The 72089-nt window shown below is 34.8% G+C and overlaps 1 pseudogene; it reads left to right on the top strand.

The window, feature by feature from the left end:
- Window positions 1–47621: 47621 nt before the first annotated feature.
- Window positions 47622–48636, top strand: LOC131423055 (putative elongation factor 1-alpha-like 3; annotated as a pseudogene).
- Window positions 48637–72089: the final 23453 nt, after the last annotated feature.

The raw sequence follows: 72089 nt of genomic DNA, 5'->3' as shown, positions 1-72089 counted from the left end.
ATCTTAATGGAGAATAGAATTTGAGATCAGGAGTAGATTGAGATTATGAAGATTAGTTGGATCCAAGTTTAAAGATTTATGTGTATCATGTTGTGGAATATGGAATTAAGCCCATAGGTCATATTTTGCTTAGTGATTTAAGGGAGTGAAATGGACAAGGTGAACAAAGAAAGAAGTTTCCTTGCCATGGAGATGAATTTATTCCAAATTAATTCACTACTGGCAATAGCATTAATGTATTTGGTTTGCTATTAAGTATATCTCCAGGGTAAACACTGTGGAAAAAGTGAACGTGACCATTGTTTTTCCCATAGAATGAAGGCTTGATATAGATATGGACATTGCTCTAGCGGAGCGACAATGTGAAAACACATAAAGGCTAAGAATACAGGAGATTGGGTGTTGTCAGTGACATAATCTACCGTTACGTTCACGTTGAAGTTGTATACCCAGAGCCAGAAAACAGCTGAATAATGGTTTTTAAAATATATGTAGTATATTCTGGAAAAATTTAAACAGTAGGATTTTGGTTTATTTTTGCACTTAGAGAAAAATGATTCAAAGTTTATTGCAAAGATATATTATTTCCGTCCCTTACCATCCTTAGGCTATATCATTTGTTTAGAGTATAATTTTATATACTGAAAATTTAATGACCTTAGTGATCAGATTTTTGATCAATAAAGTTTACTAGAGCATAGGTCACTCAGAGCTTCCATCATTAACAGAAGATTAACAATCCTGATGGATCTTACCATTGTCATTTTCTTGACTTTCGTTTCACAGGTGGCCTGATTTCCTTCTGGCCCTATTATTGCAAAATGCTGATTATTTCAAGAGTCCGTCCAAGGACACCATTTTTATAAGCAAAATGCTGATAGGAATTTTATTTAGAGAGGCTTTGCCAAAATTACTATCCCTACAAAGGTACTTATGTGTTGAATTTGACTCAATTCATTCTAACTTTAATCCACAAGGAAAGATTTTGGGAAAGGCAGTAAAGTTAAATAAACACACAGAAAAAATTCATTTGCCTTTCAGAAGGATTTTTTGACACTTGTACCCAAGGAGTTTTAAATAAAACAACCACTTAACCATGTGTTTCAATGGTTTCAATGGCCTAGCTCACTCAGAGCACACAGTCAAAAATGGGAAAATTTAAAATTTAGCTAAATTGCTAAATCAATAAACGTCTACAATGATGGTAAAATACATTAAACAGCCCCTTATCTTACATGATTAAAATAAACAATTAGTTATTAATCAGTAAAATTCATTAAATCTAGTCATACAAGTGATAAATTCTTTTAATAAATACCTTTTTAAAAAAATTTACAGCAAATCAAATTACATTTTTTTTTGCCAATTTCTTGATGCAGGACCAAGTGATTTTCACTGTGTAAAGTTCTATACAATCTTTCTTCAAAAGACATCCTTTATACAATTAAAAATTTTGTTTTGCTTTTTTTTACCTAGAGTGAGAGCTTCAAGATAATTAGAAAGTAGTCTAAGTGAATTTTCTTTTTGATTTTGACAATTCACTCTTAGTCTCTAGCCCTTACTTGTTCTTCGGAACGGTTTTTAGAAACTTACCTTTACCAAATCTTTTTAAGGCTGTCTACTTGGTTTTCTTAGGGGGAAAAAAATAACAACAACAACTCTTTTTTCCATTTGCACTCATATTTCGTCAGTTGAGGTAATGATTGTTTAACCAGAGTATGTGTATTTTGGAATCTTGACAATGGTCTCTTAATAAGCACGCAACTCAGCAGTTGAGATCAGCAGTGCATGGATGTGTTACGTGGTGGCCAAATGACCACTGGCCACAAACTGTGGGCAACAATGTGTGTCATAGAGAGGATAAAAAAATGTTGGTTAATTCAGACCCTCTGCTAGGGCCCCACTTACATTATTTTCTACAGTATCAAATCTCTATGTTACAGCTGCATGTAAAAATTGTAGAAATCCGGAGGCTAGCCTAAGTGTCTATCCTTACCAAAGATATCTTGCTTATACATCTGAGTGCAGCATATTTAGAAGCTAGCCTTACTGAATTTGGAATCAGACAGACCTAAATTTCAGCATCAACTCTATCTTTTCTATTCGAGGCAACTTTGAATTTTACTTAACCTTATTTGTAAAATAAAGACAATAAACTCACAATAAAATAAATAGAGACTTAAACATTAGAAACCCAACCCATCAGTCCAAACAAAATAAATGCAGTAGTATGAATACGTTTTAAGATGATCTTTAAGAGTTCAGATGTATTTATGTATTTCTGAAAGTAGAAAGACCTTACCATGACTATGGCTCGTTTCCATGACCATGGCTTCTTGGAGTGATAGAACCATTTCGGATTAAACTGTGTCTCTAAGCTTTGTCTGTGATACTTGGGAGAGAGTTACATCTCCTAAAAAACACAGCCTACTAGAAAAACTCTGAGATGTGAAGTCTGGCTGGACAAGACTTTGTTCTGGCTTTGTTATTTACTGCTTTGCATGATTTTGGTTAGATTGCATAAGATGATGAGGAGTCTCAATTTCCAACTCAATGCAATAAAATAGTCTACCCTTCATGGGTTGGTTGAAGAGAGTAAAAAGATAATGTGTGTGTGGGGGGGCCGGCCCAGTGGCGCAACAGTTAAGTGCGTGCGCTCCACTTCTGCAGCCTGGGGTTTGCAGGTTCGCATCCCGGGCGCACACCGACGCACTGCCTGTCAGGCCATGCTGTGGCGGCCTCCCGTATAAAGTGGAGGAAGATGGGCATCGGATGCTAGCTCAGGGCTGATCTTCTTCATTAAAAAAAAAAAAAAAAGATAATGTGTGCAAAACACCTAGCACAGAGCATCGCAATTAATAAGAGTTCTATAGATATAACTTCTTTCTCCCCTGAATCCCTTATAAAGTAAAAGTAATGAAATAAGTTCTATTGCATTCATATGCTTTATAAAGCAATTGTAATTGAAATCAAGGCTCTCAGATGCCTCTTGTCAAACAGCACTTTGTTAAATAAAAGTGGTAGACTAAGCTAAATGACAACAGTGATCATACTAAAAATTTATGTGATTATTAGTTCCACTTTTATGTGTTTTCACCCTATTGTCTTTTTAGAACCTATTTTTCTTTTTTCTTTTTAAAGAGTCTTTTATTTATTTATTTATTTATTTATTTATTTATTTATTTGTGAGGAAGATCAGCCCTGAGCTAACATCCGTGCTAATCCTCCTCTTTTTGCTGAGGAAGACCGGCTCTGAGCTAACATCTATTGCCAATCCTCCTCCTTTTTGTTTTTCCCCCAAAGCCCCAGTAGATAGTTGTATGTCATAGCTGCACATCCTTCTAGTTGCTGTATGTGGGACGCGGCCTCAGCATGGCCGGAGAAGCGGTGTGTTGGTGCGCGCCTGGGATCCGAACCCAGGCCGCCAGCAGCGGAGCGCGCGCACTTAAACGCTAAGCCACAGGGCCGGCCCTAGAACCTATTTTTCTAACTTAGTACATAATTATGTTTTACAATTAGGTACTTATACCAACACATGCTATTTAAAATCACCCTGGCTGACATTGAGGTCTCTCCCTCAACAGTGGTAGACTGCTAATTCAAGGTTCTTTTTCTGTAGACTCTCAGACAACATTATGAAGAATTACCCTTCGAAAAGTGTGTCTTGGTGACAATGATGGTGTACAATAAACTCCCATTTACTTGGGTTTTAAACAACCATAAAACTTAAATGGCCAGAATTTATTTCTACTCTTTATCAATGGCAACTAGGTCATATCATAGTTCCAATCAAACAGGGAACACCCTCACATGAGCTCTTCCTGCTGTTCAAGGATCCAGCTGTCACCACTTGCTGTTGTTCCGTACTCTGGAATTTATGCCCACAGGTCACTCTCTGCCACCTTTATGCCAAGTGTTCACCCTGTTCAGTCCAAAGGCCATTTTCTCCAGTATAGGAAGAGTGGCCCTTGAATGTTTTAGTTGATGACAACATATTTTAAATCTTGTTCTCATTTTTTCCATTTTCTCCTCTTTTTGAAAATCCTCATCATATTGTTGAAAATTGATATTTTAGTGTGGTTCCTTTTTCATTGTGTCCTGTGTATACCAGGATCTTCTGCCTATCAGTATACATGAATACCATGAAAAGTCTCAAGAATCCTGATCGATATAAACCTAATGCTGTAGGCCAGACTAGTTTATGGATCCTAAATAAGGTCACTTTCTTATTATGGGTTGCAGGAGGATCAATTAATTATTATCAGACCCAATTTATGTGTGTAATATTTTATGTATATTCTTAATGATTGTCATTTTCACTCTTGATCTTGCTTTGTGTTTACACATAGACACATACACATACAGACAGACAAACAGACATAAGCAATGTGTTTTGTATAATTCTGTGGTGTTAAATATATGTATGTATATCATGTGATCAGCTGGATCTTCTTTGAGGCTAGGTAGCTATGTGTTCTCCAATTTCCATTTTAAAGTTTTAATATGGAATAACTTCAAAATTTTAATATAAGGGCATAGATTTAACACCTGCAATGTTTGTTTTCAGTGGAGGTATGTATTATTGTATATAAACAATATCATTTGGACTGTAGAAGAAAACCAAACAAGTGACTGTTAGGAACAGGGAGGTATTTTACTCGAGAGTATTTAATATAATAAAACTATTCATGTTGTGTAATGCTTTTTGAAATTCCACACAGTCTCTAACCATAAATATCCATAATTTACAAAGTTTAGGATATTTTTATAATCTGAGTAGTTAGAAAAACTGGATAATTTGAAGTTTGAATAAGTGTAATTTGTTCCCAAGATCCATGAGTTACTACACATCTGTTCATTTCAATCAGTGATCTGTGAAAAATCTTAACTTGTAGAAGAAAGATGGATAGAAATGATAAACTAAGTACCCAGTTTTTTCCTTGCCTCAATTCCCTATTCTCTATTTTTAAAAATCTTTATTTCAAATAATACATTCTTTGGCTGAATAATTAAGCTTTAAATATATCCTATTCTTTCTAATTAAGCAAGGTTTTTGGTTATTGACCTTCACTTCATTTGAAATTATTTTTGTTTCTCTGAATTTTAGATATCAATGTTTTAATATATGTTATGTAAGCTTATAAAATTATAGACATGTTATTTCTTAACTTAAAGTATAATTCTCTAAATATGTATCATTTATAAATCATGTTGCAGATTCAAATTATGTTGCTTCACTGTTGAAATTCAGACATATACATTGGAAATATAACTACAGAAGATGTTGAATATTAAAAATATTGCATGTTGGGATTGATTTTAAATACATATACCAGCTTCAAAATCTAGAAGATCTCACTAAAAACATATACATACAAACTCTACACAATTATACAAACTATATATACATGCACGTGCCTCTGTGTGTGTGTGTGTGTGTGTGTGTGTGCATTTTCCCATGATATTTGGTGGTTGATTAGAAAATATTTGACTAAGTGGCAGGAGGTCCAAATTTAAATCCTCTTTACTTCACTTTCTAAATCCAGATGAATCACTTTATCCTTCTGCTGCCAGAATTTTAGTTATAAAATGAGAGGATTCCAAAAAATAATTTCTAATATCCTTTCTAGCTCTGTCATATTTCTGATTCTATTCTGTAATTTCTTAGGCTAGAGACTCAAATAATTATCTAAGGAAATTTTAAATAAGTTGAACTGTTATAGTTCTCAGGTTGGATGTAAAATTCAAATGAAACGGAAAGTCCTCCTTTCACTTATTTTTAAGAACCCAAATTTGTCTTATTAATAAAGATGACATGACAATGAAGTATGAGCCACTAAATTTATTCATATCATACATTTAAAGGCAAAGAGGTGGCCTTTGTCTAAAATGATCTACTATTAAAAATAGGGCTAAAATATGGCAGGTAATGAGTCCCATTTATTGGTATCTGTGATGTGCTAGATACTGCAAGGCCCACCTTATAAATATCTCAATTAATCATCCAATTGGCTTTAAGAGATAGGTGTTATTTTTCCCATCATCAAAATTATTTTATACAAGAGAAACTTAGATTCAAATTTTATATAACTCAAATTCGTAAAGCTAGTAGTAAGTCATGGAATTAGGAGCCTAGCTCTTTCTAACTCCAATTTCCAAATTTTTATCCATTTTATAAAATTGATTTCAACGATACCAATTCTGTCCCAGTGTCACTTTGTTGGAAGTTCTTCTCTCATGTCCAAGACCTCATCCTCATGGATAGATCTTGAATTTGTGCCCCTACTCTCCATGTGTACCAACCGGGGCCCTGCCTTATGAATGAGAGGGCTGCTAGCTTATTTTCAGCTAGCACCTTTGAGAGCAAAGCAAACTGGAACTTCTCTCCAAACTCCACCATTCATAAACTGACTCTTCCAGGAGAAGATGCTACTTTTTGGATCTCTAGCTTTGTCTGTTATCATGATGTTTTCGACAGACTCTGGTAACTTTTATTCTTCTATTCATCTCGTCCTTCCCAGGTCAATTCCAGATAATATTCAGAACTATGCTGAAAGTGAAAGAAATCAATGAGTGGAGAATGGTGAATTTGTGTGTAGAGAGTAAGATAATGATTTAGTTTAAAATATCCAAGTTATTTTTCTTTACCTTGCTTAGGAAAATTCCCAATATTAGAAACATCTGCTTCTGCTACTTACAGTATCAATAAAAAAGGAGAACATTTTCAAATTTAATTGCATCTCACATGATATTAATATATTTATATATGTTCTACTTTGATTTATTTTGTTCCAGAAATTCTGTCTCTGTGTGAAAATTTAAATTAACCAGGGGATTTAACATACATAGGTGTGGGTATCTGAATATCTTTCCCTTTGTTCTCATTTCTTAGATGGTTGTTTCCAATTGTAATGTACAAATCTTTAAGGACCTTTTTCCCTTAATAATAAGTCATAATTCTGTCAAATCTAACTAGTGATAACAAGCTTTTGCTATGTCTATATTTTACCATTAATTTAAGTTGCATAAGTCACTTGGTGGAAGATAATTAAATCACACAGTACGACTGCTCCTTTCTACTCCAAAAATAAAATTATATCTGTAATTTTAAATCCCTTTAATGATTGTGAACTCGCAGTTTTATTGAGAGAATATTACCCTGCCTGTACTTCAGAAATGTATTTGCGGCTTTCTTTTGCACTTTGAAATGTTAAGTGTAAGTCGTTGAACTCTGGAGGTTCTAACATGACCATATATGAAAATTAGACATTCCAAAAGAAAGATAGTAAGTTTCATCGCTGGAAGTCAAGGTGATGGGGATGTATCTACCAAGGTAGGCTTTTCCATGCCTGTTATAGATAGAGTAACATTATACAGTGCTTCATTTTCTCCATCTCAAGTTCAAGACATTTAACAACTTGAGATTAAAAATCAATGAGTAAATGGCGACATAAAAATGTAGAGAAAATCAGAACTTACATAAGCTATTAGTATAATGCTCAATGCACTTTTTGTTCAAAGAAACGGCTTGAGTTTTTAACCTGTAAATGTTTGGACATGATCCTTGGGTGGCTCACTTTTGAAAAAGTAATATTTCACTATTTATGCACATGTACAAGTTTTTAAAATTATTATTTTCTATTCTTTTAGTATACTGTTTTCTTTCACATGATTTGAGAATTAAATTGATTAATAATTCATCTCATTTTTTTCAAGTACAGCTATACCAACCAGCTATATCCAAGTAAATTTTATTAGTTTCTAAACACAAATATAGAAAACCCTATTGGTTATTTAACACATGAGAGATTGTTATTCAGTGATTCATGCAACTGGTTTATTGGAAATGGAGGAAACAGCATCTCTTATGAATCTGACTACATTCAATAAATAATTGCAACCTTAAAGTAATCTGTTAAATTGAATCGTCTAAAAATACCTTAAAATGTTTATTACATTTTGAATCTGCACAGTAGTGCTTTGCATTCACCTAAGTAATTCATCACATCAAACTCTGGAAAGTAGTGAGAAGGGGGATATTTCTATAAAAGTTATTTTGTTTAGGTTCTGAAATAGTCTTTGATTTAGGCTGAAAAATCTGGAGATTTAGGGATTTTATGCAGTAGAATGTCACTTGTTGAAGAATTAATGCTATTTATTTTCACACAAAGTAAAAGCGAAAAGTCTTTGGGCTGAGGATTAATTGTTCTGTTAGAAGTAGATACAATCAATAGTTCTTTCTACCAATATCCTTGATTTGAATCAATTGGAAACATCCATTCTATGAACCCAGGCACATGTTTATCAACTTCGCAGGTTTCATTGATTACTATAATTTTGTAGAAACTATGAAAGGTAAAATAATGAAGTCGAAAATGAACCTCCATGCATAGGAACGCAAGACTTAATTGGGGACCTCAATTACATTTCTTGTCAGTGAAGACAAAGGTACAATGTGAACAATCCTGTAAGATATGATACACAGAAAGATATATGATGGAAAGATAGGCAGGTGACGTTTTTTGGGGGGTCTTATTACTTTGACTTTGAGAACATGAATAGATATTCTGTATCATTTTCTTCAAAAACAAGTGAAAGCCATAGACAGTATAAGATTGTATTCTATACTTCTACAAAACTTCTTTATTAAAAAAAAAGTCTTGGGCATATTTCAGAATTTATATTTGTATCCCACACAGTTGCATTTGCATTAAAATTTATTATTGCCTTCCTGATTCAATATTTATTTTGGTAAGTTAACTGGATTTTTAGAGTGCCAATTTCATTAGACTCAAGATTAGTTTTAAAAATTCAATTCTTACATATATCTGCCTGTGACATTTTCAAATAAGGTTAGATATGTATGTATATAAACAGATTTTCTCTGACATTGATCAACAGTTATGTGATAGATTTCAACAGAATACGGGAATTAGACATTCACTTTCATCATATGTTGAAAAGGAACTCACAGACTTACAAAATAAGGCGGATTGTTATCTTGGTAATATATAGCCAAGTAAATATATATTTGTTTTAAGAAAAGATACATTACCAAGGCTGTTGATGACATACAGGATAATATTGTTTGAAGGTATATGTCCTTGACAAGTCTGAGAAGAAAATTAACGGTTCTATAATTAATTTTTGATGACTCAGATGTTGATAAAGTACTTCTAATTATTTTTATCTCAGTTTGCCTTTGCCTACCTGTTTTTCCCACTTTTTTGATCAATAATATCTTCAAAGTCACATGAGGAAAAGCTAGAACATTATATGTAGTGAAGATTTAACATATTAAAAAAAACAATTGCGCAAAAGCTTTTGTGAAAGTTTGTTGAGAAGAAAACAAGATAAAGTAACTTGTGAAGAAAAACTAGACATTATATAGATATAATTATTTATAGATTTAAATTCCAAATTCTATGTTTTTATGACTAAAATAAAAATTTAAAAATGCATTTAAGCCAACATTAATTATATAATTTACCCTGCACTAATTTGCCTTAAACTACTTATAATCTAACATCATGAAAGCAAAACTTGTTATGAGTTATTAGGTCTTTTAACCACACATTATAGCATTGCATGCCAAATCCTATTTGATTATTTTATACAGTAATGTTTTGGTCTAGATCATTAAGTTACTATCCATATAAAAATTTACTTTTTTGATTAATCTCCCAAATAAACACTGATTCCCTAATCAGTTAATTAAGGGATTAATTATGTTATGAATTATTAATCAGCTATGTATTAATTAGGTAAGGTTATTATTAATAATTGTGTAAAGTTAGATAATTTTCTTATTTCTCCACCTCATTTTTCTCATCTCTAAAATGAGAAACATGATTGGACCTACTTCTGTCAGCTTTTGTAAGAGTTTAATATATTAATCCAGTTAGCATGTGTGTTGTAGGTTCTGATCCACAGTAACCATCTCATTTTTTTCCTGCAGGGATAAAGGTATATAAACACACATACTTTTCTTTAGATATAAAATACACAGTATTTTTTCCTGAAGCTCAGCTTTGTATTAATTTATATTGAGCTATAATTTTGCAACAATACTTTGACTATAATTAATAATGACTTACATGGTTTTGGTAGCCATTGAGGACTTATTCTTTAAAATAAGTTTGTAGAACATATTATACCCTCACTTTGCATAGATGGTAACCCAAACATGAAATTTCTCTCAGCTAATAATTTAGAACAAACAGGGAAAAGCAAATAGATATCGTAATGTTAATATTATAATATTCTCTGTCCCTATTCAATTATTTTCCTGTGACAGAAACCTTTTCTAAGTACATAGACAGAACTTTAACCAAGTTCTAAATTCCTTTAATTCAACCAAAATGGGAGTTAGTAACACCTCTTCAGAAGGTGATCTTTAAAGAAATAAATTATAAAATACACATGTCATTCATCTTGATTTTTGAATTTATAAATAGATACTTACGTTAAACTCGTATGTTGATATAGAGCTATTTAGCGTGTCATGAGGTTTAGTGGAAAATGCCCGGCAAAATCGAAGAGAGTTGAAGCCAGAAAGATGATGATTTGTCCAAGATGTTAAATAAGTAGTTGAATTAGCAAATAAAACCTGGGGAGCTGTTTTCAGTCAACAGTCAGCTGCCCCAAACGTCAATTAATTTTTGCCCTAAGAAACCACTTTCCTTTTATTCATCTGTCATTCGTTTATTCACTCATTTATCAAACATTTACAGGAAACACAATGGTGAACAAAACATTTGCAACATCTTCCTCTGGAGTTTAAATAGTAGCAGAGAACAAAGAAAATGAACAAGGATGAAGGTCCTATGAGAACCAGACGATGACATGGGGACACATAACAGGGAGACCTGATAGAATCTGTGGGGCCAGGAAAAAGGCCCCCACTTTTTCTGAACCTCAGTTTGCTAATCTGAATCTGAGACAGGTGATTCTTTGAGATAATTATTTATAAAATCATTAGTAACCTTGATAACTATTAAAATATGAAAAAAATCATGAAATATTTTAGTTCTGAGATTTAGAAACATGTAGGATTTTGGATGTTCCTAATATGGTTTCAGATTCTAATCTCTTTTTTCCATTATCATAATTTATTCAAAAGATTCTTATTCCATGTCAGGGTTTGTTGAATTAAAGTGTATTAGAGTTTATTTATTAAAGTTTAGATAGTGGACTCACCTCTACCTCAGCACTCCTGGCGTTTCTCTTCAATACATTTTTTTTTTAGAAAAGTGTTTCTCAACTAGGGTGATTTTGCCCCCGACCCAGGGGATATTGCAGTGCCTGGAGATATTTTTGATTGTCACAACTTGGAGAGGGATGCTATTAGCATCTAGAGGGTACAGGGCAGTGATGCTGTTAGACATCCTATAATGCAAAGTATAAGATCCCAAAGCAAAAAAATTATCTGCCCCCAAATGTCAAAAGTGCTGAGGTTGAGAAAACTTGCTTCGGAAAAAATAATAATCTTTTCCCCCTTACTTCACTTCCTACATTTTCACACTCTTGAATGAAATACATAATGTACAGATTTATTTTTAATGTATTAATTATTGAATTTATTAATCTATTTCCCTACACAGATTACACAATTGTGTAACATGGACGAATTTATTTGTTTATCTATACATTTATTTATAAATTCAACAAACATTCATCGAAGGTTTACTATATGTTAGGCGTTCTGCTCTTAATACAAGGATGAAAGAAATCTCAGCCTTCCGTTATAATAGAGAAAATTTATTTAAATGCTTAGCAATAGGTTATATTTAAACTGTTTCTGAATTGAATATTTCAAAGCCTAGAGTGATGGCACTGAGTGAATTTTAGTATATATATACGTCAACATAAGTAACTAGGAAATAAGTTATCTCAATTTTACACCTAATTTTATTTATTATCTTAAAAACTTATTTTAAATTCCTTTTCCATTTTTTATTATCATTGTATATTATGCAATCTACCATACTACAAGTAACTTAAAAGGGTCAATTAAGCTTTAGAAACTATGCCGGAAGCACAATTGCTAATCCCTGGGGAACTTTCCTCCTAATTGATTTTAAACTACCAATTTTCTTTAGTTCTTCTTAGCCCAGAAAACTTACTTAATGTGCCAAGACTAATATAATACCATAGCTATCATCAAATTAAATAGAATTTAATTTCTATTAAAATATAGCAAAGGAACTATGTCCAAAATTATTCATTAAAATATATGTAGCTATATTGATAGTACAAGTACAAAGCAGATGTGGAACAATCTGCTTTTAAAATAATTTCATGCATTTTTACATATGCATGTGACATTATTATACTCATTTTGATTCTCCTATTCTCCAGGTACATGATTAATTTCATTGATTTTTGTTAGCTCAATTTCCATGAAAGCTCTACAGAGACCTGAAATTTACTATCTCATAGCTATTGTTTTCTGAATGCGTGGATGAATGGAGTCATGTGCCAAGTCTAGAGAAGAGTGGATAAAATATACTTCCAGGTCTATCATCTACGGAATAATCTTTTTTCTCTTAAAATATGGCCATTTCCTGGCTAATTCACAATGATATCCAGGTCCAAATTATTACTGTCATCTCTACCAGGAATCACTGCCAGTGTGGGTAATATATTATCCTAATTTTGTATTCCTGATATATGTTACATATAGTCCTACTATAGCAGGAATGCATGTACACAGGGAAAGATGAAGAATGGAATTAAAAAACTGCAACAAAGTAAAAACTATAAAAGCTTTTATTATTTTTTGCTTTCCCCTAAATTTTTTATCCAAATGTGTAAATTGTGTAAACTCATTCAGCACAGAGCATGAAAATATGAAATGATACGGGATCATATACCAGATAACAAATGGACAAGAACATTTTTTGAAATTGTTTTTAAAACATCAAGTTTAAACATTAAGACAAACGCTACCATAAATATTTTCTAGCAAATCCTGTTGAAATGGAAATTATAAAGACATAATCCCTTCAGAAAAAAATGCAAAGAGAAATATTTTACCCTTTGTTGGAATACCATGTGACCTCATTAATATAACTTATTATTGGACCCTGGACATCTCCAACTGGACCTGCTGAGAAAAGACTGGAAAACAAAGTTAGTGGAGTAGGTTGTCAGAGGCAAGAAAGTGATGCAGACACTTATGTGCCAAGTCGTCGGCATTCTGGAAAATTTTCTTCAGGTGAAAAGAGAAAATGGGGAGCCCACAGAGAAGAAAATTTAAGGAGTAAGTAGAATTCTGGTGAACGTTTTAGTGATTTGAGGCAGAGAGCAGAACATCAGATATCATGGAAAAGAAAGAGAGCAGACATGACTGTATTTGTTTGAAAGCACAGGAGCTAGGTAGTTGAGTTAAGATGAGAGTTGAGAGATAGATCTGAAGTTCAGAGATTCTTATTCAGTCACTGACACAGGAAAACAGTGTTTAGACTGAAGTTATGCTTTCTGAGACCCATGAAGATGTGAGCAAGTGTCTCTTATTTTGTTGTGGTTAGTAGCAAGCAATTCTCCAATGGCTAGCAGTATTTTCTTTCTTTGGGTATCCTTCAAATCCAGAGTAGTCGGGTAATTTTATACACATGCTACACTTGCTTCTAATGGCTAAAATTGCCCATCTAGAATTTATCATCTTTTTGCAGATGCACAATGCCCTGGTAAAATGCTAGTAGCCTAGAGAGAGGTAACATATTGACCCATTTTCAGAAAATAATATCTACTATGAACTAATAAAAAAAATAATTTCAAATGTGACATTCTTGAGAGAAAATTTCCTAGAAACTGTTGGTGGAGTGTGAAGATGGGAGGAGAGAAGGGAGGATGGGTGAAAAGGTGAGAAAAGAAATAGAGGGAATTTGGAAAGAACTAAGTCTTTGTATTACGATATTGGGTAAATAACAGGCTATTGGGTAAGTAACAGGTAATATTAAGGCACTTCTGATGATTTGTTGTGGAGAGAAAAGAAAAACAGCAATAGAAAGAAAGATAGAAGTTCATTTAAGATAATCATGGTCTAGGTCAAAATTTTAATTAAGGTTCAGCTTATGTTCAAATTATTCAATATCTGTTATGTACTAAGGTAAAATTTAGTGACCAACTTTATATGAACTTACTAGATTTATCATGATAATTACCTCTATTCTGTACTTCATTATTATATTTCCTTTCTAAATGCAGATAGTAAATATCCTAGACAATTTTATGAAAAGAAATTTCAATAACCACTTTGTGCATGTGAAAAAACGTTATTTTATGATCAGTTCTAAAATGAGATGTCCTTTTAGCTAGATGCAGTCACAGAATTGACCAATGTTGTCAGTCCCATTATATAAAATTAAGTGGTTATTAATGTGGAATATTTGAAAATGTATGAAGGCATTTTTGTGGTCACAGTGTCAGAAAGGCTCTACCAGAATAGAATGGGTGGGAAGCAATGGATGGGAAGTTTTGTATAACCAAGGTTTTCCTATTTGGGGAAATTTTTCTCCTATTGAGTTATGCTTGGTTTGTGACAGATAACCTTTAAGGTGATATAAATAATTAGAAAGTGGCAGACATCATTAACTCACTGATCTAATCTTTTCCCACAACTTCCTTTTCCCTAAGCACATTCCATGTAGGGCAGGAATGTGTGACATAGCTCCTACTAAGGAAACGAGATTGGAAATCTGTTGTGTGAGGCTTCCGGAAGTGTTTCAATTTCTTTATAAAAACGAGACACATAGGTAAGGCATAGGTTGTTGACTCTTATCCTTCCACCATCTTCACGTCTTGAATGTGGATGCGTGGCATTCATCTTAGAAAAATTAAATCATGAACATAAGGAAAAAAACATGCTATGAATGGCAGAAGACGAAGATAGAACAAGATGAGATGCCTAACAGCATCGCGAAACTCCTTCCTGGCCCTGGACCTCTCAATTCCAAACTTCTATTTCAAGAAGAGTAAAAGAAATATCTATATATTTAAACCACTATCTCCATGCTTTCTATACTTCAGTAGTCTCTCCATGTGTGTGCGTATGCAGTTTAGATTAATTTGTGGTTATAATTTGTTAAAAATTACCGACAATTTTCTGATAGTACTAAGATATTTTTCGTAAACAATCTTATACTGTTACCCTTTGAGAAAGATTCATATGAATTATTATATGAGCAGTCATATTCCTGTTAGTTACTGAAATCCACTTATAGAATATTGAAACTGGAAACACAACTGCAAAAAAGGTACAAAATTCCTAAAATATATGAATTGTCTTAATAAAACTCACTGCTAATTTTACTGACAAATAAAGAAAAGACACGATAGCAAATATAAAGTCAATGTTTTACCAGTAATTTAAATCAACAATTATTGTTGACTTGAATACAGCATTTATGTTACTTCAGTTTACCATGCCAACTCTTTAGAAAGCCCACCTGAAGAAATATCTTTCTGGTACAGGTAAAGGTTTTGTAGGAAAAATTTCAAAATAATCTAAGAATTAGTTGTCACATTCTTGTGTGCATTATATTCCTGCATTAAAATTTTAGGGGTTTCCTGAAAACTCTTACCACCTAGCTATTTTATACATTAATCATTCTGTATGCAAAATACTTGAAGGGCCTCTTCTCATGGACCCATTTCCTTGTGTTTGGCAACTCAAAATTCTAAACACAGTTTAGGCCTCTGTCCCTTATAGAGATTCTGTCTTTTCTATAGAAATTTCAGATGCGCTTTCGGAATGTCCAGGAAACTTGGCTTGAGAAACATGAAAGTATCAGATTCACTGAAAAATTATGGAGTCTTTCAGAGGTGTCTTAGGGTCTCTAATGGACATATCCAGCTACTCATCGTTGTCTACATGAAACCTGGGAGAACGATGAGTTTTCTAGGGGATAGTAATCAAAAGGATGAGCTGAAGACTAAATAAAATTATAGAAATCAAATATTCAAAATCATTTTTCCTACCTCTTAAAAGTTGGATATTTGAATTTGGAAGCCTTAAAATAGAAGTTTAGAAAATTGTGGAAGATAATTCTACATGTCAGTCATTTGTAATTATTTAAAAATCCTTCTGCTTAAAAAGTTACCTTGAATAGAATTTTTATAAATCAATCAACATAAATATAAAACTGATTCTGTTATAGGAATGTTTATGAAATAAATATTACAGGGGCTGACCCCGTGGCATAGTGGTGAAGTGCACGCTCTCCGCTGCTGGCGGCCCAGGTTCAGATCCCGGGCGCGCACTGCCGCACTGCTTGTCAGGCCATGCTGTGGTGGCGTCCCACGTAAAGTGGAGGAAGATGGGCACAGATGTTAGCCCAGGGCCAGTCTTCCTCAGCAACAAGAGGAGGATTGGTGTGGATGTTAGCTCAGGGCTGACGTTCCTCACAAGAAAAAAAAAAAAAAGAAATATTACATAACTTCTGTTTAAAGCATGTTTCATTTTTAATAGATTTTACAGTAAACAATATGCCGTGGCACTTTGATAGCTCAAAGAAAAGTGGAAAATTCTGTTAAACCACTTCTACATAACTCTGCAATATGTTGGCTTCCTTCAACCCTCACCAAACCAAAAGGCCCTCATGCCTTTCTCTGGCTTTTCAAAGTTGCTCTCTAACTATCTGTAAAGCCCATTGCTGTGGCAGCTTTTTCTAGCCAGTACTTTTTCTAGTCAGTAGCTTAAACTCCAAGAATACTATTCTTTCTTCCTCAATTCCAGCCAAGATTCTTGCCTTCTCAATGTAACTGTTCTCTCTTTAATGTTAAGGGTAAAGCCATGTGCTTAGCTTATTCAAGTCATTCATTCTGAGGTATGATTTACTAATAATCCTAGCTGAATAACGGCAATTTGCGCATACTACTGTATCTAATGTGTTGTTAAGTTGTATTGCAATTTATTTTCTTGTTTATTATCTGTCTTCCCCACTGGAATAGAAACTCCACGGGAACAGGTATCTCTGTTATCATGATTCCTCTGTAGTGTCTAGTTCAGACTCAGCTGTATTCATTCATGTTTCTTAAAGAGTAGTAAACTTTGAAAGTTCAAAAGGGAGGCAGAACACTGTGGGTGATTGTGGTAGGGATGGAATGAAGGCAGGGTCCATTAGGCTGGATTTTGAAGGGTGGATAGGATTTGGATGAGTCAAGTTCTCACCTTGGAGTTAAACAGTCCCTAGTTCCTAGACATTGCTGCCTCACTGTCTGTATACAGAGATCCTACACACACAGTTAGATGTCTGACGTCGGAGCAGTGCACAAGATTCTATGAGTGCTTATTTCACCTGGGGGCTAAGGCAGGAAATGGGAAATGGGGTAGAGCTTGGGAACGTGGACTGAATTTGGAACAGGCAGGTCACTGTGAGGGTAGTACAGTGATGTCCTGGCTGAGAGCAGGTGAAGATGGGGAGTTTATGCTGGGAAGCCCAAAGAAATCAGTTGGATAAATCCTTCTTCCCCACATGTGGTCAATGTCAGTGTCAAATTTACTAATATACAACAGGAATGGATATTAATAGCTTATATAATAACAATTATACACCTACACTTATTAAATCTTTTTTTGTTTGTTTTTCATAACATAGTCTATTAAAGGAAATGTTACCTCCTTTGAAGTGTATTTCAACATTCTCAAGGAAGCTCAGTTTGCTGGACAATATTTCAAAGGAGGGATGTTACAAGTTTAGGGTTACAATAGTTATTATTCTTCTGTAGTCACTATTTTAATAGATTAATTTATTGGTCCCATTTTATCATACTTAGTGGCTATCTAATTTATTAGATAAAAGCAATAGTCATGCCACATTAAAGTAATAGAATACTGGGCATGTTGCATAGACAATTTTCCATTATCACACAGAATGAAATCTCAACACTACAATCCAATTAATCAGAATATGCGTGAGTAGGACACCATGTTTATTGAACCAATTTCTTGAGAGAAATTTTCTCTAAGTATTTCAATGCACTTTTTTTCCTTAATCCAGAGTAAAATTATTTCTTATACCCTGAGATGTCAGTCATCCAAAACCACTTGAAGATAGATAAAAGTCACTTATCAAAAGCCTTGAATATCCACTTATATTTTAAAATTCTTTTTTAAAACATTGCCAGAGAACAGAAAGTATAAAACACGAAATTTTAAAACAAATCTTGCATTAGCACAACATGACATGATGATTTACAGAATGGTTACATTTGGAAGATTTTATTTTACTCTATTCTTTGTCCTTTTCCATTTATATCTGCAACCCTAATTTCTTGGTTTGAATTGGGTTCCAGGTTGCTCAAAACAAACATTTGCTAAAATATACATAAGATATATAACTTAAACTCAAAGAATTTTTGTTAAGAAAAGCAATATCAAACCAGGGTAATTCTGAACAAATAGTTTCACCATAAAAATTTTCAGAAAATGCCTTGTAAAAGAAGACAGTGAACAGATTCTTCTCACAATATCCATAACCACAAAGCAGAAAGTAAAATACTTTCTTTCATCTTTATGCTTCCAAGAAATGAGGCATGAGAATAAAACACCTTTCCTTATTTACTCTCTGTTTACTCTAACTGGATTTTCCCTTTAGAATTTAATGGAGACGTGACCTTGACTACAGTACACTGGCCTCTAATTAGATGTATGTCAGACACATCAAAGAAGTGATGGACCTGCACCCAAACTAGGTTATTTACATGATAATCCCAAATTAAATAAAATTATTTTTAATATTACATACAGGTTAACTGACTTGGATTTAGCATGAACTAAGCATGATTTGTCAAAAGAAAAGATATAGTTAAGGGAAGTACAGGGAATTGAAGGTCAATAAAAAAATCTTCACAGCAATCATGTCAATCCCCTGAAATATTTTAGGGCTGTGCACTACGAAAGAAGTATAATGTGAGACTTAAATGTGGGTCACATATGTCATTTAAAATTTTCTAATAAAAATTAAAGATAAAATTAATTTTAATGTTAAATATATCCAAAATATAATTTCCATAAGTAATCAATATAAAAATATTAATGAGATACCTTGTAGTCTTTTTTTTTTTAAATTTTTTGTTTATTGCAGTAACATTGGTTTACAACATTGTAAAAATTTAAGGTGTACATCACTACACCTCCACTTCTGCACAGATTACATCATGTTCACCACCAAAACACCAACTACAACCCATCACCACACACATGTACCGAACCATCCCCTTCACCCCCTCCCTCCCCCCCCCCCCCCATCTATGGACAGCTAATCTTTGACAAAGGAGCCAAGAACATACAATGGGGAAAAGGAAGTCTCTTCAACAAATGGTGTTGGGAAAACTGGATAGCCACATGTAAAAAAATGAAAGTAGACCCTTACCTTATACCATACACAAAAATTAACTCCAAATGGATTAAAGACTTGAATGTAAGACCTGAAACTGTGAAACTTCTAGAAGAAAACATAGGCAGTACGCTCTTCGACATCAGTCTTAGCAACATCTTTTCAAACACCATGTCTGACCGGGCAAGACAAACAATAGAAAAAATAAACAAATGGGACTACATCAAACTAAAAAGCTTCTGCACAGCAAAGGAAACCATCAACAAAATGAAAAGACAACCTAACAATTGGGAGAAGATATTTGTAGTCTTTTTTTGATGCTAAGTCTTTGAAATCTGGGGTGTATTTTGCACTTACTGCACCTCTTAATTTGGACTAACTACATTTCAAATGCTTGTTAGCCACATGTGGCTAATGGAGACCATTTTGGACAGTGGAGTCCTAGTGTATTTCAATATACCAATCCAGCTTTCAAAATTTTTCATCTTCAAAAATTACTCTTACAACCATCTCGAATCTGCTATTTCCTATGTCCTTTCTACTTTGTCTAAGCAAAACAATATGAAACTTTTATAGTGGTAATGCCCCTGGTCTTTGTTGAACCAGCTATAGGAAACAATTTGGTTTTCATTAAACAATCAATTTCTAAAAATCAATTCATATTAGACTATTAGAAGTAGAAGCTAATCAGCCTATATATATGTATATATAATATATTATGTATTATATATATATATATTTATAAATATTTTATAAACTGTGGTCCTGTAAATATGATTTAGGCTGGTCTGTAATTTGAATTATATATTAAATGTATAATATTATAATTATAACATATTATATTATTATGTTATATATATTATATATAATCATATTACAGACCAAGTTTAATCATATGTACGTGGCGAAAGTTTGCATGAGCAACTAATAAGAGTGTAATATATTCAATATATTCAACATCCTAAAATAATTCTTTTATTCTAAAAAATACATAAATAATTCTAAAGAAATTCTAAAATAATCTATTTCTGATAACAAAGTATTTTACAAAATAGATTCATGGGGTACAATATTCCATTCTACACTATATAGGTTTGTTTAATGAATTCATTTTTATTTTTTCCTTTGTTGTATTTGTTTTCCAGTATTCACATTTGTGACATTTACCTAGCTTGTATTGTTACAATTATTTCATTTCCACAAAATAAAAATCTGCTGAATAAACTTTAAAGTTGTTTTCTTTAGGGTGCAGAATACAAAAGAGCTAAAATATTCAACATTATGCACACGTTAATGACAAAGACATGAAATCTAAAATCCAGATGCCATGCTGATAACATCCAGACCTCACTTAATTCAGTACAGATGCTTAAAATCAGCAGAAAGGGTAAGTTTCCAGTTGGCAAAATTCCTTCTTAGGTTTCTCAGTTTTATTCTCTCTTTGTAAGACACCTAAACTTTATTTTTAAGAGTACAACTCCTTGTCAAAGCCTCAGCTTATAGCCCACAGTGTGAGAGCTGAGGGAGCCTACCGAGGAAAAGATTGATGGGCAGAGAAAGCTGACTGATTAGAAGCTGCAGGATTTATGGGAAAACCAAGGCTTAAATCCAGGGATTTCTGGCAGGCTAACAGCCTGGAAGGTTTCTGAGAAAGACCAGACCAAGTTGCTGACCTGGAATCAATGAACATGTAACGTTGCAACACAATCACAGATATCAGCATGTGATTTAAAAGTTATGCAGGCAGTCCATACAATGACTATGCTACACCAGGATGGTTGAGAGTGTGTAACGTATGCTCCACGTTGTGCTGTTTATGCTTATATGCAGAGATAGCTTGTGTTGCTGCAAATGACTGAGATTAAACACTGTTAACTGCAAGGACCCATTTTTCCTTATTTAAATTATGTCAATATGTAAAGAAAAGGAGAATTAGTAGCAGTTATAGCCATTGTTTTTTCTTGATAAAATTCAAGCTGAAAGAAATACAATTTAAAGCATATACATTTGAAATATTGCAGATGTTAGGGTAAATGAAATTATTCCCAAGACAAAGGTAGAGGAATCAGTTTAAGTATTGTCCTAATATTTTCAGTTAAATATAACTACATATCTCCAGTCACAGACAGAACTATTAGAGGCATATCTGCAGAATAATGTGCAACAGTGTAATTATATAAATATATATTTAAAACTTGAGAAAAATAAAGGTAAAAAAAGAAAAAATACACGTTACCTGAATAATCTGTATATTTCAGGTCAAAGCATTTCTTTTCTTCTTATCAAGTTAGAGCTTATCTAAGATTTCAAAGACTGGCTCTAAGAAGCTTTAGATGCCCTACCTTTCTTTCAAGGGGAAAGCTACTTCCTTTGTTACATTCTGATCCATTAGAAGAGAATGGAATTTTTGCCAAGTTTCTTTGTATTTTTTTTGTCCTCACATTCAAGGCTTTCCCATAAAAAGTTTCACATCAAGGCAGTTTGTGGAGGAAAGAGCAAAAATCATATAGAGTTTACTAAGAAAGTTTCTATAACTTGGGCTAAAATACTCAGTATTAGCATAGAAGAGAAGTATTATAGATGACATTCAAAAATATTAGGGAAGAGGCATAAAAAACTAACTTTATCATAGGAATTTCACAAAGTTTCTATAAAAATAGAAGTCAGTCTGTTTTTTGAGTTCTGAATATAGAGAATTTAGTGTAATAACTCCTATTATGACACGTTCATATTTTGTGAAAATATAGGTTCAGCAAAATAGAATAGCTCTTTAAATAGGGACAAAATTAAACAGAAAGAATACAAAATTCAGGAGAAGAAAAGCCATGAATCCGTGACTTGATTTCCCTTTCTGAATAAAATGACATGTACATTCTGAGTATATATGTATATTAGAACATTTACAGTTTACTGGCATATTACTAAAATCAGTCTTTTAGATTGACCCCCAAGGGGGATTGAAAGTAAGCTACCCCTTGAAAGGTGAAAAGTTGATACTTTAAAGCAGACGAAATTTCATCAAATTATGAAAGTAGTTAATAGATCAGTAGTACCACACACAGAAATTTTTCTTTGACTTAGCAGGAGTGATAATTCCTATAAAGAGTCTGATTTCCCTCATAATTAATACTTCTGCATGATTCAAATATAACTAGGTTTCATATAGGATCCTTTAGTTTCTGGCTTTAAATTCAAAAAGTTCAGTTTAACGAGCAGATTAAAACCAGTTAAAATGATTTTTAAACTGACAAATACATGAAAAAATAAACATTTTGTATACTGTTGGTAAATGTGGAAAAATAGTGTTACAAAGAAAAATTTTATATCAGAAATTGTAGCTTCCCTTTAAGGGAATCTGACTTAATTAAAAGGAAACTGTGAGAAATATCTCTCTTTTTTTTTTATTCACATAAGGTATTGTAAATCTCTTCCCTTTTGCAGATAAGAGAAATTAGAGGATACAGAATATTTATGACCCTAGGAGTAAAATAAAATACATATTTGCTGACAAATTAGGCTGAGCAAACATCTGAAGCATGATTCAATTAGCCATTCTCTCTCTTTGATCTTAAATGACATTTCCCATTCAGTGTAAGTAGATATAGGGATTCCCTTGATGTAGAACTGCTGTATTATCCACCTAAAATGGAACTGTTCATGTTTGTTAAGAAATATGAAGTGTACCAAATAGCTATGCAGAATCATAGAGCCTGTTTAAGATAGAAAAACTAATCATTCAAAATTACACTTGCTGTTCATCTCAGCAGATAAATCTGAAAAGTCAGTGAAGTCGTTGAAGTTTCTTACTTAAAGCAAAGCTTAGTCTTGCTCTTCAAAAAAGAAAAAACACAACAATAATTGAGAAGTCTCGGGTTTTCTGAGAGAATTCTTTGACTTCTTTGTGGAGTATACAACAAGCTAGAATAATAATAAAAGTGATTATTTATAAATCTCTTCATAAAGCAGAAATGTCATAATTGGCTTACTTTATGCATACGTAAGGATGATTTCACGGTTAATTCAGTTATTAACGCAACTAATGTGTCTCTAAATTATCTTAAGAGGTTTATATAAAATAATCTCAATTCAATTACACTTTTTTCTTTTTCATAATTTAAATTTTCATTTTTATAAAAATTATATTATTTTCCAAATTTATATTTTTCGCTTAAGAAAATGATCTCACACTTTAAACTTTAGTAATGAAAGACCCTAATCATAAAGAAACTGAATAAATAATCTGTATGATTATATAAATTGATAAACAATAAATATTTCAATGACTAAGTATTGATGACTATACTTCTTTGTGTCTGTGGCTCTCCTACTCAGAACTCTGTGTTGATGAGACTATTTTTAGAGCATGTTCATCACTTTAGTCTTCAGTTAGTTTTTCTATCTATTAGTACTTTAAATGCTCTTTTTACTGTTAACGTAAATAAATGTTTGACAAGTATTTTAAATAATTCAGGATTTTATGCAAAAGAGCATATCATTATTCCTTAAAACATGTCTCTTTCCCTTGAAGTATACCTAGTATTTGAAATCCGTGCTTAAAATACAAGGGAGAGGTCATTCTTGCTCAAAACAAAATTATTTACCTAGTAAACAATGAACACCATATTGCATTTCAAATATAAAATTGTATAGGATTTTATATAAACTATAATTCACTTTTTCATAAAGACATTTACTATTATGTAAAGCATGACACAAGTATAACTACCAAGTAAAGTTATTTTATATCCCAAGCCGTTGGTTCTAAGCAGACACTCATGAAACCTATTGTTGATTAAAATAATTAGTATTTTATTTATCACTCAGATAATTGTCAATTTTCCAGAATTTCAGAGGAGGATATATTTATAAATACTTTTTTGATTAAAAGCCCTTATGTATTTGAGCTTTGGAAATCAAATGATTCCATTCTATCTCAGAAACTCCAAACATCAATTAAGCTATTTAACCTCCAAATGACTTCTGTTCATCACATTAAATCTAGTTACTGATTATGCCCCTGTTTTTAATTTGAATGTGTTCTTTCATTTCTGCCCTTTAATTATATGAATGTCAGTTATGTGCCTAATCTGGTCACAAGTTTCCTTTGAGCAGGAAGCACACATCATACTAATCATTTCCTGCTCTCCAGAAACTAGTTCATTTCTGAATGCAAGTTTACTTCCACTAAAAAATTGACGAATTGCTATTTTAAAAATATACTAACTGGCAGATCATCTTTGAAGAACTTGATGTGTAGTGGAAACCTAGCAAACATTCATGCTGTCTTTTATCACTTATTTGTTCTATAGTTTTGCTGTGAATATGGAAAGCATGTTTATTACTCTAGATACAACTTTTTTTTTAAGTTCTAGGGAAAAACCTCCATTGTTCAAGTCATGTACCAGGCATTTTATTTAATCCTTAGACTAATCCTGAGATATGACCTTTTCCATTTTATAGACCAGGATATTGAGGTTTGGTAACATCAAAAAAAAAAACCCACTTTGGGCCAGATCTTGCATTTGGACATGCTTCTCTCTGACAACATCTTCTAATCAATAACGACACCACTTCTGTCTATAAAACCAAAGTTCAAAAGATCTGATGTAAAAAAAGGAATACGCAAAATCAGATGAAATAAAAGGAATATGCAAAATCAGATGAACTGAGCATCGTTTTCTTTTCCAATGGCTATTAAAAATAAGAAAATATTACATGATATTAATTGTATACTAAAGAACATTATTTATATAATAAAATAATCTATATCTACTTTTTAAATTTAATTATAAGCTATGAAGGGACATAGTGCCTCTATTTTACTTAACATCATGAATCTAGATGCATAGTAGACATCACAACATAAATGCATGCTCATGTTCTAAAAAATGATTTTAGATTCCAAATATTTTAAGATGAATGACATTGAAGGATTCTCTTATATATATGCTCATCAAAGTCAAAATGAGTGATCAGAGATTCAAAGCAACTTCAGATTAGACTGCCTAATTGATAAGGTTTTAGATTCTTATGTTTCCCATTTTAGAAGTGGGGCACTTACCAGGCATATTTGACTATATTCTGTTCTAGCCAAACTAATTTGTCACTTAAAATTAACAAACAAAAAATGAAATCAGTTTATTTCATGTACTCCATTTAAGATTTCCAACCACATTTCCAAATAATGGGGAATAAACAGGTCTTGTCCTTCCACACATGTACTCTACTGTACAATAGCTCAACTACACAGGGTACCTGGAGATACCATTAATGTTTATACTAGATTCTGGTTCAATGCACTGAAGGGGATGCATACTATCCCTAGTTTCAGGAGGGATGATGCTAATATCCTTGGAATCTTAGAATGTGTGTGAAAGTTCCCTTACAGAAATCATTCTTTCTTATAGCTAACTAAAAATATCTTCAACTTTTTTTTTAAAAAAAATAGGCTTTTTATTAGCAATTTATGCCATTTCCTTTAAATGTTTACATTGAATTTACGTAAATCCTTTCCAAGGTATTCATTCCCCAAATATTGTGGCAAGCAAAAGATAGCTACCCATGATTTTAAAAAATATAGCCTTTGTGGAAAGAATACATCATGCATCTTAACTGACTACTCTGAATATTTTTAAATTTTCTTGGTAGAAATCACTTGGGAATACATTGTGTTAATAACTAAAACCAGATGGTCAAAAATGCACTTTAAAAGCATCTAGGTTCATTACAAAATTTTCTTGAAAGAATCTAAGATTTTCATCTGAGAACTTCCACCAGAATCCATCTTGAAATGAAAAATCTTCAGAATCTTGAGTTTTACAGTCCTTAACAATAGAATAACAATAAACTCAAGTATTAATGACTAACAAAGACTATAGACTGGAAACAAGAAATATGAAATAGACACCATCTATACCTCTTGAATTGGGACTTTCTGACTGTGCTTAATTCTAGGCAGCAGAAGATAGGAAAAAAAAAAAAAGACTTAAAAGGCCGGTAGATTTACAGTTAAAAATACATTGAATGATGCAGTATTTATTCTTAGGTTAGGATTTTGAGGAAGCCCTCATGTAATCCAATTTGTGAGAAATTATACGAGTTAAAAATTATAATCTTTTTCTTATGAGATTCATTTGAGTTTAGTAAAGCTTAATAAAATGCCATAGAGAATAAATTACTGTTCCTAACTGCTCTCCCCACAGCTATTTATAATAATTTTCTCCAGTATCTGGAGAAAGAAAATGCATGTTAAGCCCACAAAAATGCAGACAGGTGCTAACACCTGCTTAACGACAAAAGCAAGTTTCCACAATCTGTTCATTAGCAAATTCCAAAGCCTGTTTCTGTAATCCCTTTTCTAACCATTAAAAGCTTTGAGTGTTGTGTATCTCTCACGAAAACCACAGAGCAGGATTTTTTTCTCCATAAAGCCCTGGAATCTGTTAATATGCTTTATAGTCAATTGAGTAGGCCATCACATATAGTGAGTCAAGACCCATTTGTATTACACAAAGTTTTAAGGTGTCTGGGATAATTTTCTAACAGAATCATAAAACTTTTGAATTATTTTAGATTGCCAATTTTTGAGACAGGGATTTATTCCGTGAGAAATTTTTGCACTTTCAGAATGCAATGTATGTTCCATTAAATACTAGCATTGATGTAAAAGCAATAAGGGTAACGTTCATTAGTTCAATTTATAGATAAATTGAGGAAATCTTGAAGAAAAATGTTTTATAGCCTCCTCACCAAAAAAAAAAATAATAAAATAAAGAAAGTTCTAGTACATTTTGGAATATAAAATATGTAATCTCTGTGAGGGAATTTGTTTCTCTCTGTATCTCCAGCACCTAGAACAGTGTTAGAGCACAGTAAATATTTAATAAATAATTATAGAGTAAAAAATTTAATGTTATTCCATTATTCATTTATTATTTATTTATTTATTTTTACATTCAGTCTTTTTTATGTTAATAGCTGTGTCTTTTATTAGTATTATTTTTTTATTTTATTGAGGTCACATTGGTTTATAACATTATGTAAATTTCAGGTGTACACCATTATATTTTGGCTTAGAAGTCAAAATATAGACTGCATCATGTTCACCGTCAAAAGTCTAGTTTCCATCCATTGCCATATATATGTGTCTCTTTACTCCTTTCACCTTCTCCCTTCCGCCCTTCCCCAGTGGTAACCACCAATCTATTCTCTATATCTATATGTTTGTTTGCTGTCATCGTTTTTTATCTTCCACATATGAGTGAAATCATATGGTATTTGGTTTTCTCCATCTGACTTATTTTGCTTAGCATAATACACTCAAGGTCTATCCATGTTGTTGCAAATGGCAAGATTTCACATTTTTATGGCTGAGTAGTATTCCGTTGTGTGTATATATATATATATATATATATATATATATATATGACATCTTCGTTATCCATTCATCCATTGATGGGCACTTAGGTGGTTTCCAAGTCTTGGCTATTGCGAATAATGCTACAATGAACATAGAGGTGCATATATCTTTTCAATTTAGTGATTTAGTATTTTCATGTTCTTTGGATAAATACCTAGAAGTAGAATAGCTGGATCATAAGGAATTTCTATTTTTAATTTTTTATGTAATCTCCATACTGTTTTCCATAGTGGCTGCACCAGTTTGCAATCCTACCAGCAGCGTATGAGAGTTCCCTTTTCTCCACATCCTCTCTAACACTTGTTATTTCTTGTCTTTTTAATAAGAGCCATTCTGACAGGCGTGAGGTGATATTTTACTGTAGTTTTGATTTGCATTTCCCTAATAATTAATGATGCTGAATATCTTTTCATTAATGATGTTGAATGCCTGTTGGCCATTTGTATATCTTCTTTGTAAAAATGTCTGTTCATATCCTCTGCCCATCTTTTGATTGGGTTATTCATTTTTTTGTTCTTGGGTTGTATGAGTTCTTTATATAGTTTGGAAATTAACCCTTTATCAGATATATGATTTGCAAATATTTTCACCCAGTTGGTGGGTTGTCTTTTCATTTTGTTGATAGTTTCCTTTGCAATGTAGAAGCTTTTTAGTCTGGTGTAGTCCCGTTTGTTTATTTTTTCTTTTGTTTCCCTTGCCTGAGGAAACATGATATTCAAAAAGATACTGATAAGATTCTTGTCAAAGAGCATACTGTCTATGTTTTCTTCTAGATGTCTTATGGTTTCAGGTCTTAAAATCAAATCTTTAATCCACTTTGAGTTAATTTGTTTGTAAGATGTAACACAACGATCTACTTTCATTCTTTTGCTTGTGGCTGTCCAGTTTTCCCAACACCATTTATTGAAGAAACTCTCCTGTCTCCATTGCATGTTCTTGGCTCCTTTGTCGAAAATTAGCTGTCCATAGACGCATGGGTTTATTTCTGAGCTCTCAATTTTTTGTTTTAAACAAAGCAAAACTAGTATTTCTTAGAGTATAGTTGTGTGTGAGCATAAATGTTATATATTAGGAAAAGAGAGAAGTTCTATAATCTCGCAGTTGCTCTGATGGGGATTCTAGTCATGAAAGTCATAACTTATCCTCAACATAACCCTTATTTTTCAACAAATGATGCTTAATTCTTGTCCTACTTCTGTGTGGAAGAATGGAAGCTATGCTCTAAAAGAAACAGAAATCAAACACTAAAAATTAATTTTATTAGCACCAAATATTTCCTACCTTCAAAAATAAATTAAAGTATAAAAGAGGATAAAACCAAACAAGAAAAAGGAAAAAAATACTTTGAAATACTTCACATACGACACTTTTATATAAAAAGGATCAATACACCGAGGAAGTATTTTCCAGCTAACTGAGCCTGAAACAAAAGGAACCAATTTTAAATTCAAGAAAGTGGATTTTATGTTTAAAGTGATAAACAGAAGTTTGGTAACTTCTTTTTCCTTGTCATGAGGACTTTTTTAAGTAACCACAATATTTGAAAATAACCCTAAATTAAATCCATGTTGCTTTAGTATTACTTATGAGACATCCTCTGGCTTCTCATCATATTTAGGATAAATCATATTTATTTCATGATATTTAGGCAAAATTCTTCCTGTGGTCTACAATGGTCCCGTATCTGTGATACAGACTTGAGCTATTTCTCCAGTCTTACCTCCTTCCTCCCTACCTCTGCATACACTCCTCCTTCCAGGCTAGCTGCTTACTCACATCTGCCTAGAACATAGTCCTGTGTGATTCACTTTACTTCATTCAAGTTTCTGTTCAAATGTCACCTTTGCAAAGCATCCTTCTTTTATCACCTTTTCTAAGGCGGTGTCCCACTCACATAGGATTCTTCTACTTTAGTTTTTAATTGTAATCACGTCCTAACACACACACGCGTGCAAAAGCCTCTCCCATTAAAATGTAAACTGCAGGAGTTCCAGAGTTTACTGTTCACTGATGAGTCCTCAGCATGTAAAATAGTTTCTGGCACAAAGTATTCTAAAAATGTTTGTGGAATTAAATAAATGGTATGGGTGTTTGAATAGAGATTGTGAAGTAGTAGGCAATGTGTATTAGTCTGCATATATGTGTGTACAATACATGTACATAGTTCACCTCTGCATTTCAAAGAGGATAAGTAACTCACCCAAGATAGTGCAGTCATTAAGAGATGGAGTCACTATGTTGTACTGTCTCCTAAGATCATGGCAAAGGAACATTCAATAAACCTGTTTATTAATTGACTGAAAAGAATAAATATAGAGGAAATTATCTTCACAATTAAGTTAGAATCATTGATCAAGGCTTAGAGAAAGGGAAGCTGCTGTCTTCATTTTACTTAAAGGATATTTGTGGATTAGGAAAAAATGCTACAAAGGAAAAGTTAAAAAACTTGATAACTTTAATAAATTTTTAATAAAATTCAATATAATTAATTGCTGAAGAGCACTAATTCTTAGCAAACTTTGTTGAATTTATTTTTAGTGTCTCTGAAAAATAGAATAAGTCTTAGGTGGTTTAACTGAGTAACACATGCAGATGTAATGATAACTAAAAAATGTCTGAAAACGACTAACTTTATAATTTGATATGATTATAAGAAAACCTAGTAACAAAGTATTTCATTCATTCATATTAAGTGATCCAGAAATTTCAGTGATCCACCTAGTTTGGTACACTGTTTCTGAGACTTGCAGCTTCACAAGAGCAAGATGATTCATGTTGTCTTATGCTACAGTGAGCTAATACAATTCCCCCAAACCACAATAATGCTGGGAAAGTAGAAGGCAGCAGGAAAAGAGGAAGGCCAAATATGAGATGGTTTGACACCATAAAGGAAGCCATAGGCATGAGTCTACGGAAGCTGAGTAGGGCTGTTGAGGACAGGACACTGTGGACATCAGTCATTCATAAGGATAGCTAGGAGTTGGAGCCGACTTGATGGCACATAACAGCAAATGACTGCAGAAGGTCGGAGCGTTGACACTTATACGGCATAACCAACTAAAGTCTTACAAAGGAGTTTGAATTTAGATTGTGCTTTGAAAGTGGCATATGACAGAAAGAAGGGGCATCCTTTGAGGGGGCATAAATTAAACTAAGTATAGTATTTAGAAGAATTGAATGGACGTTTAGCATAGTGAGTGAACTAAAAGACTTCTTATGTAGACAAATATTTAGAGATAAGGCTAAAAAAAGAAAGGTTAATGTATTTGCACTTGGTCTTATGGACTGTTTTCAAACTTTTTATTATATACTCTTAGTAATAAAAATTGCACAATATCATATGTTAAATATTAGTGAATTTTAATTTCTTTTAATAAATATAAATTTAAAATATTATTGGAATTATTTTTTTTTTTTGCAGTTCTTTTTTTTAATTTTTTTTGTGAGGAAGATCAGCCCTGAGCTAACATCCGTGCCAATCCTCCACTTTTTGCTGAGGAAGACCAGCTCTGAGCTGACATCTATTGCCAATCCTCCTCCTTTTTTATTTTTTTTTCCCCAAAGCTCCAGTAGACAGTTGTATGTCATGGTTGCACATCCTTCTAGTTGCTGTATGTGGGACGTGGCCTCAGCGTGCTGGAGAAACGGTGCGTCAGTGCGCACCCGGGATCCGAACCCAGGCAGCCAGTAGCGGAGCGTGCACACTCAACTGCTAAGCCACGGGGTTGGCCCTATTGGAATTACTTTTATGCCTTCAATGGGTGAGCTTTCACACATCCCGAAGGATGCCCATCCTATTTTAAGAGCTTATTGCGCTATGCAATGATGCAGATGGCACAGGGACTGACGGTTTTTAAACATGACAGTGACAAAATCAAAGCAGAATTTTAGAAGGTTAAGCATCTAGGGAATGCAGAAACAGATGGAACGAGTGAGATGGGGACAGTGAGACACGTGAAAAGGCTATCTCCATGGTCCGTACATAAAATGATAAGAAAGAGATCCAGGGAGGAGAGACAGCCTATGAAACGGTTTCTCATCAAGACAGCACACAGTGATTGCTATATACCCTAGCTCATTAGTATTAAAAAAAGACATTGACCCTCCCACATCAAGTAGTCTAAGCTCTTAAGTAAATGGAGTAATGTCTTTTACGCCAACTTTGCCTTTGAGAATGTCTCTGGTCTAATAGAGAAAATAAATTATGTTCATAATAATGATTTTAATATCCTAGAACAAGTTAAATTATGTTTCACATGGAATGTAGTGAAATATGTTGAACATGATTTCAAATTATTTTGACAAATAAACCTATAAATGTTTCTTCTGAAATTTGTCCTACAAAAATTCCTCACGGCAATTAAATATCTTCTGTAGGCTGTATTATAGTATACACTGCATTTATATTAAAATCTAAAATGTCCAGACATGAGTAGTTTTGGGCACTGAGATGGTCTCTATCATTTTTAAAAATTTCCTGACTTTTTTGTATCCATCTTTGAAACTGGAAACTATAAATATTTTAATCCTTCTGTGAATTGAATTTCTGTAGAACTCTCATGAAATATTCTTCTTTATTTTTTATATTTTATAAACAAATCAACTACATAAATTAATGTAATATATGCACTGCATTTATTTGTCTGGCATAAAATAATATGCATGAATATGATTCTCAATAATTTTAAATATTAAAAAATATGTTGCATACAATCTACTTTGTTTTATAGCCAGAAATTCCATATTGAGAGTAGACAGAATTCTACATGATTTTGCCTCTTGGTTTTGGAGAATGTGGAGAAGTTTCCAGCAGACAAGTAATTTCTATTCAAAACTGACATATTACTCAGTTTCTCTTAGCCTACCTCGGTGTACAATTTGATCTGCAGAGGTTAAGTTCGTTAGGATTTCAGTTAGAGATAACATTCTAATTTAACTATAGTTCTTTATATGAGAAAAAGGAAAACGACGCAAGAAATTTATGGTTTGAAATCTTTCATGCAATGACCTTTCATTAGACGTAAATCACAGCACATATTTTTCAATCTAATACTTAAATATTTTTGACATTTAATATTAATAATTTAAGTAATATTTAAATATTTTTCTCAAAACATTTCCATGAGTATTTTCCAAGTTATATATTCACTTATCCAAGATAGTCTTCCTTATACAAAAAAATGCTATATATCATCAATGAGCACAGCCATTACCAGAATAGATGAACTTTCTTCCAATTTCTAAAAATTAATATATTTTAGGGGGCCAGCCCCGTGGCGTAGTGGTTAAGTGCATGCCCTCCGCTGCTGGTGGCCCCGGTTAGGATCCCAGGTGTGCACCGAGGCACCGCTTGTCAAGCCATGCTGTGGCAGTGTCCCATATAAAGTGGAGGAAGACAGGCACAGATGTTAGCCCAGGGCCAGTCTTCCTCAACAAAAAAAAGGGGAGGACTGGCATGGATGTTAGCTCAGGGCTGATCTTCCTCACAAAAAAAAAAAACAATATATTTTAGAGAACTTTTGAAAACACCTATTTCGTAGGATAACAAAGAAAACTATTTATACACTGTCTAAACTTAGGAACAGCCATTTGCAAAGGCACAGAGGCCAGAGTTAGTAAGGTAACTCTAGAAACTGGCATGAATGTAGGCTTGGCCAGGAGGATCCAGAATATCACCTTAAAGAAAATTGTAGTAACTCATTGAAAGTATGTGTAAGATAGAAGATATTATCAAAACTAACCTACATACATGTTCAAACAATCAAATTTTTGTTGTGATACAAATACACATTCACAATCACACTCAAATGTTTGTGTGTTTACATACACAAAAATGTTTACATTCTTTGTAATTCAAAAATTGGGTGGATTCAGTTTAGGTAAAAATTCTGTGATTGTATAATATGAATTACACGGAATTTAAAATAAAAAAAAATCCTTACCACAGTTTTTCTTCACCTTCTTCTCTAAGGTCTCTTTTAATCTACTGTATTACCAGATTTCATCCATCCAAATCAAGTAGTAGCTGTTAGATCTGTGACAGGCGTCTGATTAAATTACTTTATTATAATCAAACCATAGGAAGCATCTGTTCATATGAGGAATGTGTGATATTTTGAAGTGTTCCTGGTAGATTCCTACATAGCTAACCTGAATCACCTCCAACCTTCCAAAAAAAGAAATGGCTTGTTTCATTTAATAACCCCCAAAACTCAAAGGTGTTAAACAACAACAAATTTATTACATGTTAAGGTTCTCTGAATCAGGAATTCAGGCAGGGCTTGATAAGGGGACCCCTTCAGTTCCACATGGCACCACTAGAGGTCACTCTTTAGATTCACTTGGCAGATGGGCTGGTCTGGATGATCCAAGACAGGTTCATTCTCAGGTTTGCACTGTGGTTGAATGCTGGCCCGCTGGACTCAGTTGACACTCTCATGGTAATTGGGATTCATAGAAAGTGTTTTAAGAGACCCAGGCCCAAGCTGCAATGTCCTTTCTGGCTCAGCCTTGCAATTCCCCAAAGGTCGGTTCCACTACATTCTTTTGGTAAAACAATTCGCTAAAGTCTGCCCAGATTCAAGGGGAGGAGAACTTGATTCGACCTCTCACCTGGAGGAGTAGCAAAGCATTTACAGACACCTCTACTCCACCACACAGCTGACACCACAAGACTTTTTAAAAAACACTTCTTTGACTTGAATGTATTTTGCTTCATATTATGTAGGATGCAAAAACGTGTTTAAAGTTCTCTCAAATCCTACCCTTATGATTACCCTACTAGGTGTAAAAAGTAAATAGTTACCAGACGTAGGATCAATTATAGCAGAGTAGCCTTCTTTTATTCATGTTTCAACACCTTACGTTTTAACAGGGTAAGGGCACAATCAGAGTAATAAGACAAGTTGTTAAATCACAGGTAAAATATGGTTCCCTCTATAAATAAGATATTATTCTAATTTCTATTATAAAAAGGGCTTTGTTTTTAATTTTCTTTGTATGTTAAAAAAATCACATAATTCATTCTGTATGTGCAGACTCTCATTTAATTATTTTTATCTTAACTAAAGGTGGATTGGTAGTAAAACAAACATATAGTAATTCAATGAATTGAACCTCAATATCGAAGTGTTATGGATTTATTACAATATCGTTTATATCCCTGGAACTTGAGAAGATATCTGGCATTGTCACCTATTTCTTTCATCTCTCAGGAAAAATTGCATTTTTGGCTCTTATCTCTGGACAGAAATGAATACAGGTGCAGTGAACTCAGTGGGGAAAAATGTACATAAGACAATTTGATGTCTTGTATCATGAATTGTTACCATGTAACTATTAAATTTAATTTATCTCATATAATAATGAAGTATAATTAATAGGTAATATACAATGACTACCTTGTTACAAATGACATTCTAAATGTAATTAAATGTGCTATGTAATCGGTGCTTATTTTGTTAAATTGAATATGGCATGCCTATGATTGCCTTTCTTTTGTTAATCGAAATTAAGAAGCATAATATCTTTGAAATGTTGAAAATAAGTGGACAGGTTTCTCCTTAAACTGAAACGTAAAAGTGTTTCTGAACATTAAAAAGAGGGATGTGATCTTCCAAATTTCTTAGGCTTGATGATGTTATATTAGAAAGCTTGGTTTCAAATTATGAATGGTTGGGTTCTTTTCTACGCTTTCATAGTAGTGTTAAAGAGTATGTGTTGGGTTCAAAGGCAAAAGTTTGCTCTTACAGATTTTTGTAAGATTATAGGTGATTTTATTTCATTTTCTTGTTTTCTATTCTGCTTTATTGATGAAATTTTAAGTCAGTTGTAAAGCAAACAAATAAACAAAAACACAAAATATAGTTTCAGGATAAAAGTAACCTAAGTATTTGTAATGTTGAATATTTTATTTTCCACAATAGCTAGCTTTCCATGGCCTGCTTATATGGAGTTACCAATAGTTTTATTATTAAGATAAATGTGTCACTAATTAAAGTACCCATCAGATCACCTAATGGCCCAGGTTTAAACTAGCAAGAAATAAGCATATTAGATAAGTTCAGTTTTTATCAGTGTCATTATGTGCAATTATAACTAGAATTTCCTCTAATCTTCATACTAAAAGCAGATAAGAAATTTCCATGTCTCAACTGTTAAGATATAATGACACTAATTTGTAAGAACAATAACTGAATCAGAAGAGAAGGCTAAAGTTTAAATAAGAATATTTTAAAATTATGATCATGGTTCCATATTCTGAATGCATATTCAGTCTGGTATCCCAAAATAATTTCAAGCATTAAGCATTACAATGTTAAATTTAAAGTACTCAAAGATTTTTAATTCTTTCCCAGAAAAAAAAAATCCATATACTTTTACATCCAATGAAATTATGGTTAATAATTATGGTCTTTTCTATTCATATGTAAACTCATTTTTTACTAGCATTTTGCCATAACTCATCGGAGGATTTTTTTTTTCACTTTTGATAATAATCCACTTAAAATTATTTAAATTTTAATGACATTATTTACTTTAAAGTGAAAAAAATCACAAGTAAAAGAGAGAAAAGAGATTAAGATGAATATTTGATCAAATAAAAACCAAACTTAGGAAAAAAGTATTTTTAAAAGAATATTTTTGTTCTTAAATGAATAATTAGGAAAAGTAGGTTAAGTTCTCAATTACTTAGTGTTGACTTGGAATCATGAATAGATTTAGAGGTGAAAATTGGATCAGGCTTCTGACTAAGGTATATGAAGAAATGCTAAAGGAATCTGGATTAGTCAAAAATGAATTTACTAGACTTAACACTAGCATATAAGCGATATTTAAATGAAATCCATCACTTTAGAGAGAAAAAGAGGGTTCCATTTAAATAAAACATTCATGCATAGTTTAGAGACAAAGAAGAAATTTCTAGAGGTGGAGATTTAAAAAAGAAAAACCTTGAAATCTATCAAATGGATACATGAGGATATTTGAGAACTGGTTTTTAAATCATAAGAAAAAGAAAGAAGTTTATTTTGACTCAATAATGATTTTCTTAAAATTCTATTCATGTTAGAATAAAGCTTTTTATTTCTGCCCTTTGTAATTTGAAAATAATAAAATTTCTGAACACTTAACTCCCAGCCTCAGATAAGTCTTAAATGCCTCTCACCATAAACATCTTTCTTTACAGAAATAGTTCTGATTCTTGGTCAAAAATCTGACACTTGTCAGGAAGACTCATTCTGTAATGCTTAAAACAAATAATTTATACACAAAAATCTCAACACACTAACTCCTAATAACACGGTTAAAACGAAGTGACTATCAAAGGATCGAGAGACTGAAGGTGAAAAATGATGCTTAACTTCCCTTTAGAGCTTCCTGCTTTAAGTAGTTTCCTAAATGGGAAACTTGTTTCAGTACTAAGATTTATTTTATAAAAAGACATACTAGAAATTAAATTGAAAAAAAAAAATCCTCCAAAAGTAAGAAATAAAAGAAAAATCCTGTTGATGACTGAAAATGAAACCAAATATCAAACTGGAACTATTCTTTTTTTTTTTTTTTTTTGTGAGGGAGATTGGCCATGAGCTAACATCTGTTGCCAATCTTCCTCTTTTTGGTGAGGAGGATTAGCCCTGAGCTAACAGCTGTGCCAATCTTTGTCTATTTTGTATGTGGGACGCCTGCCACAGCATGGCTTGATGAGTGGTGCATATGTCCGTGCCTGGGATCCGAACCTGTGAACCCCAGGTCACCGAAGTGGAGCACACGAACTTAACCACTACACCACCAGCCCAGCCCCAAACTGGAACTATTCTTCATCACATTGTCACAGGAGCTGCTTTAACTGATAGGCTTCATTCCTTGATGCTGCATTTAATAAATCATGGGATTTTTTTCTGATTATACCCATAGTAATAGAAATGGTATATGAGTCATCAAGCTCAGTTTCAACAATATTAGGAAACACAATGATAGTTCTGTTAGAGAAAATAGAAAGTAGAAAGACAAAATAGTTGTTTTGTTTAAGTCAATGAATTAATAGCAGAAACCACTGATTTAATTATTTTCCACCTATATTTGCACACTTAGCCTCTGGTAACTTTAGAAAAGTAAAAAGCTCTGGGATTTTTATACAAGTTTCTCAAAATGATTTTGCAAAACAAAATCTTTTAACCTGTCTACAGGGGAAATCCTACATAATTTGTGGGTGTGTTTGGTTATATATTTATACCAGAAAAATCAAACAAGCTAAATGAACCAATATTTAAAACTCTAAAGCAAAAAGCTGGTGTATCTGTGATTAAAACCAATTTCTTTTTAAGAAATTGAAAAATGATTATTCTAGCTAAATTTTATGGAACCACGTTTTAAATATCTCTTTCAGTTTGTCCAATTATTTCATTTCCCACATGGCTAAGGTCAATTGTAAATAAAACTCTCATATAATTACATACCAGGGGTGGTGGTTAATTTTATGTGTCAACTTGACTGGGCCATGGAGTGTCCAGATGTTTGGTCAAATATTACTCGGGGTGTTTCCATGAGGGTGTTTTTGGATGACTTTAACTTTTAAATCAATAGACTGTGTCAAGCAGATCACCCTCCCTAACGTGGGAGGGCCTCATCCAACCAGTTGAAGGACTGAATAGGACAAAAAGGTTGACCTTCCCCTAAATGCAGGAGAATTCCTCCTGCCTGACTACCTTCAAGCTGGAGTAATTGTTTTTTTTTTCCTGGTTTCAGACTCACACGAAAACACTGGCTTTTCCTGGGTCTTGAGCCTGCCGGCCTTCCGACTAGAAGGACACCACGGCTGTTCTGGTTCTCGGGCATTCAAACTCAGACTGGAACTACATCATCAGCACGTCTGGGTCTCCAACTTGCTGACTGCAGATCTTCGGACTTGTCAGCTTTCATAATTGTGTGAGGCAATTCCTTAAATAAATTGCTCTATCTTTCTCAATAGAGAGATGCGTGTCCCCTATTGGTTCTGTTTCTTGGAGAATTCTAATACACCAGCATTATATATTGCCTTGATATTTTCTATTACTTTTCACTTTGTATTAAATGAAGGTGAGGGTGGACTTAGTATCTCTGTCGACTATATGGACACATAAAGCAGGGGCTGTCTGTTAAACATCTTTGTATCTCTAATCACTCAGCACAAAACCCAATTTCTAAGTCAATGAAGACAGACATAGTTCTGACCTAGCATGACTTTCTTAATTCTTTCAAATATGGTTTTAAAATAGTAAACATCTAGAAAGTATAGACTTTAGTGTATTTAGTGTGAAAACATTTATATGCAGGAATTAATAAAAATTATTCCGATGTTCTGGTGCATCTTCTATGGGTTGGACATGCCTAAGTTTTGAAACACAAACTACATTAGAATGCTTGGATGTGAAGAGGCTCCAAAATCCTGCGGCTGTGACCCACTAATTTTATATATAAGGAAACTGAGATCCCAGGGAAGAAAATGACTTATCTTAAGGTGGCGTGACTAACTACATTAATGCCATAGGAAAGAATGGAATCAAGTGGCTTACCATGTAGGAGGTTGGGCCACCTTGGCAAAAAAGAGTAATTTATCACAGACATTCTTTAAAATTGATAGTGCAATGTGAAGATAAAAAGAAAAATAATTTCTCATCAGTTTTGTTATTTTTTAGCTTCTCTGCACACAAGTGCCTTCTCACTGCACGGATCCAGGGCAACTGCTTCCAAGACCACCCCTCCCTGGATCCATCCATCGGATCCTATTCTCATTCTTTTCTGGTAAAATCAAGAACGTTCCTCATTCCTCATGATCTTCTTCTTTCTAAGTAGTTACACCAAAGACTGGCATTATATATCAAATAACTTGAAAAATATTTCCAAAACACAAGAGGAAAAATATAGCATAAGTAGTAAATTTTGTAAAATGCAGGAATTTCACAAGAAAAGGTAGTTGAAAGAATCCACAAGACTTCAGGGGAATACTCAGGTATAACTTTAATAAACATAAAAGACATGCCACAGCAGGACAAAGAAAGCACATGCAAACATCAGAGACAAACATCAGAGACTCAAGACTTGCAGCTAAAGCTTCCAGGGTCTGTTCTCAGTTGCAGAGGATGTGTTTCATCTTCGGGTTGTGAACCACCAAGATATGCTCTAGATCCGTTGGTCTCAAGGGAGCCAAGTCACAGCTTACTGAGGGGGCTTTTTACTCCCATATATACATACATATATATATATTTTTTTTTTTGATTATACCTGAAACTAGGCTGTGTAATCCTATTAATCAGGTATGACCCATTTGTCTGCACATATTTAACGACATATGTGGTAAACATGTATGCTTCCAGAGGACTTTTGGATATTAATCAGTGTATTTTAAATCACCAACGAGAAAATTTCATCCGTCTTTGTCCGTAGTCAATATCATAGTTCCAGGCATCCCTGGTGATAAGCCTAAAACCACCACCAAAAAGCTGGAGGGTAACTCTGTTCTTATCAGCCTGCTGTCTTTGATTGAGCTTTCTTAATGACACCTGCCTCAACATCATCATTCTTCATTTTGTGTCTCTTAATACGCGTCAAAATAGAAAAAGCAGAAGTATAAGCACCAGAACACTAGTCATTTGCGTCATCCAATGAGATCTAGGTATTGCTTTTTAAAGGGGCATTTTAGTTTATGAAATATGTCAGTACAAATGTGTGTGTCATGAACAAGCCTAATAACTTTTCAGTAATGAAATTTGAAATTTATGAAAAGTTTCAAGAGATGGATTTAATGTAACAATCAATTATTAGAGAAATCTATATTTCCTCTGGCCAATCATTTTCCACTGGAAGAGAATTCGTCAAGTTGTCAATTCAATCTCCCAATATATTTGGTCCTCAATACCAGTGTTTTCATAGATGTTGTTAAATCATTCAAAGGGCCAACTCTCAGTTAATTCTAGATTCCAAGTTTCGTATTTTCCATTTCATATTGCAAGTTCACACTAATGTGAGTTCTCAATAGGACTTTTCCTTAAATAATCCCCATCTTATCTCTCTGATAAAAGTTCTAGATAAGTTTAAAAGGTGTCAGTGCTGGGCCGGCCCCGTGGCTTAGCGGTTAAGTGCGCGCGCCCTGCTACTGGCGGCCCGGGTTCGGATCCCAGGCGCGTACCGACGCACTGCTTCTCTGGCCACGCTGAGGCCGCGTCCCACATACAGCAACTAGAAGGATGTGCAACTATGACATACAACTATCTACTGGGGTTTTGGGGAAAAAAAGGAGGAGGATTGGCAATAGATGTTAGCTCAGAGCCGGTCTTCCTCAGTAAAAAGAGGAGGATTAGCACAGATGTTAGCTCAGATCTTCCTCACAAAAAAATAAAATAAAAAAAGACATTTAAAAGGTGTCAGTGCTGATAAATTGCACTATTGGATAAGTTTGCTTTTTTTCTTCATTTATGGTACCTTGACAGTTAAGGAACACTTATACAAAATACAGTCTCCATTAATGTATTCCCATAGGCTAGTGGGATCGAAAGTTCCCTACAATTTCATTCCTTTTGCTTTCTTCTGCCAAGGTCTCAGACTATTTCCTTGAGCTATTGCCATTTCCATCTAGAGGAGCATATATAAATAGTCCTTCTTGGGTCAGTTTGTATGCTATTTCCCCACTCCATCCCCTAGAATGCTGTTTAACAACCTGTTGAGTTTTTTCAATCCATTTTTCTGAAAGCATATCCTCTATACAAGCCACTTGTCATCCTTTACCTTTTTCCTAAAGTAACGCCCATTCTAAATGGTAACATAGGCCCATAAGTCTCTTTCCTCAGGATACCTATCCTTACTAGAGACAAATTTGGTTTATCCTATGACTCCTAGCTTGAGGCAATTTTACCCAAGCCTCTCTTAGAAAGTTTCAGCCAATTTTTTCTTATCCACCAAACATGTTGTTGCCAATAAGTTTATTGACTGAGTACAGTTTAAGAGTATATCTTGGACCCAGAAATGTTGACCTCCTCAGCAGAATATTATATGGCTAGTTGTCATTCCCAAATATAGTTTACTTGGAGTAATCCAAAGAATTTCCCATAAGCATACTCAAAGAGCACTGGGACTAATTGTGAGCTCACCAAGTCATCCTTAAACTAACACTGATTTTCCTTTGCCAGGTATTCTTTATCTTGATTGCAGCCTCAACCCTCAAAAAACGTGGGACAGAGAATACTACAATCAGTTGGGCACAGAAGATATTTTAAGTGCATTGTATTTAGGCACTTTCTCAAGATATTATCTTTTAGGTAAATAATTACATAATGATCCATGCCTCTATTGCTGAACAAAATCCTTGGTAGGTGTTTGAGAGGTAAGTTTCCATATGTTGTCTCCAAAAAGCTGTCTGATGTGATTAGCATAACCTGTAAAATGGAAAAGAAAAATCAACTTTAAAGCTATTCCAAATGTTCATCCACACAGTGTTATTAAAATCATTGAGATGCATCATCACATAGATAATTTGAGAATGAATGCCTGCTAAATTCACCAGGACCCATTCTGGATCTTCACTTTCAACAAAGGAAGAGTTTCTGACGGGAAATAGTTTCATCCTAATGGGCATCTGTGAATAGAGAAAACACAGAGTATGATTCTCTTGCTCTCAAATCACCAAAGTAATATTAGCTTTTCCTTTTTGCATTACCAATTTATTGCTCCTGTTTAATCAGCAATTGTTTCCACTTCTTTCCATTTATTATTAATTTTTACCCAGAGCCTCCTCCTGGGGTAGAACTGGCAGGTTCTAACTCATAGAGCTGGGAGCAATATGAGACTGGCCAACGTCTCCCCCTTCATCCATTCCCAGTTATATGGTGTATGGTTGGAAAAGTACAAGCTTATGAAACTGCTCATCCACTAGGCAGTAAAGCGACAGAACCATTAATCTCAGTTTAGACAGATGACGGGAAGGAACAACCGTTCCATCATTCTTTAAGAACTCAAACACTTAATATTTAGAATTGTCATCATGTTGTATTTAGAAGCTGATTTTCCTTCTGAACTCATAAGTGCGATGTAAGTCCCAGAACTGCTGGACTGGATAGAGAAAAAAGAAAAAAAGAATCGGGGAATAAACTTATGTTTAGTCCATTCTTACATCAGACTCCACCTCTTATTCTCTATCTTCTCCTCGGTATCTCACCAATCCATCAATGGTAAATTCCCTTCACCTTCACACATATTAAGTTTAGACTCACAAATTATTCTATCTTGCAAGCCACGCCTTCAGTCTCTATGACCACTGTATTTAGTAAGCAGATCTTTCAATAGCCGGCTCCAATTTTCAAACAGTCCATTACTTTGTGAGTTGTAAAGTAAAGTCCATTAGTATGTGATGCTTCTTAGCTCATTGCTGCACTCCACCTGCTGTAAAATGGGTTTCTTGTTCAGATGATATAAAAGATTGCATGTTAAAAAATGTTCATGTTTTGTTGCGGGCATCTAACATTGTTGGAAGTGTTTGCTTCAGTTACTGAGTATACAATTCCTAATTCAGAATGGATATTTATCCCAGTTCAAGATCCACACTTGAGGCTATGGGTGACTTGCCAATATCACATATTTGTCAGCTACCCGTCAGCCCAGATCCCCTCAGGGTGCTTGCAGGTCATTTTAGTTTCTGAGAGTCCTGTTGAACAAAGAGCATTGTTAGTCACATTTTTGAGTTTCTGAGGCCAATGGGGTATCTTTTTTCTGCCATTTTTCCCATGTCTCAACAGCTCCATGACCACTCACCTCATGTACTCAAGTGATCACTTCCAAAGAAAAAAAAGAACATCCACTTCTTGGGTCCAGTTCCATTCTGAAGTGTGTGTGTATCACACACACATATATACACACTTCATTATATACAACTTTAATTTTTCCTCTTCAAAACCATAATTTTTTTCATACCATAGTGCCCCATTCTGGGATTTCTTTTATCTTCTAATTATTTAAGGCTTATTTTCTGAACCATATTGTCAACTCATTGGCTACTGCCTAAGAAATGGTACAAAACTCTTTTGTTTTATTATTTTTATCTAGTTCCTATGATGCCACAAGGAACAGTGGTCCTAATTCTGCTTACTTAATGGATTTATTTTTTACCTCTTGCAGATTTCAGCCGTTGACCGCATACAGTCCAGCTGCATTTCAGATTAGAGGATCTTGTGAAGTACCATAGGTAAACATTGCTGCATGTTCAGCATTCTCTATTAACTGATTTTAGGGACACACCCATTCAGCTGGAGGGTTAGGTAACTCCTCAAGAGGATCTAATATGTACCCAAAGGTATGGCAACCACCTGTTCATGTATGAGATGGGTACTGCTGTAGCATATTTTTCAATCTATCATTTCAACTCCTTTGTGTGTTTCTCTCTCTACTGGAATGTTGTTTTGACATATTCTGCTACATGAGAGGTATTTTCTGCCTAAAAATAATTATATGTCCCTCTGTAACAGAAACAGTTCCATTTGAAGCCCAATAACAGAGCAAAAATTTTCTTTCAAAGGGACTTTCTACGGCAACAGCTTCTGGCAACTTTCCACTCCAAAATCCCAGCAGTTATTATTGGGTGGCAGACATGAGCTTTTGCAAAAGGCTCTAGACAACATAGTGCAAGGAGCTGAAACTTTTCATAGCATTTGAGCATTGGGGCTGTGCCACTGCAAGGAATAGACTGGGTAAGCTGTTACACTGAGCTATTTGAAACGCCAAGAGTATCTTCTCTTGTACATAACATCATTAAAATCCATCTTTTTTGTAGTACTTTTGTGAAAAGGAACTAGTAAAATTCTGTGATTTCTCCAGAAACCAACAACCCAATCTATCTTTGTCTTCTTATTTCCATTTTGAAACTGGGAGAGAAAATGACTTATTTTTAATTGTTTGAGGTACATCTCTAGTGTCTCCAGCCCACATAATTTTTAAGAATCTTATCATTTGTGATTGACTCTGTAGTTTAGCTGAGTTAATCTACCACTCTCTGGTGGTCATATGATTAACCAGTATTTAGTTCAGTCCACTCGATCTTCAGATTGAGTTGACAGTATCATATCATCAATATGATGAATAACAGTAATTTTTCGTTTAATCAAATCTAGGTCACTTCATAGCAGATTTTGTTAACAATCAGCAGGATCTATACATCTGTGTGGGAATAAAGTATTTGGGGGGTTCCATTCTACATGAATACAAATTAGCTTGACTTCCTTTTGAAATAGGAATCGGGAAAAAAATTCACCAAACTGATCACAGAATACTGATTTCCTTTAGCATGTTGCACAGTTCGAATTGTTAACACCATGTTGGATACAGCACACTACTGAGGCAACACTTCATTTAATCCTTTATAGTCTACACTTAAGAGCCAGGATTCATCAGCTTTCCTCACAGATAATAATAGAATCTTAAAGAAGGACTTTTGGGGAGTACTAATACAGGTAAAACTGAAATATCTTTAAATAAAGCCAAAATTTCTTGATGATTCAAAAATATTTCATGCTGTTTTAAATTAATCACTTGAGAGGGTTTAAGAAATTCTAAAATACTTCCATCTAGCATACCACATTTAAAAAAGTGAAGAGCAGACTGGCATGACTTTCTTTCTCTTAGTGGTTTAGATATGGACAAAAATCCTCCATTCAGACATCACATCTATTCCCATAACCTTTTCTGGTAGGGTAATACATTAGTACACAATACTTCCATTCATAAATTTTTACTTTGAGTTATATTTTTACATGTAAGCCTCACAGAGTTGTGTCACCATATTCCCTGACATAAGCACATCGTCCTTTAACTTTTCATTAGCCATTTCATTAGCTGGTTTGGCACTAGTATCTGACAGTGTCCTCATCACCCTTAGCCATTTAACTCATATCAGTGCAAATGTTTTCAGACCTCTCCTGGTCCTGTGTCAAGAGACCTTGACCAATTCATCTCTCAGAATCATAGTTCTCTCTTTTACTTCACACCATTTTAATCAGAACTTGTTCTGAAGAGACCATAGTTTTCACATTTGTGTCATTATCACATTTTAAAAATTCATTTAGACTAGGAAAAATTGAATGAATCTGATCTGTCCTTTCATAGTCTAAGGAGTTCATGGACCAGCCAGACCACCTGATATTTACAGTGATCTATTAAAATTTTTATAGCTACTCCATCTATCTTCTATTTTATTTTATTTTAAATGAATTATATGAAACTTTCCACTGGTTTATCCTAAAGTTATTCGATGTTTTAGTCTTGTTTTCTCTTTTTGAAATAATTATAAATATTTTCCTGCAATTCAGGCCCATTTGGGTGATATGAACTAACAGCCTCCCTCTAATTACCCTGCCCTCCCAACAGGGGGGTCAGAAGGAGTCCAAGCAGTTCGAGTCTCTTTTATCAGAGTAGTAATAACACTTGGTTAAAGATATAAACCTAGGCGATACTTTGGTATCATTATAAAATGAATCAAATATGCTAGCATTCTTAACATTTTTGCAGCCTCAGAAGAAGAATTCCACTTAGGATCAAAGGGTGTGTGTCTTCCTGACTCCTTTTTTGAAGTCAAGTCTTTGCCTTTCAAAGAGAATCTCTGGACGCCTCAGATGTTTTTTTTCATTTTTTTAAAGTTTCAGTAAAATAGCCCAAGGAAGACAAAATACAAAATTCTTAATCAATTTTCTCTCTTTAAAATTGGCCTAAAATTAATTTAGTTATTTCTTCAACTTTAGATCTACTAGTTCCATTGATATGCTCTGTTCTCATCAGCTTATGCGACCTCAAACCAGGGGTGGGCAGGAACCAAATTTGCATCAAAGGATAATTTCGTGTATCCTTCCCACAGTGCCAACTGCAGCGATCACACAGGACTGGATATTGAAAGGACTCCTAGGGACTGCATAAAGGCAAAGCAGAGTATGCAAGAGTACCACCAAAATATGTGTGAGTTACTTTGGGCTCAAAGGAGCCTAGGCACAAGTTTGCAGCTAAAACTGGGCTATATAAACTGGAAAAAAAAAAAACCCATAACATCAATGTATATATTTTTAATAACAATGTAGACAAGCTAGTACAGGGTGCCTCTTGGGGACATTTGGAGGAACTCTAAATAGCAGGCTACAAATATTACTTTCTAGTACACTTAATCTTTCTCTTGGTCAATTTTAGTATCATGGTTCCAGACTTCCCTGGAGAAAAAATTAAACAGCCAAAGATAAGACCAAAACTAACTCTATATTTAAGCATAAGATCATATGTCACGTATCATTATTTGAATACCATGGGTGGAATCCAGAAAGATTGTAAAGACCTTCTTTCCAGCTTTTTCATTACAGTTTTGCTGCCAGAACACAGGTGTCATGAAAACCACAGCTAAATCTAAGCCAAAATGGGAAAGAAAAAGATTCACGTCAATATCATTGTCATTGGACACATAAATTCTGGCAAGTCTACCACTACCGGCCTACAATCATCTACAAATGTGGTGTCATCAACAAAAGAACCATCAAAAATTTTGAGAAGAAGGCTGCTGAGATGGGAAAGGCTCCTTCAAAGATGCCTGGGTCTTGGATAAACTGCAGGCTGAACATGAATGTGGTATCACCATTGATATCTCCCTGTGGAAATTCGAGACCAGCAAGTGTTACATGACCACCATTGATGCCCCAGGACAGAGAGACTTGATCAAAAACATGATAATAGGCACATCTGTCCTGATTGTTGGTGCTAATGTGGGTGAATTTTAAGCAGGTATCTCCAAGAATGGGCAGACTCATGAGCATGGCCTTCTGGCTTACACACTTGGTGTGAAATCATTAATTGTTGGTGTTAACAAAATGGATTCCACTGAGCTACCCTACAGCCACAAGAGATACAAGGAAATGGTTAAGAAAGTCAGGACCTATATTAAGAAAATTGGATACAACTGTAACACAGAAGCATTTGTGCCACTTTCTAGTTGGAATGGTGACAACATGCTAGAGCCAAGCTTACCTTGGTTCAAGGTATGGAAAGTCATCTGTAAAGATCGCAATGCCAGTGGAACCATGCTGCTTGAAGCTCTAGATTGCATACTGCCACCACCTTATTTAACTTATAAACCCTTTTGTCTACCCCTCCAGGATGTCTACAAAATTGGTGGTATTAGTACTTTCCCTGTGGGCTGAGTAGAGACTGGTGTTCGCAAACGTAGTGGGGTGGTGACCTTTGCTCCAGCCAATGTTACGTAAAGTCTGTTGAAGTGCACAGTGAAGTTTTGAGTGAAGCTCTTCCTGGGGATGAAGTGGGCTTCAATGTCAAGAATGTGTCTGTCAAAGATGTTCATTGTGACAATGTGGCTGGTGACAGCAAAAATGACCCACCTGTGGAAGCAACTGGCTTGATGGGTCAGGTGACTATCCTAAACCATCCAGATCAAATTAATGCTGGCTATGCACCTTTGCAGGATTGTCACACAGCTCACATTGCTTGTAAGTTTGCTGAGCTAAAGAAGATTGATCACTGTTCTAGGAAGAAACTGGAAGATGGCCCCAAAATCTTGAAATCTGGTGATGCAGCCGTCATTGAAATGTTCCTGGAAAGCCCGTGTGTGTTGAGAGCTTCTCTGATGATTCTTGTCTGGGTCATTTTGCTGTTCGTGACATGAGATGGACAGTTGCTGTAGATGTCATCAAAACAGCGGACAAGAAGGTTCCTGGAGCTGGCAATGCCACTGAGTCTGCCCAGAAAACTCAGAAGGCTAAACGAATGTTATGCCTAATACCTGCCACCCCCATCTTAATCAGTGGTGGACGAATGGTCTTAGAACCGTTTGTCTCAGTTGGCCATTTAAGTTTAATAGTAACTTCATAACAATGCACTGTAAAACTTTCAGAAGGAAAAGAGAATGTTTTGTGGATCATTTGTTTGTTTGTAAGCATGTGTAGCAGGGGGCAGTTTTAGTTATTAGTTTTTAAAATCAGTACTTTTTAATGAAAACAACCTGAGCAAAAATCTGTTGCACAATTTTGAGACTCATTGAAACAAAGTTTAATGAGAAACCAGTATCTTCTTTTGGTTAACACTGTAACTTCTCATAGTACTACCTTGGTGAAAGATTTGAGTAAGAGTTTCGCTAATCTATTTCTGGTGTTCCATATTCAGAATTCGATAATTATGAGTTAACATTTTTTTTCTGGGTGGGAATTTCAGGTTTGTTCACCTTTTCTAAGGGGAGGCATCATCTATGTTTTAAGTATATAGTGGAAAGTTATAGGAGGGGGTCTCTGGGTTGCACCAGTTCAGAGGTTAGGACAGACAAGCGAAGAGTAACTTTGTTTATATATAAACTACATTTAAGAAGGCCAAAGTCTGTAATGTCAATGGCAATGTGTTGCATATCAAATTTTGTGTAGTTACATCAATATTGAGTAAATTTATTGGTATAATCTCAAGGGAAAAAAATGTTTTCTTTCCAAATATTTGTGTGGTTTTAGTATAAATAATTCCTTGAAATCCTTAAAGTTTATTTTATTTAGATACAAGACACAGAAATTAATAAATATCATAAAATGATAAAATAGATTTTGGATTTAAAATATCACATCTAAAAATATAAAGTGTGAACAACTTATTGATAAAACATAGAAATTTAGAAAGTTTGCTTATAATATATAAAGGTATCACTGACATGATTAAGAAATATTCATATGTTTTTGTTTTATTAATTGCGCAATTGAGAAGGTGACAAACTGTCCATCCTGGAAGTCACCCAACTATCCTACAAAAGTTTAGCAAATCATATTGATGATATGTGCAAGACTGAAGAGTCCCTTCATTATTAAATATCCTATTTGAATTCCATCTTTGGAATTTTTAAACAGAGATTATAAATGTTTAAAGTTATGGACTGAAATGTCTGTTCTTAACAAAATATTTCCCTTCTGAAGGCATTTTTAAATAAGTAAATGTATCTTATTTCATATTTACAGTAATATTCTTATCAATGCAACAGTGTCAGGAATTCTTTAATAGAAAAGTTTTGTCGTTATAGTATCTTTTTCTTCCCAACTGCGAGAGTTTTGGAAAAACCATCAAAATATTGTCTTCAGGTAAGTCATGAAGTTTTATTCCCTATTATCAAAATTATCTAGACCAGTGCCAATTCACAAACTATTTCTTATTGCTCAGTAAAAAATATTTATATATTCACGATGAATTTCAAAGTCTAGGTCTTGGAACTGGAAACTTTATATTAAACCCTCTGATTCGTTTTCAGTTTACTAGATGCATGGAAAATAATGAAAAGAAAAAGAAAAAGAATAATCTTAGCAGCTTATCTTTGCACATGATCAATACAAATAAAATCATTTGGTCCTTGGATTACACACACACAAAATTCCCATATAATTGTTACTTTTTTCAGGTACCATTTAAATAATAAATTAAGCTACTTACAATTAGCATGTTATTTAAGACGGCATTTTAAGTCCTTCTTCTGTTCTCTTCCCTTCCTCTCCTTCCCTGTTTTGTTTGTTTATAGAATCTTAAAGAGGATTTCAATTTCATTTAACTGTTTCAGTGATTCTATAAAAAATTTTTGTTACTTTAGAAAAGAGTGGTTATGCCTTTTGAATTGCTATATATCCTATCGTATTTACCCCAGATTTAAATGAGTGTTTTAAATTAGTTTAGAATACATGTATCACTGTGTCCAGTCACCAAATACTATTTTTAACTAAATGACATTTCTTAAGTCACAGGAGATTTTGCGCAGAAATCACCAACCTCCTATTTATTTTCCAAGGACACATACAAACTCCCCTGAGTACTTATTATTGTTGAACAGGAGGTGCTGGAGAAATTGCTAATTTATGTTGCCTGAATTTTGTGAACTCTGGATATTTTCTCTCAGTAGAGGTCTGAAAAACTGAAGCATTATTTCTCATAACTCTGAGCTGCTTTTTTCCAGGCAGGCATTTTGATGAATAACATCGGCAGCTAAACATCTCCAGTATTCTCTCGGGTTCAAGTCTGGTTATAGGAGTGAGCAGAGATAAGGACATAAATGACGTGTTGGCAATGTGTACTATGAGCTGTGAACAGCGTGAGGGGAAAACAAACCAAATGTTTTTATTTATGGATCTATTGCATATAGGAGCGGTTACAGAGAGCAGTCAAATAATTTGATCTCAGAGACCAGCTCATCTCCAAGAGATATATAATAGAAGACTCCATTATTCCTTCACCTTTTGAAACATTGAAAATTTCCAGGAAGCTTGATTATTTTGGGGAGTGACAAGTTGCAAGCTGTGAATATAAGAATTTAGACCACAGTTAAAATAGCATCTGGAGAGCAATTTAGCCCCTTTTTAAGAATCTGAAGGCATTTTTCACATTACTATGTTACAACGGCATTGACCTCTCATCTGACTACAAAAGTTTGTATGGAAGGGATAAATCACTGATGAAGGTTTCATACATGAGTTTATAAATGTATTTTCCTGATTCCCACAGCCTGAGCAAGATTTGACCACCTAAACACTTTAAATTGTCAATGGTCAGCCTATCAAACTTCATTAACAGAAATTATTATGTCTAATGAGGAGACTGCATTTCAGGACATAGTGACTCTTCCCTCATATAATTGATTTTATACAGTTTTCAAATGGTACCTTTGAAAATATGTACTAAATGATTAGTAGAAGTTAAATGCTCTGATATCTCCTCGATGAGAGATAAGCTATGGGTAGAGAAATATAGAAGTTAAGTCTCTAAAGTTAGTTTTGAAGACAGACCCCAGAAAGTTCTCAGTTCAACAACAGGGAGTTTAGATATTATTTGTTTGGCTATAGGAAACCCTTAGGTATTCTTAAGTAGGAAAGTCACATTAAAGACTTTATCAAGGAAATTTGAAGAAACACAGGCATAAAAGATGCAATGATTGCAGAAATACTGGAGACAGAGAGGTTAATGAAGAGTCCACCTCAGTTTTCAAAGCTTTGCCAAAAGTTTTGTTTTCAGAACTCTATTCTCAGATTTGAGAAAAGGTTGAAACTGAGGGGAATAATATTAAAACAAATAAACCAACAAAATCTAAACATTAGAGGGAATTATAATCTATTCAGAACTGGAAGAAGATACGGTATACTACATCTCCAATTAGACAAGAGAATATCCAGAAAGATCTGGTGAAATGAGAACAAATCTATTTATGTGACGATAAGAGTCTTCTTTGGGAGACTGGGGTATGGAAAAAGTTCTGTTTGGGAATTAAGAGTAGTTCCAACATTTACCATAAAAATGACCTTACCCAGACTCTTGGTGGAGCCATAAAAACCACTGGTAGTGAACTCTGGTGCCCTCTTAGACACAGCCTCCAGCTTCTGCGCTGGTTCTGATCACAGTTCTTCTTCACAGCACATCTTCTCACCAAGTTGGCCTTGATAAGCTAGAGAGAGAGAGAGAGAGAGACTTGACTATTTGATGATGTTACATTGCTGGCTCTGAAGATGGAGAAAGAGTCCATGAGCCCAGCAATGTAGGCAGCCTCTAGAAACTGAAAAAGTCAAGCAAATGAATTTTCCCTCCCCTAGAGCCTCTGGAAGAAATGTCGCACATATTGATTTTAGAACTTCTGACCTCTAAAAGTATAAGATAATAAATGTGTGTTGTTTTAAGACACAAAGTTATGGGTAATTTGTTACAACAGCAATAACAAACTAACACAACCAAGAAGAGAATTCTGTGAGCTACTCTGTCTCCAGTCTCTCAAATTATTTTCTTGAATGTTCACTGGTAAGGTCTCTTTCTCTTATACCTGAAGCTGTGCAGCAGTAGTGCAGGGGGAGATCCATGAGTATGGCCCAAATTGGGGACAGTGTAAAAGGAAAAGAAGGTTTATTTATGAGGGATACGGTAGAGATTGAACTGACAGAATTTGGAAATACGCAAAAAGAAGTAGTAAGGAAAAGCGAAAAGAAAAAGATGAGTCTAGGTGATCGGCTTTAAACTCTTTTGCATTACAGAGCTAGCAACCTCAAACTGAGAAAAATCTATAATGAAATTTAGGCTACAATTGCTCAGTTCACAGATGCTTTGGCCAGAGGTCAAATTTGTAGAGGAAATTTATGCATCCTGAGGGATGGCTTAGATGACCTATAAGATTTCTTCCAATTCCACAACTCTGCAATAATTATAAAACCTAAGGATTAAGATACTAATGGAGCTAACGATGGATACAAGGAAAGCAGGAAGAGAAGATGCTAATTTTGCAATAAGTGAAGGGGGTAGATACATGGGAAACAAATTTTCTTTTAAACATGATTAATATGTGATGATGTTAGAGCACTTATATCGAGATACTGACCAGATCATTAAAAACGACACAAGTGGCATTTGGACAAGTGTTAGGGCTTTAGATGATATCTGTGGGTATTAATCAACAACAACTTGGGAGCAGTTGAGATCCCTGTGGGAAAAGTTACAAAAGGAGAAGTGTAGACGCAGGGATCAGAATTGCTGAGAATACACATTCCATCTGTATAGGTCTAAGGGAAGGAGGCTGAGGAGGGCTGGAGAATGAAAAGAGAAGTCAGTAGCATCACAGGAACCAAACGAAAAGGAGAATTCATGAAAGGTTCTGAAAATAGCTCCTGCGGAATAATTTTACCTTTAGCCTATTAGTGTTAGAGAGTCTATGAAGATGGAACTCTGGAAAGCTAAATAATCAAATCTAATTTTCATGAAGGTAATTTGACATTGTTAGAGGGTAGACTGAATTTGAAGAGAAATGGAAGTCAAGGAGTCAGAAAGTCAGGGAAAAATGGAAAAATATTTAACATCTAAAAAGCCTAGCAGAAAATCTAACTTAAAAACCAAACTTTTTATTTACTTTCAGTGATGAATGATGTATTTTTGAAAAAATATGTTTTTTTTTGTTTTTGGTAACAATGCATATGTAATCTGTTTATAGAATTCAGGAAAAGGGTTGCAATGAAAATCAATGTCACACACAGATGATAAAAGATGCTTTATGTGGAAAGAATGGAGAGATGTGGAAAACTTAATGAAACAAAATTTATAGAATTTCTAAGAAACAAAGGTTTTCTTTTTGTTTAATTGTTCCTGGTAAGAAAACTAGGAAGAACATTATTCTCCATCCTTGAAAACATGACAGTAAGAACAGCTTCTAAAAAGAGTTTTCCTTCAGGCTCTGTAACTTATGACCATGTCAGTTACTTTTAAGTGTTTGCCAACTTTGCATACAACTTTGTAGAATATCCTTTACAACAGAAATGTTGATACTTAAAATGATTTATTTGGAGCTCCATTTAGAGGGAGGCATAGATGAAAATTTATGAAAGTACCATATCAGGATATCCAAAAAGATGAATTGAAAGGTCTGAGAGTATTCAAATTATATTTATTGTTTTAAGAGGGAAGGAAAAAATGATAAAGAAATTGCTAGATATGGACCATTGGAAGTTAATAACAAAATGAAGCCAGTGATTTATCAAAATATTTGGAAAATGCACCCCCCTGGGCATGAGAGGAGTCTATTATGCTGATTGGCACTTTATAAATGTTAAAAAAAGAGACACTTATGTATATAAAGTAATTTATGTGGGGAACCCGAGGCTCAATTGTTTAAAGAAATTATCCCAGATGCTAAATCTAGTGAATGGTAGAATTAGGAAATTGGAGTTGAACCAGTGTCTCTGATAGGGCCAGAGTAGGAGTGGCAGGACAAGTGACAGTTCTAATAGCAGAGGTGGTGGTGGTGGCCGCTAGCAGAGAACATCTAGTAGGCATTCCTTGTAGTCCAGATGTTCTTCTGAGTGCTTTGCCTGTTTGAACTCATTTGTTTATGATGACAACCATACAAAATAGGTCTCCTTCTTATTTTATTTTACAAATGAGACTCCGGATATAAAGAAACTAGCCCAAGAACACACACCCAGGCTGCATCATACTGAAACCCCAAAGTTGGCTAGCAAAAGCAAAGTGAATCAGTCATCTTAGGCTAGGTTAGTCTTTGGTGGCAAACAATTCAACAAATGTCAATGGCTTAAAAAACAAAGGTTTATTTCCGCTTCACTCTGTGTCTATGGAAGGGCAGCTGTGTGTGTTTTTGCTGTTTGTTTGTTCTTTCCATCTTCTTTTTTTTTTATTTTATTCTTGGACAGTCCTTATCTGAACCCCTATCATTGTTAGTCTTGTGGAAAAGAAAAATATGTAATTTAAAGAAAAATATTGAAACTGTGTGTTAGCTTTTAAAACATTTCTTCAAAAGTATTTCATGTCACCTTTTCTCATATTTCGTCAGCCAAAGTAAGCCATACAGCCAAGCCTGGTGTTGATGGATGGGAAGTGTAATATTTCCATATAGAGGGGCTTTGGAATAAAAGATATACACTGGTGGGTAAGGAATAGTTTGAACCATATTATACTCTACCACATAGGGCTACCAAAGATGTATATTTCATCATATTAATTTTAGATTCTCATAGAAAGTGATCAGTGGATAGTTTGACTTAGTTTCACACCAAAGTGTTAATGTTATCATCCCAAAGGCTGATTCTTGGTTTGTCAATGTTAAACAGGTAATCATTCAAGTGAATAAACACTAGTAAATTCAGAGAGCTTCCAATTTGTAGGAATAGTATAAATATAATGTATCTATAGACTTGAGAGACAGAATTCTGAAATGAGCCAAAAACCATGCTGAGCACCAGAGAGGGATGAATTTAAACAATGTTCCAAATCGTCTAGGACAGAAGTCTAAGGTATGGTGCCAGGGGGTGTGCCACTGGGATCTTTCTTCAACAGAACTTATGCTGGAGCTTCCATGAATGCAGTTATCTGACACTGTCAGCACCTTAGGGATCTACCTCAGTTTTCAAGCCGAGATCACACTTCACCTGGGCAGCCTAAGTCAAGACTAGGTGTGGTGGAAAAACTATGGTTTGGCCATTTTTATTCAATACAGGACTCCTCCGATGGGTAACCTTTGTTCTGGACTTCATAACTGGATTGTCTTGTCTTTTGTCAGGTCTGCTTCACAGTCTGAGCTTCTCTCTGCGCAATCCTCTTCATTCCCCTTCCCTTTCACAGGTTTCTGATCTCCATTATGGTCTGGTACCTTTATCTGGCCAGTTCTGCTTCCTATTTCTTTTAGCTTTCACAAGTGTTACTTCTAACTTCTTTTCAACATTTGCTTCCTAGAGAAGCCTAGTGACACATCAGGTGTGAAAGCGTCTGGGGAAGTGTAGGTAAAGCAGTAAGATAAGAAAACATGGAAGTTGGAGATAGCTGAAGTAAACATTAGGATAGTTTAACTTATCAGTGTATGAAGACCACTTTATAATATGGGCACCTCGTCCTGACCTGAGTGATCTGAAAGTGACCTCATAGTGAGTTGACTGGGGAATGCTCTGAAAACTGACGGGTACATTAGATATAATTCAGGAATAGTTGGAGGAGAGGACGAGAAAGGCCTTATATATAACATAAAGAGTCTGGACTATGTGTTTTAGAAGACTAGAACCTGGAAAATCATTGGCAGGATAAATTGAAGAGTGAAGGGGGTGTTTATAGGAGACCAGGTAACAAAATCCAGATGGCCTGATTTAATCCAGAGTCAGGAAGAATGGAGAGAATAAGTAGTTTTTACGAGATATTTGAAAGCCAGAATTGACAAATCTCAGAGATTTAATGGAGTGGGGGAGGCAGTAGAGCAAAGGAAAGAGGACAGGATGATTTCCTGATGACATCCTTCACCCACTAAATGGAAATATTTTATTGAATTCTATAAAAAGAATCAATGTAAATATCCTTATGAAAAATATAAATGTTAATTGTTAGTTTGACAACCATTCTGTTGCTTTGGGAAGTTAAGTCATTTCTTCAAACCTGGCTGAGTGATATGTATTTGTGTAGCTTCTGCAATCAATGCTATTGACATGAATAATGGAGTAAATGTCATAAAAACTAAAGATGGTTCTGGATAAAGTTAATTGCTGTAAAGTAAACTGTAATGAATTCTAGCACTATGAGGAACATTGCATCTTTGCTGGAAGATGCTTACCTAAACTCTCAATGGGAGGCAAGCAGCCTCCAAAGTCTGGAGATTGGGCCGGCTCCAAGTTTTCTGGCTGAATAAGACAGCTACATAATAAAGGCTGAAGGCATTTGATGGAGGCAAATGTGAAAAAATTCTTGGGCAGAGCTGATTGCCTTGTGGGAGGGATAAGAAAGGAAAGATCACTCCTTGGAAGGATTTCAATAGAGATTTTTGGCAAAAGACAGGAAAGTCAACTGAGGTTTCATTAGATTGTGTAATTGGAGTATTTGTTATAAAATACCCTTTCATCTCTCCTAATAATTTTCAGTAATATCTAAAAGCACACACACACACTCAAAAGGGTGAAAGTGTTGGAAATTTTTCTCCTTAACGGTGACAGGGTTGAGATTTGCTTCCCTTTTGGCACAGGATAGAGAACACGAGGAGAAGAGAACCTCCAATACCTGAATTATGGAGGAGATTATAAACAGTGCTTGGCTAACATCTGTCTTTAAGTCAAAGCAACTTGTCTCAACATTAGGCAATGCATTGTCTTTCTTTACTATCGTTTAAAGGATAATTTCAAAAAAGAGGGAATAATCATGAATCTCACACAAATATGAAATGAACATGTCAATGATTTTATTTAATTCATGAATGAATAAGGAAACCAGTAAGATGCTACAACTAGTTCAAACAAAATGAAAAGATTCATACATTTGTATGCAGTGAGGGGATGCTGAAATGAATTTACAAATATGTGCAAAAACTGGTCTATCCACAAGGCCATAATCAGTTGCATTTCACTGGACACAAATGCTTAGCATTTCTGTGGACAAAACTCATTTGTATTGTTATCAGTTTTCTACAATTTACAGAGCTGTAAAACAGCTCTGAGACATGAAAAGCACAAATAACCTGGATGAGTGATACAGACAGAACTCCAATGAATCTTTTTGTGTGTGTGTGAGGAAGATCAGCCCTGAGCTAACATCCATGCCAATCCTTATCTTTTTGCTGAGGAAGACTGGCCCTGAGCTAACATCCATGCCCGTCTTCCTCTGCTTTATATGGGATGCTGCCACAACATGTCTTGAGAAGCGGTGTGTTGGTGCGCGCCCGGGATCCGAACCTGCGAACCCCGGGCCACCGCAGTGGAGCACGCACACTCAACCACTGCGCCTCTGGGCTGGCCCCAATACCATAAAAATAAGTAGATAACATTTTTTCCTTGTGTATTCCTTCTCTATCTACATCAGTAACAAACTAAGTTTACTGACTTTAAATGCTACATCTTGTCCCTCTTTGCCTCTTCTGTGAAAGCAATATAAAATTAATTTACAGCCAATAACAAGTTAATGAATAAATCACAATAAAAATCTAATAGAGAAAGCTGGGAGGAGTGGACATTTGGAAATGATTAATACCTTAAAGGAATAGGAAATAATAATGGATGGGAAATAATCTGGGCACTTACAGTATTATAGACTTAAAATGGATAATTTAGTTTAGGTTGTGAATGTGCTGGTACAATATTACATCATGAAATATGAAGAAACCATTCACTTCAGAGAATTTGAGCAGGAAAATCAAATAGTTGAATGAAAGTGAATGCAAGATAAAGGGAAGTGAAGATTACAGGGCTAGAGGGATAGGTTGAGAGATAAATACATAAATGAAAAATTTTAAAAAAGAATCCCAGTGGAGTTTATACTGAAGATGGATGATGAAAGAAAAGAGAGAGAGAGAGAAGGTGGTGAAACAGTGTCTGAGCTGCTCAATTCTCCAGCTATCCGTGGAGTTTCATACAGACCCCTGTACTTTCTACTTTTCACAAAACAGTCACCAATAATTTGATGGCAATAGGCTGGAAAATTCATTTCTATATGACTAAATTCAATAAGTGCCAAATTTAAAAATGAAGAAACTTGGAAAAAACTTCTTTTCTTCAACATAGCTACATATCTTCTAGCACTTTCTAAATTTCAAGTATAGATTATGAAATATCAGACTGGATGATTTATTTCTATGAATAATGACCATTTATATCAATTTCAGAAATTAAAAAAATAATTTTAAGTAAGTTTTCTTCAATGGTTAAGAGTTATAACGTTGTTAAATTAACATTTGTTGAGTAGTTCCCAGGGGTGTCCTATGGTGAGCCACCTTTGACCAAGGACTGCAAGGGAAAGTGAAATAGTGAAGTTTGTTACTCACAGAATTGGGAGGAGGTACACGGCACGCCTCAAGGGGCCACACAGGGAGGTCAAAACAGGTGCAGGCAGAGAGTGCTGCAGGACCTGGGCATCTGCCTTGGGGTCTACAGGTGGAGTGCTTTGGGGTTCCTAGGCCAAGGGCAGATTGATCAATTCCAACAAAAACAGAGGGTTTTGGTAAGCTTAGCATGGAGGGAAGTCTTATCTAAGGGATGTACACGGGGAAGGTCCTAGAGGCAGGGGAGGTGAGGCTTATCACAGGGTGACTGGGGAGACATATCAGGAACTTACATTTACTTGTGACTCTGCAGGGCTGTCATCCACGCCATGTGCTCCGGGGGAGGGCTAGTGTCCTGGTGGCCTAGGCTAGGCACCTGCTGACCTCCTGGCCACACAAAATGAATGCTGAGGCAGCAATACTATGCAGTAGTTTAGCAAAACTCGCAACAACAGGAAATAGTCAGACGGAGAATAATTTTCCCAAAACACTTTTACACCTATAAATTCCAATTGAATTTTAAATAATATAATAATATTTATTATTTAAAATTGTTTTGGCTGCCAAGAATAATGTATTAATTTGTTAAGGCTACTGTAACAAAGTGCCACAAACTACATGGCTTAAAAGACAAAAATTCATTCTCTCACAATTCTGGAGGCTTGAAGAAGTCCAAAGTCCCTGTGTTGCAGGGCTGGTTCCTTCTGAGGGCTGTGAGGAAGGATCTGCTCCAGGCCTCTGCCCTTGGCTTGTAGATGACAATCTTCTACTTTTGTCTCTTCACAGTGTCTTCTCTCTATGTGCATCTACCTCTGTGTCCAAATTTCCTGTTCTTATAAGAACACCAGTCATATTGAATTAGGAGTCATTCAAACATGATTACCTCTGTAAAGAGGTAAATAAGGTCACATTCTGAGATACTGGGGGTTAGGACTCCAACATATCTTTTTTGGGAGGACGCAATAACAAATAATGTCTGCATGCAGCTAAGTGCCTGGTATTGTTTATATTTAAATCAACGAGTTAATATAGTGTGGTGCTGGTACAAATTTTTACATAAGAATTTTCTAATAGGTAAAATTAGATACCTGTTAAAATGGAAAATGGCATATTTATATCAATTTTTAAATTAACTTTATAGTTTTTCATCAGTTAATCAAATGGCTCTAAATCTAACCCAAATATTACTTTGGATAAAAGCTATAATGCTATCGCTAAATACATGTATTATTTTACTTTCTGATATATTGTAGTCAAATTAATAAAGGTTCCCAGCATGAAAAATAAGAACATTGTACATTTAAATATAAAACTCTAGCAAATCAGGATTTGTCTGATATTATAGAGAGGATTATACAGTTTAGGTTTCACTGTCCACTAGATAAGGGTTGTGGTATATTTACCTTGAAAAAAATTGGCATTTGGAACTAACTCTGGTGAAAATTTTTTTTTTCTGGGAAAAAGTCAAGAGTGCTTTAAATTATATTTTATTTTGGCATATTTTTCTGCCATATATGTAAAGATTATTTATATTAATTACTTACTGGGCACAAAGTATACTTTGTTAAAGAAAAAAATCACACCAGATCCAATAAGCAAATAGAAATAGATTTCATTCCAACATTATTGCTGGCAATTGGAGAGAGAGGAGAGACCAGGTCCTGACACTCAGCTCTGCGGAAACAAAGGGCAGGAGAGTTTTCAAGAGCAGGAGTGGGGGCAGGGATGGCTATTAGGGTATCTTTGCTAATTGGCTTTACCCCAAGGAAAAGTAAACTTTCTCCTATTTTCGGGTAATTTTTACAAGTTTGGGTGACATTAAGCTTCTATCCTCCTACAGACTGGGAGATGGGGGCCCTCTCTTCCTTGATGGTTATGTTTCAAAGAGATGGCTCTCTGGTCCTTGAGAAAGATAGTCCTGGGTTATAAACTAGCCAAGAGGCTTTGTAGGAAATTCATACCTTAAAGGAGCAGAAAAAGAATTGACATATTTTCTAAAGTAAATGCTCTAAGAAAAGGTGATCAGGGGCCTAGAGCAAGAAGAAGTCTGTCTAAAGTTAGTCAAGCTGAGGGGAATATTAAAGCCATCTTGCTCAACTCTAAATCAATATTTCCTGAATGAATGAATGAACAAATGGATGAACATTGTGGAAAGCAGGCTATTAAGAACAATGAGAGACATAAAGAGAAAAATCAAACACATAGAGGCATGGTGTTTAGTGAAACTGAATTTTAAATATTGCTTATATTTTTTATTGCAACAATACCGGTTGGATTCTTTAAGTTTTGTGAGAAAAATATCATCTTGATCACAATACACCCATTTTTTGTAGCATGTGGATCTACTTTTAATCAACTATACAATAAAGGTACAGTTACTTATTTCTATTTCAATCACCAGAAAAGGCAACTTAGACAATTGTTTTTGAAGGATTCGATTCCTCATTGTAGGCGTATTTATTGACCACTGAAAATGAGCCAGCCACTGCTGTAGACTAACCAGAAGGATAAAGTCCTGGCCCGCAGAGAGCTTACATCCTAAATACAGGACAAATAAATATAAACAAACACGCAAGTAAATATGCAGCCTGTCTTGGAGGATTATGAGGAAAAGCAAATAAAATAGGGTAAGCGAGATAGAGAGTGCCTGGAGTGTGTGATGCTGTGGTCATCAATTTAAACTCGATCACCACAAAGATTATATTTGAGTAAAGATCTAAAAAAAGTGCATCCATGCAAATATTTAGGGAAAGAAAATTTAGGGAAGGGTAAAGGAAGTTCAAAGGCACTGAGGCAGGAGCGTGCTGATATGTTCGAAGAACAGTGAGGCAGCTAGTGAGGCTGAAACAGAGCAATCTAGGGTCGAGGGATTTAAGTCATCAGATAAGTAATAGAAGAGTGTGTGTGTGGGGAAGAGTGTTGTGGAGATGATCAGATCATAAAGGGCTTCATGGGCTTTTGTAATGACTTTGGGACTTCCAAATGGAAGCCATTAAAGGTGTTGAATACAGTAGTAACCCAATCTGACTTTCTATTTAAAATAATTGCTCTGAATACTGTGCTGAGAATAAATTCCAGAGAAGTAAGAGTGGAGATTAGGAGACCAGTTGGAAGGCTATTGAAGTGATAGGCGGTTGAGTCAGAAAGATTGTAGAGAAGTCAAGATTCTAGATATATTTTGATCTTAGAACTAATAAGATTTGCTGATAGGCTGATGTACTTTGTGCAAAAAAGAGAAAGGCAATATACGTGCAGAGGATTTTGGCCACTAGGATAATGGAGTTCCCATTAATTGTGTGAGAAGATTGTCAGAAGAGTAGGTTTGGAAAGGAAGATCAAGATTTTAGTTTTAATTATTAATTATTTTATGTTTGAGCTAATGTTTTAAGATAGAATGAGGGGAAATAAATGGAAACAAAAAGGATAGATGTTCTAAAGGAATTTTTCTAGCAAAGGTCAAGGAGAAAGTATGTGATAGCTAGAGGGAGAGGTGCAGTATTGAGAGGCTTTTCAAACTGATTCAGTAGAGAAAGACTGGTGATGCAGCGGGAGAGGGGCTAATGGTTGGAGTAGGGTCTAAAAAGAGAGAAAGAGAAAGGGAAATTGTTTATTTGCAAATAATTTGAAACTTAAAGAAAAATTGCAAGAATAAGAATAGAATATTACCCAGATTCATCTATTGTTGTCATTTAGCCCCATTCGTTTATAATTATCTATTTTTCTCTCTTTTTCTTGAAAAGTATAGGTATTGGCATAAAAGTAGATACAGGTATAAGTATAGTTATAAATTATAGATATAGGTATAAATATAGATAATTTTTCTGAACTATTTGAGAATAAATTGCGTTTATTTATTTGTTTGTTTATATTAGTCAATATGTTTGGTTTAAGTAATTGACCCTATAGGAGCCAAAATTTTCAAAATACTCCTTCAAAAATTCCCTAAAAAAACACATTAAATTAAGTATATGGATAACACAGAAAACCCACAAGATGGCAGGAGTGCCACATATATGTACGTTTCTTGATTACCATCCTTATTTTCACCTCCTGCATTTTGCCATCTGATGTAACTTTATATTTAATGTTTTGTTTTTTTGAAATGTATATGACTCAAGACACTTAAAGGGAAATGATAATATAAATTGTAAAAAGACTTAAGAAAAAGAAAATAGCAAAGAATCACAGCCAGAAAATCATAATAGTAAACTATTCAAAATTAATCCCATTAAATATATTTTGTGTTTAGATTGAGTAAAAATGTGTTTACTTTGTAAGACTATATATCAGGAGGTCAGGAAACTGTAAAAATACTTTTTATTTTTGGTGAGGAAAATTGACCTTGAGCTCACATCTGTTGCCAATCTTCCTCTTTTTGCTTGAGGAATGGTGGCCCCAAGCAAACATCTGTGCCAATCTTCCTCTATTTTGTATATGGGACGCCACCACGGCATGGCTTGATGAGTGGTGTAGGTCCACGCCCAGGATCTGAACCAGTGAACCTGAGCCACCAAAACAGAGCATGTTAACCACTACACCACCAGGCAGGCCCAAGAATAATACTTTTTAGTGTATAAGAAGCAAGGTTTCTAAGAGTTACAGTTATAAGTCATAGGTTTCGAAGATATAATGTTAACATATTATATGTGCATATATACATAATATATGATGTAGAGTATATAATATATTATAATATATAGTATATGTGTATAGTATATAATATATGCATATATGTACGTATATAATATATTAATATTATGTCTACAAAACCCATACCTTATGATTATAACTTTAAGAAACCTTGCTTATTTATATAAAATCCCTAAGGAACACTTGTATGTTTGCTTTCAAAAAGATGCAAACTATAATGGTAATTTTATTTGCAGAAATTCTACTAGTAGTGGGCTGCAGTTTAATGACACAAGAGCTGTTAGCTATTAAATTTAACAGACTTTCTTTGAATCCAAGTTCCACCTCTTACTCTATGAGCCACTTTCTAGTTCTGACTTTCAGCTAGGAATGGGATTTTAGATGGGAATAATTATACCATTCCGGTAGGGTTGTTATAAATGACGTCACAAGTAAAACACCTCATGTTTAATAGTGGGAACAAATCCCTCCCGACATTCACAGGTTTTTAATTCTGTTGCCAGTTGTGCTTCCCTGCAGGACAGAGAGCTTCGTTCACTGTTTCAAAATATATCTCCCCTTCTGTTATAAAAATAATGATCTTTGTAAAGGCTCATTTTCTGGCCTTATGTGTTTAATTATGCATTTATTATATTAGGCATATGATGATTTATGCCCAATGGTGTTATCCAATATATCGTAGGAAAAAAGAGAATAAAGAATGTGTTTTACCAGCAACCAAGACGTCCTCTCTGTCTTGTATATAATTCAGTAAAGAGCAGAGTCCCAGCACAGGTGCCCCCACCACCTTACTCTGCAGACAGTGAAGAGACTGACACTGAAACTGTGCTTCCTAGCTTGGGTCCAAGTGTGAAATTTGATGAGCTTATGTACAGATTGCTTACTAGTGTACCAGGAAGCAATGAAGTTGCCTATATGAAAAGGGGCTCAATGGATGTGTGCTCTGGAAGGCTGGAGGCAAAGATGACACAGATGTTGGATAACCAAAGGTGTGAACACTATAGCAGCTTCAGATTCATCTCACATTTGATTTCAGGAAAGAAATGCATTGAAACATATCAAAGAAATGTGAAAATAAATGATGAGAGTGGGATGGGAATAGAAAATAATTTAAAAAATGAATATTATAATAAAAACATGAATATCATTGATACATGAGATTTGTGGAAAAAAATGTTAAAAGAGATGGTGTATATCATGCTCAGAAAATAAATATATTTTATGAAGGTAAAGGAGGATAGAGTGGAAAAAAGAAAATAGAGAATATGGTAAAGAAAGAGCTGTCTCTTGTGTTAAATGACAGGGATGCTAATATAAATGATTTAATTATAAGTACCTTTTATAAGGAACATCTTTGATCTTACGGGTAAGGAACCATAAGAGGATTTCAAGCATAGTTTAATTGGTTATTTGTTCAATTGTATTTAGTAACCCAATAGACTTGAGAATTTTATAGCTCTTTAATCCCAATTGATGAATTCAATTTTCCTTCTACATAGAGAAATTTATGTAGGACGATAAAGGTATAGACATTCTTAAGAAATATTAGCTTGCTATTAAAGTTGATTTAGTACTTATGAAGAACAGCATTTTTCATCTTCAAAGCCCTTTGAATATCAATAACAGCTTGAAAAAAGTCACTTTTGCCTTTCCATTGCTTATTCCAACTTAGTACAGTTGTGTTTGGGTAGATGGCCTGTATTATTCAAATGTGATGGGTTAGGGTGTATTACCCTACAGCACCATCTGCATGGAACATGTAAAGGAAAGCAGACTAAGGCTTAAGGTGTGAGGCTAACGGGAGAGTTAGCGAGGAGATGGAAAAAAGGATACAGAGCTGGGGACCCATTGAGTGGGTCAGCAGTTAGAGACCAGGATCTAGCAGATCTAGTCAAGATGTGAAAAATCAATGGTCAGCTACTCTGGAAAATGGTTCAGGCGTGGGGCCTCAGATGTGTAGATCAGGGAACGTGTAAGTTTCAGGTGGAGTCTCAGGTAATTTTAGGTTATTCTAGGAATTTCATACAAGCAAGGGCAAACGAAAATGAAAATTCATAAAAATGAAGAAAGTGATTCAAAGAGTTGAGATGAACAACCAAGTCCAAGACCCAGGCAATAGTCTGGGGGAGGAGAAAATTGTTCTTCTGCAAAATAGGAGCCAGGATTATGAAAGAGGTTATTTGGATCCCAGACATCCAAGAAACCCAGACAGGGATTAAACTGGACAAACTGGAAACTCCTAAGGTGGGGCAGATTCCCAAAAGCAGCCCAGATATAAATGATTCATCTATGCTTCAGCACAAAGAAAATCTATTTTTTCCCATACGTTTTTGATGAACTCTGCAATTTCTTAAATTCTAAGAGGCTATCATTTCCATGGCTTCAGGAGAGATGTTGGGCAGCCCAGAGATAACTCAGATGGTTGTCTGAACAGATGGATGGGTGAGTTGGAGGAAGCACTAACGAGGCTTCTGTAACCCTCTTGGTGTTATGGTCCATGAGGTTAGTACCCATAGTTTATGATGTCTTTAAGAAAACACATCCCAGACAATAATACATATCTTTACTTGCTTTTTCTAAAAGTCCCAAAACATGTTTAAGTACTTAGTTCATGGCAAATCTTATTAAAATCTGTCTTTTCCATTCTCTATGCTTATAACTCCTGGGAAGAAATTTACGGCTTCCTTACCCATTCACTTCTGTCTCTGCCTTCACCTCACCTCGTCTCCGTACCACTCTCTCATGCTCACCCATGACATGTAGTCCTTGTGGTTCCCACCATTTGAAATAGTCTTAGGAAGATGATTTATCTTTTCTGACTGCTTTTCTCAAAGATAAAACCTGCCTGGCTTTTGTGTTTTGCTATTCCTTTATTCTCCCAATTTGATACTACCAAATCCTACTGGTCTAAAAATAGCAGAGCTCTCCTCAGTGGGATAGAAGGGACACATTGAGCAAAGCCAAAAGCAGTTTTCTTGAGCAGAGGGAGAGAAACGCCTATAAAGCCCCATTTATTTATTTTCGTCTTATGTCACCTATTATCTCATTCCTAACATATCCCTTCATATCTCCACCTTAAAGTTCCTTCTTCTAGTCATACTTTTTTTTATTTTGAATAGAAAATATTTGCATTTGGGCCATGGAACTACACAAATCATAGTTTCCAAACTACATCAAATCACTTTTTAAAGAGAATCAACATTAATAAGTTAAAATGTTTTCTCAGGATAGGCAAGTCTTCAGAATCCACTTTTCTAAAGTAACTGCCATCTCCCTATTCCAAACTCCATTCCCTTCACCTCACAGAGGTTTTATTTTTTCATAACATTTATTATCTGTAATTAACCTCCTTCCTTTGACTGACTTGCTTGAAGTTTAATGGTTCTTTCAAATTGAATATAATCTCCATTAATGGCAGGTATATTATCCATTATTCTCTATTGTGCTCCAAACTCCTAGTATAGCTCCTGGAACATAAAAGCTTATAAATAAATACTTATGGAGCAAATAAGTCAATGTCAGATTAGATATCTCCATTCTTTCTTTGGAATACCAGGGTTTTATAGTAATAATAATAGTACCTATTATTTGCTGAGTACTTACTACATGTTAACCATATTGTATGCATTGACTCATGAGACACCATAAAAATTCTAAAAAGTAGGCATTATTATTATAATTCTAATTTTATATATATATATAATTTGAGACTTAGAGAATCAAAGTATTTGTCCAGAATCATGCAGCTAATAGGTAATATGGCTAGTATTTAAGTCCAAATATTTCAAATTCCAAGTCTCAAGTCTGTCTCAATCATTTGGATATAATTCCTCAATTGATTCTTTTAAGTACCAAGGTAGAAAGACTATAACTTTCTGTATTAGTTTCTTAGGGCTACCATAACAAAGTACTACAAACTGAGCAGTTTAAAACAACAGACATTTATTATGTCATGATTCTAGAGGCTAAAAATCCAAAATCAAGTTGTCCACAGTGTGGATTCCTTCTGAGGGCTCTGAGGGAGTATCGTTTCCATGCCTCTCTCTCAGCTTCTGGTGAGGGTCAGAAATCCTTGATGTTCCTTGGCTTTTAGATGCATTCCTCTAGTCTCTGCTCTACCTTTACATGACATTCTCCCCTTATGTCCTCACATAGCTATCTTCTTACAAAGACACAGGTATATTGAATTAGGGGCCCACCTGACTCCAGGATGACTTCATCTTAACTTCATTATATCTGCGAAGAACCTATTTCCAAATAAGGTCACATTCACAGGTACTGAGAGTTAGGACGTCAATTTAATTTTTTTGAGGGGGAGGGCAAAATTCAACCCATAACACTTTCCAAAGCTGTAAATAGTATCCATAATACCTCCATCCCTACCACTTCAAAAGACAGCAAAGGCCAACCGTATCACAGTGATATCTCTAGAACACTGGTTAAGATTGAAAATCGTGCTGCTCTAAATATTGGCTCATTAGAATGAAGGGACATTAAGCGTTGTGCAGGAGTGGAATTCAACCCTGTAGGAACATTAACTTCCCAGAATTATTTATGTAGAGGCTAGATAACTACCCATAGGGGATGTTGTGGAAGAGATTCACATGCTGGGTAGTTGACTATCCTTGGATGATCTTGACTTTCTTACATTAGAGGTCTTTGATTCTTTGTTCCTTCAAGGCAGTGGTTTCTAATTGTATTTCTCAGAGCCTTAGGTTCACACCAAGTAACTGCCAGGGTAGAGCTCACCCGATTGCCAATTTAAGCTGAGTAGCTCAACACTTACCTGTTTTATATATTAGATTTCTAGGTGAAATTTGGTTTATGGAAGTGTTCCAAAGACAAAAGACTTTAGAAAACCCTTGGTCTTCGAGAATGTCCTGATGAACAGTAAGTAACACATGTTTTTCTGTCCATATTGTAAGCAGGATTGGCTATATGGCATCAAAACTATTTTTCTGTGAAAATTTACCTTTTTCTAAAACAAGTAGTAGCTCAAAGCACAGCTATTGTGCTGAATGTGGGATTTTTACAGGAGCAGATCAATATAACCTCTGGCACTTGGTAATTGGCTTAGTGAATACATTCTTGCATAGCCTTTATTAGCAAGGAAAAACAAAAGTAGTTTGAATTTACGTAGGAATACAGTAGTCCATTTTTCTGCCTTGCTCCAGGGCTATGTTAACCCTCCTGCTCTTTGTCAAAATATAGTCCAAAGGGAATTTTAACATCTTGAGATTCTGTAGAATATCATAGTGGTCAACTCTATTGATGACATCTTGCTAACTAGACAAGGTGAGCTGCAATTGAGATGTAGTCTAGATGCCTAACAAGACACATACATGCCAGAGCATAGGAGATAAAAATCTGCGGAGTTTTAGAGGAGGTTTAGAGGATTACAGTATTTCAGAGCATCCCAAGGCATTCCTTCTAAGAGAAAGAAGAAGTCGTTCCTCTTTTACCCTCTAGGATTAATTAAAAGGCATAGCATCTGGGTTTTGATAGTACACACCACGATGCACTTGGTAATGATGTTCTTACCCCTTTATCATGACTTAGATGACTACTAGTTTTGAGTCTAGACTGTGGTACAAATTGCTGTGCTGATTAGGCCATGTGACACGTAAGATCCAGTGGATAAGGATGCTGTGTGGAGTCTCTGACAAGTCCTAATGGGAGAACCAAAGCAGAGATCTTTAGGGTGCTGGAGCAAGGATATGTCTTTACTGGGTAAACTGTTCACATTTGAAAAGTGAGTCCTGGTGTGCAACTGGGTCTTAATGGAGACTGAATGTCTGGACATGGGACACCACGTAAGTGTGACACCTGAGATTCCCACTGAGTTATACTTTTTTGAGGGATACGGTGCACCAGCAATCCTTTGTACTATGGATTCATAATTGCACAGGAGAAAATCCAAAAGGCACAAGTAAATTACGTATACAGTGGCCAAGACTACAATGGTATCTACTTATTTGCACTGATGCCTCTCCATCAGTTCACATCTAGGGCTTCCTGGAATGTTCCTATGACTAATTGATGGGCAAAGAAAAAACTAGGGCCTGGGTCACAGCTAGTTGTAAATCTAGTGCTGCTACACTACAGCCCACCCAGACGTGGCCCTAAAAGACATAGTGAAGGGAATTCCTCTCAGAGGGCATAGTCGAACGGTAGAAACTGAGATCCCGAATCCAAACACATATTTAGTTCTAGTTATTTTGGAATACCACCATTAAACATTAGCTCAGAGACGGGACTGAGAACTAAGTATACAAATTTTGTTAAAGATTAGAGATTTGGTATTATGGTATTTTAATGGTATTGATTTCAAGGCCAGAGAGTGCCTACAGCTGTTATCTGAGGTAACTGTGAACTCAAGAATTGACAGCCAAAAGGGAAGTAAAGTTTCACTTTATTAATAATGAATTTTCAAATTATTAATTTCCTTTAACCAAACTTTGATTAGGCAGTTTGTGACTGAAGACCCAACAAATGTTTCCTTCTCTTTACTTATTTATTTCCTTTAGGACTTTGCTCTTAGGAGACGTGTTGTAATCTTGAGATTTCACATTAGGTTCTGCTATGCAATTCGACAGCTGTGTGACTTTGGGCAATTTATATAACCTTTCTGAGCCTCAGCCTTCCACATCTCTAAAGTGAGCATTAAATTACTACTTCTGTCAGAGTGTCGTCATGAATATTAAATCACGTATGTGAAATTACTTATAAATAGAAACGCACCATCCACTTCTAAGTCACAGTGTTTCCTCTACTTCTGGGGAAAACTTGGGGATCTTCATTGAATGAAGTGCAGGTTACAGATTGGAAAAGTCATCTTTTATCCTCCAGTTCTTCTGTCTGCATTATTCCTCTTTGTCCCATTTGGAACACATGATGCCATCCAACTGCACATGGTCCTATACCTCAATAACAACTCCGCAGAAAATGAACCTAATGTATGCTGCAACATGTGCTGGGAAATAAATGGAACGTGACAAGGAAAATGCTGGTTCTGCCTCGCTCCCAGTGAAATCAAGACAAGACAGTGAAGCCTGTAAATGAGGCCAAATGAAAGGTTAACGTGGAAGACAGCCCCAGTAATTGGGAACTTCCATAGGACTACTAGTAGTCCATACCCTAAAGATTCACAAAGATACTGAACAAGATGGGAAGGCTATTCAAAATTCAAGACACATAAAGGAATTAATTTTTCTCTATAGTTAAATATCGTTGGATCCAAAGGCTGTTTGGCTCTGCTGATGTTTAAATTGTATATTTAATGATTTACACCAAATGTATATAGGATATCAAAGCAAAGCAGGATAAAATACAGACTAATCACAGTGGTGATTCAACTGGGTAAATACAAATGAAAAAAAGGAAAAAATTTGGTAATCAAAAATAATAAGGAAGAATGGTCCACCATTTTTGCCACTAACTTGAAAGCTAACATGCCAAATTAGTCAACCTTTCATTTATATTCTTAACAGGCATCTCTCCGACCCAAATGTTTTTTCATTCATTTATCAATCCATTAAAAAATTGGGGGATTCTTCTATGTGCTACATATAGCACTAAAAGCTTGTGCATATGCTACCAATTTAATTCTCACATTGATTATTTTCAACAGGTGCAATATTTCTATTTGACCTCTAGGGAATCTGACACGTGGAGCAGTTAAATAGCGAGTAAGTCGTCATACATTTGAGACACGGCCATCTACAAGGCCTCTGGCCTTACAAGATAAGTCACCTAGCCAATTGGCAAGCTAAGAGAATCAGATAGAGGCCACCAAGATCCACATTCCCCAGCCTCTGGACTTTCCTGGACTTACGCATGAGCCCTAGCACCCAGGAGTCCACTGAAGGTGACCCTAGCCCCATTACCATAGTAAAAATCACACCCAGGGGTGGAGAGCTAGCATGCTAATGATATGCTAATGATACATAGCTACATGCTAATGATTGCATGTAGTAGCATGGTATGGGACAGCGCAGGTGCAAACACAACCCCACCTCTACGTGCCATGACAAGGCACTCTTCCCCAGCCTCTGCCTAATTAAAGCCCCACAATCCTGCTCCCTAATGAGCCATTCACCTGCCCCTTTCCTTTCTGCATCGGCTCCCTTGTGATTCTCCTGTGCACAAGTTAATAAACTTTTACTTCCCTGCTCCCGTTTGTTGTCTCTCTTGATTTCCATCCTGAGGGACAAGAAACCACATGCCAGTAACACATTCACTAAGGAACAGAGCTGGATTTGAACTCTTTTATTTTTTTCACTTTAAAACAAATTCCCATTCCTTGTCTGTCATGCGCTTAATTTATTTGTTACAGTGAATTGAATTGAAAAATTTTAAAGAATTTTTAGCAATTTCTTAAGACCCTCTGAAAATTAGA

This window comes from Diceros bicornis, chromosome 27 (assembly GCF_020826845.1).
Source record: "Diceros bicornis minor isolate mBicDic1 chromosome 27, mDicBic1.mat.cur, whole genome shotgun sequence".
NCBI classification, from domain to species: Eukaryota; Metazoa; Chordata; class Mammalia; order Perissodactyla; family Rhinocerotidae; genus Diceros; species Diceros bicornis.
This window is presented reverse-complemented; position numbering and strand designations above follow the sequence as displayed.